General features: G+C 49.0%; 5 protein-coding genes across 6 annotated transcripts; 2 read left to right on the forward strand and 3 right to left on the reverse strand.

Annotated features, from left to right (window-relative positions):
• The first annotated feature begins 4,098 nt into the window (after window positions 1–4,098).
• On the forward strand, window positions 4,099–10,548 carry MLST8 (MTOR associated protein, LST8 homolog). Of its 2 annotated transcripts, XM_063315184.1 has the most exons (8): window positions 4,099–4,237; window positions 4,310–4,361; window positions 5,896–6,058; window positions 7,171–7,246; window positions 7,354–7,506; window positions 7,650–7,774; window positions 8,521–8,684; window positions 9,524–10,548. In XM_063315184.1, the coding sequence occupies exons 1-8, from the start codon at window positions 4,109–4,111 to the stop codon at window positions 9,640–9,642; spliced, it is 981 nt and encodes a 326-aa protein (XP_063171254.1). In that variant the 5' UTR covers window positions 4,099–4,108; the 3' UTR covers window positions 9,643–10,548. The 2 variants fall into 2 exon arrangements, with proteins under 2 accessions (XP_063171254.1, XP_063171255.1); XM_063315185.1 differs by lacking the exon at window positions 4,310–4,361.
• A 45-nt stretch (window positions 10,549–10,593) lies between these two features.
• BRICD5 (BRICHOS domain containing 5) lies at window positions 10,594–17,992 on the reverse strand. Its single transcript, XM_063315102.1, has 6 exons — window positions 17,948–17,992; window positions 16,921–17,052; window positions 14,710–14,862; window positions 13,817–13,924; window positions 11,782–11,935; window positions 10,594–10,807 (listed from the first exon to the last, which is right to left on the reverse strand). Exons 1-6 carry the CDS (start codon window positions 17,990–17,992, stop codon window positions 10,713–10,715), a joined length of 687 nt encoding a protein of 228 aa, XP_063171172.1. The 3' UTR covers window positions 10,594–10,712.
• Window positions 17,993–26,061: 8,069 nt separating this feature from the next.
• PGP (phosphoglycolate phosphatase) lies at window positions 26,062–30,367 on the reverse strand. The gene is made up of 2 exons (XM_063315020.1): window positions 29,730–30,367; window positions 26,062–28,183 (listed from the first exon to the last, which is right to left on the reverse strand). The coding sequence occupies exons 1-2, from the start codon at window positions 30,343–30,345 to the stop codon at window positions 27,858–27,860; spliced, it is 942 nt and encodes a 313-aa protein (XP_063171090.1). The 5' UTR covers window positions 30,346–30,367; the 3' UTR covers window positions 26,062–27,857.
• A 331-nt stretch (window positions 30,368–30,698) lies between these two features.
• Window positions 30,699–43,210, forward strand: E4F1 (E4F transcription factor 1). The gene is made up of 14 exons (XM_063315022.1): window positions 30,699–30,923; window positions 31,753–31,877; window positions 32,176–32,272; window positions 34,342–34,547; window positions 34,748–34,868; window positions 35,223–35,375; window positions 36,754–36,920; window positions 37,284–37,511; window positions 37,727–37,832; window positions 39,497–39,714; window positions 40,094–40,292; window positions 40,711–40,871; window positions 41,114–41,176; window positions 42,301–43,210. Exons 1-14 carry the CDS (start codon window positions 30,767–30,769, stop codon window positions 42,658–42,660), a joined length of 2,361 nt encoding a protein of 786 aa, XP_063171092.1. The 5' UTR covers window positions 30,699–30,766; the 3' UTR covers window positions 42,661–43,210.
• ZDHHC4 (zinc finger DHHC-type palmitoyltransferase 4) lies at window positions 43,081–60,312 on the reverse strand. Its single transcript, XM_063315017.1, has 7 exons — window positions 60,296–60,312; window positions 59,562–59,687; window positions 57,332–57,405; window positions 56,337–56,515; window positions 47,936–48,061; window positions 46,902–47,146; window positions 43,081–45,392 (listed from the first exon to the last, which is right to left on the reverse strand). The coding sequence occupies exons 2-7, from the start codon at window positions 59,679–59,681 to the stop codon at window positions 45,120–45,122; spliced, it is 1,017 nt and encodes a 338-aa protein (XP_063171087.1). The 5' UTR covers window positions 59,682–59,687; window positions 60,296–60,312; the 3' UTR covers window positions 43,081–45,119.
• Between the last annotated feature and the right edge of the window lie 8,402 nt (window positions 60,313–68,714).

Raw genomic sequence — 68,714 nt, forward strand, 5'->3', positions numbered from 1 at the left:
AGCAAACTAAAAACCCCTCAGTACAAACGAGATCCCTCCCCCTGTAGAATCTTCCCAGGCTCACAATCCCAGGTGCTCCTAACGGCTTCTGAGGGTCTGCGGGAAAAGTCCTTGAGCAGAGCACATAACCCAAACACATTCCATTGAAATGAACATAGATACAGAGCTTGGCACAAGGTCCCCCAGCAGCTCCCTCCCAACAGCAACGCGTGTCAGCACCATGGCACGTGAAACGTTACGATGTACAGTGCACATTGAAACAGTGAACATGACAATCTGGGTGTTGATTGCTGGCAAGGGAAGATGGTGTGCAGATGTTCTTTTTCTTTTTTTCTGGTGTTCTGGGTTGCTGCAGTGTGTAAGTGCTCATCTGAATAATGTTCTTAGACAGCTCCTCTTGTGGGAGGTTGGGTTGTTACTTTGGTAGTGGAACACTTGGTTGGTGTGGGTAGCTTTCCTGTAGACTTGTGTTTCTAACTTGCCATCATTTCCTCTACTGATGAGGATGTCCAGGAATGGTAGTGACTTGTTTTCTTCCTCCCTTGTGAATTTTATTCCATTAAAGATGTTATTGATGGTTTTGTGGGTTTCTTCCAGTTGTTTCTTTTGTATTATGACAAAAGTGTCATCTACATACCGGATCAAACCCAACCAACGGAAATTATGAAAAGGATAACGCTGCCGTACATCAGAAACATCTCAGAAACCACCAACAGACTGTTACAACCACATGGCATCACCATACCACATAAAGCAACTAAAACTCTTCAAAACATACTAAGTAACCCAAAAGACCCAATAGCCCAAGAAGAAAAAAACGAGTCATCTGCAACATAAAGTGCAAAGACCGTAACAGCCACTATGTAGGACAGACAGGCCTACATACGACCTCTAATAAGAAAGTTCATTCCAAATTGTCAAAGGCTTTTTCAGCATCTAAAAATACTACCACTGCCTTCTTTTTGTTGTTAATGCATTTATTATGAACCTGCTGTTGTCTTTCATCTTCCTGTTTGATCTGTATGTATGATTTCAGAAATACACTTCCTCGTATGTTCAGCTAATATTGTAGTAAATATCTTGTAATTTATCAGCGTTGGCTTCTCAACTATAGGCAGGCCTGGTGGAAGCAGGTTATCCAGACTGATTTCAAGGCAGCTACAGGGCAGGGATTGCCTGATGGATGATCCTTGTGGATCACCAGAGGAAGCATGACTCGCTGACTCTTCTTGGCCTCTCTGCTTCTTTTGATAGCAATGAAGTTGGTTTCCTTCCACATTTGGAGACAGGAGACAGGCTTTGCATCAGTTCCATTCCGATCTCATGGGTTGCTTGGAGACAGTTCCTCCTTCTACAGGGACTATGACCGTATATGATGCCCATTCAGTCTCCATAGCTTTTCAGCACCTCCATGAAACCATTGGAGGAGACCATCCTGAGATTTATAGAGCTGAGGGCTCTTAGGATGCGTGTGGCACCGGATCTATTTCTTTGCAACATCTGCAGGAAACAGTTGGTGATCGGCTGGATGAGGGATAATCCATGAAACTGAATCCAGACAAGACAGAGGTGCCCCTGGTGAGTGATTTGGACAGGAATTGCATTCACACAACATTTGAAGGAATAACCTGATTTTGCTTGAGATTTAGTATATGACTAATGTGGTCAGAATGGAGGCTGCAGTGGGGAGGTTGCAAAGAGGGCCATTTTGAAGCTCTCCCTCCTTGTAGTTCAGAGCTGGTTGTAGGTCAATGGCTCTGTGTGAAGCTGGAGGGAAGCACTGAGTGGCTCTGATTAGGAAGCGGAGGAGAGCAAACATCTTAGAGGTCCGTAACAAGATTCAGGAGAATCCAGGGAAATTAGAATAATGGACAGTAGCTAGTAAGATGGAGTTTGACAAGGACAAATGTGCAGGCCTCCATTTGTGTAGGAAAAATCAGGGGTATGAGGTGACTGTACTGGAAAGCACTGCATGTAGAAAGGATCTTGAGGTCATGGTGAATCCCAAGCTGCATAGGAGCTGCAAACAAACACCGTGTGATCCTTGGCCACATCAACAGAAGCGTAGTGTCAAGAGAAGCTATCGCTCCTCTCTATTTTGCACTGGTCAGACTTCTCAAGAGGAGAAGTGGTAGTACATTACTGCTGTGAGCAAGAGGGGTTGAACTTCAAATGATCTCCAAAGTCTCTTCCATCCCTTCCATTCTCTGAACGTTATTGACAAATTGCGGCAAAAGTTGGTTACAAGTTGTGAACGTTCTCTGATTACTTTTGGAGAACTAAGAAACTTCACTGAGCAAGGTGTTTAATCCCCCCAAGTGAATTTCATTCAAGGGTGAGTTACGCTCAAGGGGACAAAAGGTCCCCTTGGTCATAACTGCCCAAGGACCCCGGCTGCGTTGTTGGGACATTCATGGGGCAAAATATGCATCGAAGCCCAGCAAAAGGGAAACGCAGTAGCAGCCCTTAAACAGTTACCCACTTCTGGGTCCTGCAGCACGGCCAGAGGAGACCCATGAAGGCAATAAGCAGCCTGGAACGGAACAGCCCCGGGAGGCATGGGGTGTGTCTGGTCTGGAGCGGGAGCGACGGGGGAAGTCGTAACGCTGTTTTCAAGCATCTGGAAGGTGTCCTGTGAATGCCAGTCAGATCTGTGCGGAGGTGTTCCAGAAGACAGTAGGATGTGAAAGAAGGAGTTCAAATGAAAGGAAGTCAGATGGGGTTGGACATCAGGAAAAATGCCCTAGTAGTAAGAGCTGTTCACCCATGAAAGGAAGGGGTAGACCTGACTTCTCAGAAGGTGCTTCAACAGAGGGCGTTAGAGACGCTGCAGCGGTTGGACCCGATCAGAGCCTCTCAACTTTGGCGACGTTAACATGTGCGCACTTCAACTCCCAGCATTCCACACCCAGGAAGCTGGCTGGGGAATGCTGGGAGTTGAAGTCCGCCCGTCTTGGAGAAACCCTGGGCCGGGAGACGCGCGAGGCCCTTCGCGGCTCTCCCGTTCAGGCCCGCAACCGGGGTCTGTGTCACCCGGGGCAAACATGGATTCCATGCCCATTTTGGCGACCCCCAGCGCGGCGCCCGGGACACCTGCCCCGCTTGCCCCCCCTAGTTGCGGCCCCGCCCCCGTTCCAGGGCTCCGGGAGAAGGCCCCGGCTCTTCCCAGGACGGCGCCCCGCCAGAGGGCGCTCTTCCTCGGGGCCGACGGCGCGGTAGAGCTACGAAGAGGTCAGAGGAGGCCGCGCACCGCCCTGACAGCTGAGCGGTGGTAACCGACGAGAAAGTGGGACGCGCTAACCCGGGGCGTCGCTTGCTTGAGCAGACGCTGGTAGGGCTCGCACGAGTTGCTGAACTCGCGTCAGGAAAGCGCGGCTCTTGCGTCCCCGGCTACGGCTCCGCGGGAGGGCTGGCTCATACGGCCCACTGGACCGAGGCTGGGTTTCCACCCCACGCTGAGCCTCCCTTGGTGCAAGCCCCGCCCTTCAAAGGGAGCTGCCAGCGGCAAGTCCCCCGCTGTCGGCCGGTGGGGAGCGGCCTCCGAAACCCCCGCAGCCTCATCCGCTGTGGAGCGTCTCGTCCCCGGTCCCCCTCCAAGCCCCGACGGAAACCGAAATGACAAAAGGAACCCGGAATTCGCAGTCCTGGAATGAGGCTACCTGAAGTAACTCGAACTCTGACCCGGAACGGGACGTTAGTCTGTGCGCGCATGCGCAGGGGCGCCGCGTTCTGCGTGGCCGTCGCTTGCGCCGGGCGAGCCCGGCTCGCGCATGCGCGTGGTTGGCGGCGAGGTGCTGCGGGTAAGCCGACCCGGGGACGGGGAGCCGGGGGGGAGCCGGGGGGGTCCCGCCTGCGGAGGGTGCGAAGATGGCGGTGTAGCTGCCCTCGGGTGCAGCTGCGCAGGTGGCTGCCGTGCGGGACTTGGGCGTCCTCGTGCTGCGACGGGCCCGAGCCCCTGCAGAGCGGCGAGGCGCCCGGGAGGGCCGCCCGCCCCCTGGCACCCCGCAACAGCCCTGCGAGGTGGGCTGCGCTGCGGGAGCCCGGTCTGCGGGGGGGCCCCCTCGTGCCACGCTCACCGCCCGCCCCCCGCCCCCGCAGGGCGGGCACCATGAACCCCGCGCAGGGCACAGTGGGCAGCGACCCGGTCATCCTGGCCACGGCCGGCTACGACCACACCGTGCGGTTCTGGCAGGCGCACAGCGGGATCTGCACCCGGACGGTCCAGCACCAGGACTCGGTATCCTTTGGGGCGCGGGGCGCGGGGCGCGGGGCGGCGGGTCCCTGGCGGCTTCCTTAACTCTCCCCGCAGCAGGTGAACGCGCTGGAGATCACGCCGGACCGCACCATGGTCGCCGCCGCAGGTAGGGGCCGGCCCTTCCGAGAAGCGGGGCCCGCGTCGCGTCGCGTCGCGTCTCTCTACGGGGCAACCGGCCCGGGGGAAGTGAAGGTGGGCGCTGGTCCCGGCTCGGCCGGTATCAGTCTGCCGTTTGCGCTCTGCGCATTGCCCGGAGTCTGCGCGGGCTGCAAGGGAATGGCTGAACGAAGCCTCTTGGCCGCGCAAGTCAATCATCCTGATTAAAAATCCGAAACGACCCGCTAGAATCCTGCGCGCAGATGGAGCCACGGGGTGGGGAACGTTCCCGAGGTGGCATCCTCTGAACTAAGTTGGAAAGGGCCCTGGAAGGGCTTCGGCTTAACCCTCCAGGGCAGGGTGGGCTGGTCTGTTCCGGGAGACCCTTTGCCCCCTGGAGGATGAAGTCCCGGGATGCGTTTGCGGGTGCTCCGGAAAGTTAATCCCGTGCCTGCCTCTCTGCTCTTCAGTTGTCTTCGCTTAAAACGGTCCTGCCCACTCCTCAGATCAGAGAGTGTTTTCTTCCACAGCCCCGCTCTGAGGGTTGGACTGGTGCCCCTTTATTCCTAGAGGCTGTGTGCGCTTTCTGGGAGCCCACCACTGCGCAGAACCAATGAAAGCAGTTGCAGAGGGGCCCTGACCTACTGCCATAGAACCCCCCCCCCCAAGAAAGAAAGCTAGGTCGATTGATCAGCCAGGGTCGCTGCCAATTTCACTTGGAGAGAAATTCTTCTTAACCCAGGTGTGCCAACTGCCTTTCCCCTTTTCTCAGCCTTCCGTGTACTTCCGCCACTTTGGGACATTTGCGATAATGTTCTAGCCTGGGGGTGCTCAGTCTGCAGGCCCCAAACCGCTCCCAGAAGTGGCTGAAAGGAAAAACGTTTGTCCATCTGGAGTACTATAAACGATCATCTGTGCTTCCTGGCCCCCACCCCGTTTTGGCTGGTCCTGCCCACTTTGGGGGTGTGGCAGCTCTTGGCTTGCCACCCAAAGGCGATATATGGTCTTCAGCAGGAAAATGCATGTCGTAGGGAAGGGGCACCCTGCCTACGCTGGTCACCGTTTCCTGAGGTGGTTCTGCTTATGATACGCCTTTCCCATCCCTCCCCCTTTTTAGAAAAAGCATCGATGTCGCCACTGGCATCCTTTTAAGTTAAGGAGACCGACTGATGATATTTGCATAATGTTGAATTTGTTGTCTGTATTTTTTATGCTGTTTTGGTGTTATTGTCGTGATCATGATCGTTCTTGTTACTTTGTGCATTTCATTTTTTTTAAGGAAACAAAAGGGGAGCCTCCCAGACAGTTGGATGAGTTGGGGTGCAAGGTTGCTTAGCCAGGCTGGGGTTAAGAGTAGTGACAGAGAAGTAGTCCTTAATCTCAGAGACCGTCAGTCAGTGAGAGCCACAGGTTCAGTCCTTTAAGAATTGCAGGGCCGAAGGAGCCTTATCCTGACCTAGTACTGCTTTTCTCTGCTGTCACCGCTGCATGAAACTCGTTTGTTGCTTTGGCCTCCCATGAACTAGTTGGTGTTTGTTGCCCAGGTTACCAACACATTCGCATGTACGACTTGAATTCCAACAACCCCAACCCCGTGATCAACTACGACGGGGTGAGCAAGAACATCACCTCTGTTGGGTTCCATGAAGACGGCCGGTGGATGTACACGGGGGGCGAAGACTGCATGGCTCGCATCTGGGACCTCCGGTGGGCCTTTCACTGTTGACCTCCTTCCTTCAGGGGAAGCCTAAGAATGGCCCCAAGTACACAGGGAGGAATCAGGCGCACGCCTCACTCACATGATGGGGACTGTTGCACACTTTAGAAAACAGAGGAAGGAGTAAAACTGACGAAAAGATGATTTAGGGAACTAAATGACCCAAATCTCATGAGATCTTAAGTGTGTGCATGGAGCTCTTGTAAGATTTTGCTACCTTGTTAAAGTTTGATCGTTCTTACTGTTCTGAAGAGGACAGTGGGAGCCCTCCAGGGGCCCCGTGAGCATCTTGATGGACTGAGCACCTGGATAGATGCTGGTCCAGCCTGAATGGGATGCTCCTGCGAGTTGGGCACCTGCATCCCATTGCAGATGAGAGAGCCCGAAGGAAGGCTGTGCAGCTTTGAATCCGGCAGGGCGAGAAGCTGATCTGAATCGGGAGTTTCTTAGTGTGACAATAAACAGTTAACTCCAAAGCGATTGAGATGTTCCTCTTGGGGGGCAAGTCTGAGTTGCAGTTTTTGTCTTTTTCCCAGCAGAATCTGTATCAGAGGCCCTTCAGTATCAGTTTTGGTGAACTTTCCTCTTTTTTGAAAGTGCCTTCCTGAGGTTGCTCTTTTATAGTTTTGTCTTAAAAGAGAAAAGGTGAAGGGATGAAGGGAAAAGGAAGTTAGCAAACCCTGCTCACTGTAGGACTGAAAAAATACATCCTGGAAATTCTGAGGGCCTGAGTGCTTCTAGGTTTCTCCGGAGGGAGCAGCAATCTGTTGCGGCACCAACAAACAAGAGTCTGGTGGCCCGTTAAAGGCGGCTGTATTTATTCTGGTGGAAGCAAGCGCCATCCGGAGTCTGCAGCTGAGAAGGTCTCTCCTGGGCAAATGTGTTGAGGTTTTCATGGAAGAGTGTGGAGCTGACCCAGTAATGAATTTTTGGGAAACACAACCGCTCGAGAATGGTGGTATGCCATTGTGATATGTGACGGCACAGTGGCCGTTGCCATTAAGTAGAGTTGGGGCTTCTGCAGGCTGTTTGGATGGTCCTGGAATGCAAGGAGGCCCAGCAGGTCCTTGGCTCACCCCCGTCATGTCTGCTCTGTTTCCAGGTCACGCAATCTTCAGTGTCAGCGCATTTTCCAGGTGAATGCGCCCATCAACTGTGTGTGCTTGCATCCCAATCAGGTAGCTCTCAGCTCTGGCCCTGAGGGGGATCTCCTGCTTTCGTGTTGCATCGGGGAGAGGGCAGGGGTGCTGCAGGAGCAGAAGCCTTCTGCGTTTTCCTCTCCTAGGCTGAGCTTATTGTCGGGGATCAGAGCGGGGCTATTCACATCTGGGACCTGAAGACAGACCACAATGAACAGCTCATCCCCGAGCCGGAGGTCTCAGTCAATGCAGTGCACATTGATCCGGATGCCAGCTACATGGCTGCAGTCAACAGCTCGGTAAGGGTAGCCTGTCCTGCACTTGCTGAGTTCCTCCGTCAGCCTTTAACTTGGCTGCTCGCTTGGCAGGCGGAATCAGATTTCAAAGGGCTTTGGCCAAGAGCCTGCGGACCACGTCCTCTCAGCCACGTCTCCTCTTGCAGGGCAACTGTTACGTGTGGAATCTCACGGGTGGCATTGGAGATGAGGTGACCCAGCTCATCCCCAAGACCAAGATCCCTGCACACAACCGCTATGCGCTCCAGTGCAAATTCAGCCCAGACTCCACGTGGGTAATCAGTGAGATTGTTCTGTTTGCCTGGCCCTGGAAAAGCAGGGATCTTCCATCTTGGGGAGGGGTGGGGAAAATGTTGGCCTGGGGGAGCAACTGGCTTTGGGGAAGAGGATTACTGTCGGTATGCTATGTGTGGGCAGAGCTACGGTCCCAACAAAGACAGCTCCCCTTTGTGGTGGGCATGCATCTCCTGGCACCCTCTGTCCAAACCCATGCTGCGCTTCAGGCTTTGAGGAGTCTCTGCTGCTGTCACAGCCAGTCTGGAACCCACGCCTAGTCGTGACGGGGCAGGGAGTGGGGGCTGCCTCCTCCTTCCCTTGCGCATTCCAGCCTCAAGTGATGGGACAAGCTGGCAGAGAGAGGGAGCCAAGGGCTTGGGAGAGAGGCAGGTCCTTCCAAAGGAGAGGGTGGTTTGGCCTTGCCCAGCCTGGGAGATGGAGACCTCCCTGAATTTGGGAGCCTGATTAGTTAGGCCTGATCCAGCAGTTCCTTTCGTCTTCTGTTTGTCAATTCTTCATCCATCCAGCCTTGGATTTGCCTGGGACCCATCATGGACCTTATGCCTTCTAAAGAGGTGCTTTCCCACCAACGTGCTCCCTTCCTTCAAGAGCCCACCTGGGAAGCTTCCCAGTTCCTCAGATAAGGCCAGAAAAGGGGCCAATGCTCTCTGATTTGGAATAACGGGACGGACCCATCAAGCTCTTGCCTTCAGCTGCATTTGCTTTTTCTCCCTGCTCCAGGCTTTTGGCCACTTGCTCTGCTGACCAGACGTGCAAAATATGGAGGACCTCCAACTTCTCGCTGATGACGGAGCTGAGCATCAAGAGCAACAACCCTGGGGAGACCTCCCGCGGTTGGATGTGGGACTGTGCCTTTTCGGGGGATTCCCAGTACATTGTCACAGGTGAGAAGGGCAGCGCCCACCATTCCCACCTTGGCTGAGGAAGTTGCCCTCGGGCTGCCCACTTTCTCCTGGAGCAGGAAGGAGTTGATGAATCTCCTCCCCACCCCCTTTGCCAAGAATATAATAGACGCCACCTAAACAGCATTTTGAGCACACCTGTTCTTCCTAGAGCGGTATTAGTTTGGAAAAGGAGAGCAACTCAGTGGCAGGGCCATATTTTGCTTCCCTTGTGGAGACAAGCTGGCAGCTGGGCCTCTGGGCTTCGTGGTGTTCCTTAAGGACTAAGAATTCTAGAGCTGGGAGTTGCTCCAGAGGCCATCAAGCGCATCCCCTGCTCTGCACAGGGATCCACGTGAAAGCAGCCCAGGCAGATGGTTCGGTCACTGCTGGAGCCCATTCAGTGGCAAGAAGCCCCCCCTGCCCTAGGTCCAGGGCTCCACCCTCAGACTGTTTGCACTGTTTGGAAGCGTGTGCCGACTCTTGGAACCCACCCATTCTTCTGCATCCAGCACCCTGGGCCCAAGGAGAGGGGGTCTTTGCCTTTCGTAGGACACCACTCAGGGAGTTGAAGGGGGCTCCCATCTCATTCCCCGGATATCTTTTCTGGAGGCTGGACACTCTGAGTTCCCTCGGTCTCTCAGAAAACTTAAGTTTTCTGTTCCCTGGTCATTCTGTTTGTGGACCTGGTCCTGTTTTCTGCGGGGCCCTTCCAACGCGCTGCAGGAGTCCGCGGCATGGGTTGGACCCGTCTAGAGAAAACAGCCAGCCTTTGGCTGCCTGTCCCCTCCTCCTTTCTGGGAATCGGCCCTGCTCTGCTGAGCACGCTCTTCCTTCCGCAGCCTCCTCAGACAACTTGGCCAGGCTCTGGTGTGTGGAGACGGGGGAGATCAAGAGAGAATACAGCGGGCATCAGAAGGCGGTCGTCTGCCTGGCTTTCAACGACAGCGTCTTGGGCTGAGGAGCAAGGGACGGCACCTCTTTGCCAGCGGGGTCTGGCTTCTCGGCAGAAGAGAATACTCCGGTTGGGCTCCGTCAGCCATTCTTCTTTCCGCGGAGGGTGCGGAGTCCAGTCCAGCCAGACCGAGGCTGCGCTGACAGTCTCTGCCCTTTTGCTTAATCGGCAGGTGGTGCAGGGCTGCGGCTGGCTTCCCTTGTCTTTCCCATTTGAAACATGTCCTTAAAACCAGGGTGGAGCTGGCAGAGAAGGCTTCGAAACAGGGCAACTGTGCCCTTTCCGTGGGCAGTGATAGGTATCCTCATCTTGGCTGCCTCTAGGAAGAGCCACCTGCCCCCTGGTTCTGGGATGAGCTGGTCTCTTTCCTTAGGCCCCTTTTTCCAGGTCCTGCTGCAGATCCTACCCCCTGCCCTCCCATCCCCCAGCCCAGCGGAGGCTGGCACCAACTCTTCTGAGAGTAATTGTGGGCTCTACCTGCTAAATTGGCCCAAGAAGGAGTCCGGCTGGCAGAGGGAGAATGGCTGCCTCCAAACAGGGTGCCCATCCCCTTGCAGGAGGGCCCGGCCTCACTCTGGCCCTCCCTTCCCCAGGCAACCCCGCGGGGCCAGCAGGCTTAGGAAAAAGAAGCAAAGAGGTTGGGAAACGGATCCTCTTGGGCCAAACCTGCAGGGAAGCCTCGTCAGCAGAGGGCAGAATTTTCCCTGTGGCCCAACAGGCGTGACTGCTAGTGCACAAACCAGAAGGTCCCATAAACAATGTTTTTTTTAAAAAAAGGCTTTCTTTCACATAATGCTTGTATGGATCTACCTTCACCATGAAGCTAATTCTCCCAGAGGCAATCGTTTACACGGTACAGTTGAAAGTGACAGACTTTGTAAATATATATATATAATGATGAGCACAAGATGACTGTGCAGTGGAATTGTTTTTCCTCTGGCTGGTCCAGGTTCAGAACACAGGCGCTCCTGGGAGGCAGAAGGGCTTGGGCGGAGAAGGGGACACAGGTGACTTCAGGCGCTGCTTTGGTTCAAGCACAGGTGAGCCGAGCCAGGGAAGTTGGTCTCTTTGGCCGTTCACTCAGGAAGGTAGTAGAAACAGATGGAGATGCAGATGTTGTTTGGGAAGCAGATGTCGATGCACAGGTAGATGAGCCGCTGCTTTGGGGGATCTGTGAGGAGCACAAGTGTGTGTGGAGAGGTGGATTTGGGGTGGCAAATCTTCGGATAAGCATTCAGATTTTAGAATAGTGGCAGGGATAGGCTGCATTGGGGGTTGCTCATCTGGAGGAAAATCCCGTATTGGATCGCTACGTTTGGCCTTAAAAAGCCTCTAGATCTCAAGGTTTGTGAAACCCCCTTGGCCAACTCTTCGTCCTTCAGAGGGAGAGGTATCCCTTTCGGCTAAGTAATGTTGACTTCCGTGAGTTTCACACGGAGGATTCAGAGGGAAGGGAAGGGAAGGGGGGTTCAGAGGTTCTGGATTGGATTCTACCCATTTCTTCCACCCACCGACATCTGCAACGTTCTCAGAATATAAGGTGGTTGGTGCCTTGGCATTTTTGTTTTTGTGCCTTGGAGTCGTTGTTGACTCCTGGAGACTGCCTGGACTGATCCGTGCAGTTTTCTTGGCAAGATTTCGGAAGTGGTTAGCCATTGCTTCCTTCCTAGGGCTGAGAGGGAGGGACTGGCCCAGGGTCACCCAGCCAGCTTTGTGCCCAAGGTGGGACTAGAACTCATGACCTCCTGCTTTCTAGCCTGGTGCCTTCAACTGCTGCACCGAACAGGCTCTCTCGTGCCTGGTTTACCTTAGATCAGTTAAACAAGCCTGGCCACGTCCCAACGCGTTTCTCCTGGTCTCTTGCCCCAACCGCACTGCCTGTGCCAGTGATGGAGGCGGAGATGGAGTGAGGAGGAGAGATGAAACCCACCCTCATTGCACTTAGCAGCTGTGCCTTCAGCAGGGAAGGGAACTGCTGGGCTCCAGATGTTGCTGGCCAGCAGCTCCCAACAAATGCTAGCATTAGCACTGCTGGTTGGGAATGTAGGAGTTCTGGTTTGGCCTCAGCCAGAGGGCCTTCGCTTGCAGCCCAGAGGGAGCCAAGACCCCCTGGGGGCTTTAGCATGGCTGCGCCTGTCGACTTACCATCTTTCTTCTTAACCCAGTGGATAGGGGCCTGCTCGCACAGGGCCCTGGCAGCCTCCCCTGCTTCCTCTGGCTGCACCAGGCTCCCTGGCACAACCCCCAGGAATTCCCGGTAGTACTGGGTGCCATCGCTGGGAAGCAGCGGTGGATCCCCCTGGTGAAGAAAGAAAGGACGGTGAGGGGACCTTGGTGTGGCCCAGCCTGCCCACTCAGCCCCTTGCCTCCCCCAGCCACTCCACTCCAGGCCCCTTGCACCACGGGAAGCCCTTCCCAGAAGGGCAACCAAGGCATTAGGGGAGCCTGGCCCTCTGTCTGAGCCCCGCTCCCTCAAGAGGCCTGCCCTGCACTGTTTCCATGCGCTTCCCTGGAAAGCGTTTAAGGGCCGGAGCAGCCTGGGGGCACTGCCAGGCCGCAGCTCTGCCCTGCGAACGGAGGAGAGGCAGGGACCTATCAAGGGGATGGAGTGGATCTTAGAGGTGTCGCTGTTCCTCTAACTCCCGGCTGGGGCGGCCGCCCAGAGCTGGAAAGCAGCTTCCGTCCCCAGGGTGGGTTGGGTGAGCAGGTGCCCCGTGGTCCCCTTTCCCCCCTGCTCCTGGAGGCGGCTTGGAGGCAGCGTTGGTGAGGAATGCCAGCTCCTGAACGGACAGGGCAGAAACTTGAGCTGCCCAGCCTCGTTCTGATATTTGCAGCAAACAGGGCCCTCTGTCTTCCCAGCACCAAACCTCTGCCCTCAGCGTGGCTGACGAGTTACTATTTCGTTTCGAGGTTGTGCGCCTTGCCCTGGCTTCTGCCGCAGCAGCACTTCTGACAAAGCAGCTTTGTTCCCTCTCCTCTCGGCGCCTGAAGGCCGCAAGGAGTGTGCCGGCCCCCAGGATTCTATCGCTCTGGGTTCTATGCTGGTTTAGGGGATAATTAGTCATCGTATCCCAGCTCAGGAACGAGCAAGGCGTGGGTGGCTGGGGGCAGGGTGGGAGCCACCGAACAGCAGCAAAGGGGTGGGGTTGGGGTTTTCACACCCAGTTTTTGGGTTGCGAAGGGATTTTTAAGAGCGCATTAAGCCCACTGGCAGACCAAGACCCCTTCCCCCCTTTGCTTCCGTTTTGAAAAGTGGCAAGAAATTGCACTTCTACTCTTTGGACAGTTGCTGACCTCTGGATGCCCTGCAGAAAGTTTTGCACGGAGGCAGAAGTTTGTCTCCCCCCAGGATGGCCAGTAAAGATGCAAATAGGGGTCGTGTGCTGAAACGCATAATTGCACAACAAGGGCCAAGCAGGTGTAAGTCTCTTGGATCAGAAGTCTCTTGGGCTACACCCTCAGGGCCGGTAGTCAAGCCTGTCTTGAGGCTCGGGGCTGGCCTGAGATGCCAGGCAACCAGTGCCAGCCCGAGAGCTGTAGGGACAATGGCTGATTCAGGAGGAGGCGGCTTCCAATGGCCTCTTTGGATTTCAAGCACCTCTTGAAAATTTTGCTTTGAACAGAGGTGACAGCACGCCCTCGAGAGCGTTAAGAGTGCCTCACAAGACCAGGAAAGAGGATGAGGGAACTGAAGCCACCAGCTTGTCTGGTTTCCAGCAATAGGTTGCTAAACAAGTCCTGATGCAACTGTGGGCCTCCTGCCTTGTTCCTAGGAACAAGCCGCTGATATTCAGAGATACACTGCTCCTGCACATGGGGGCCATTTTGCTTTGACGGTTATTGGGAAATCTCCGCAGCAGCAGCCGGGTTTAATGGTTTGTTTATGCTGCCTAGAGCTGGATCCGCAATTGCGGCGAGTCATAACTGATCAAGGGAGTGACGAATTTTATTCTGGAGAGGAAAAGTGATTTGGTTGCCTTATGCCCTTCAGCTACGTCAGCCTTCCTCTACTTGCTGCCCCGCAGAGGCTAGATGGAAATTTGAAGAGTCACCCTCCCCCGTTGCCAGGGCTGCCTGGCAAGAAAGGCTCCTTACACTGGGAGAGCAGCCCCCGCGAGAGAGAGAGAGAGAGGGAATGAGGATGAGGCGGGATTCTTCCCCGGCTGTTGTGGGCGCTCACCTTGTGCTCTGACAGGTCGAAGGACGCCTGGGCAGCATCCTGATCCCGGGCATCCATCCTCTTCAGGTAACAGTTGCTCTGCCCTGATGGCTTGTAGCAGACGTAACCCTGCGCAAAGGAGCCGGGCAACGCACGAGGTCCACTAAAGTCACCCAGTTGGATTACACCAGAGGTCGGTCTACCCTTGGCGCCCTTTCCTGTCATGCCAAGGGCCCACCTGTGCCTGCTGAGGTTCACTTGCCCCAGGAGAGAAACAGCGAGAACAAGAGACCTTCCAGGAAGCCTGACTGGAGACCAGAAGTCTCCGCATCTCTGCCCTTCAAATAAGCTGAAGGGGGTGGGATGGGTTAAAGAGCAGGAAAAGGCTTTTGGGATCCTCCCGGGTTCTGGGTGGGTCAGGGGTATCTGTCAGAGCAGAGCCCCAACTGGATCGCCCAGTGTGTGCTCCTGCCCCAGGGTGGGGATGTGATGAGCAGTTTTTTGCCTTCTGAGGAGGGGGCTGGCAGCAGTTAACTGCCCCCCCCACTGGCCTAAAGCTGGCCGCCAGCACAGAATTGAACCCGTGTGTGTGGCGTTTGTGGCAGAATGGAGCATCACCTTTCACATCTCATCTTCCATTCCTAAAAATTGCTGTAGCAGCAAAGACCCAGCTGTTCACAAACCTTGCCTCTTCCATCTTCCCACATCCCTGTGAGGTAGACACAATCATTTCCCTTTCATGCTAGTGGCGCGAACATGGCTTGGCCAGGGCAGCCCAGTGGTTGCACTGCAGAAGTGTCTTTTCTGGCACATCATTGTCTGCACACTCCCCCTGCCCCCTCCCACCAAAGTGTGCTTTACACTCATGCTCCCCTTCAATTAGGAAAGGCAACCCGGAGGGTCCATGGGCTCACATTCTTGCAGTCAAACAAGACGGCTGTTGTCTGGTTACTGGAAGACATGACGTGGTAGATGATGGTCTTCTCGGCCTTGCTGACAACCACCGACTGGTTCATCAAGGATCCCAGGCGATCCTGGAGGTTTAACCGGATTACCTGCAAAAGAGGCTATGAGGACACCCACATGGGGAGGAGTTCAGCAGGTTGCATCAGGCTACCCGCCAGCGCCAGCCCCATTTCTTTGTACATCACCTGTCCCTGCCCTCCCCAGGTCTTTTATGGCAATGTGGCAAATGTGGCTTGGGACTGGTTTGCCAGCTGGTTTTTCCCAAGGGATCTGAACCTGGCCCAAGGTAGCCATTGAGTCTGTAGAGTGTAGGCACCAACTTGGTTCGACTGGTTGCACTTGGTTATTAATGTAGTTTTATTTTTGTGCCAATGAGTCAGTGCTGCCCCCTTCTTAGGGCTGAGGGGGAGGGACTGGCCCAAGGTCACCCAGCTGGCTTGGTGCCCAAGGCGGGACTGGAACTCACTAGCCTGGTGCCTTAACCGCCACACCAAGCTGGCTCTCATATTAATGTAATAGCCCTTATAGAAAATTTTCTTTACTTTTTTAAAGGAAGCAAAGACTCTGACAGAAATAAAGCCAATCCAGAAATCCATGACTTGGAGATGCTTTCTTAATTATCCTGAATTTATGTTGTTTTTTATATCTGATCAGTACTTCCATCAGAGTTTCAATCATCCGTTTTTAAAAAGTGGTATATTTTTTTCATTTGAGTCAATGTGGAAAGAGCACATTGATTTTGACTGTATTGAGAAATTCTGTCTGGTACTTCCGTTGTTCACCAGCTGTCTCCTAAAATTGTTCTTTCTACACTGTAATAGACTTTTCTTGTTCATTTCATTTTTGTAAAGCGGATGGAGTTGCTTGATCCATGGAGGTTTTTTTCTTTTTGGAGCCAAGACTGAAGGCAGTGATTGTGCAAAGGTGGATTCTTCTAAGCAGGCTGCCCATATTCCTCCCTCACTTTTTTTTGATCCAAATTGCACTTAATTTATATGGCCATCTAACACCCTGCAGTGACTCTGAGCAGTAAATAAAATAAAAACAACAATAATCCAAAATAATTAAAAAGTTACAACAGTCAATATACAGTGAGCCAGGCAACCAAATAAACCTCTTCCATCTTACTGATCAGTAACAGACAGACAGACAACAGGCAGCCCTCTGGACCCAATGCTTGAGGGAGACACCAGGTTATATGGCTTTAAGGCAGGCCACAAGGGTTGGGGCCTCCCAAATCTCAGGGCAGGGCAGGCACCACTGCAAAGCGGGCACGTCTCCTGAGTCCCACAAGATGTCACTGCTTAATGGAAGGGACCTGGAACACGCCCACCGTGTTGGATCCAGTGGGGCAGGGGGGTGGTCAGAGACCACTAGAGGCAGGCAGGCAGGCAGGCAAATAACCACGCGGGGCTCTATAGAAATGATAACTAGCAGCTTGAATTGCACTCAGAAGCTCCCTAGGAGCCAGCATAGTGCTGTGTGAGTATATCATGACACATCCAAAATGGCTGGCTCTGCTCCGTTCTGGACCAGTTGCAGCTCCAAATATTCTTCCAGGGCAACCCCAAAAGGAGAGGTGACTGAGGTGAGTGACTGCGAGTGGAGCCTCACAATCCAGAAAAGAGGCGACTGGTGCACAGGGTGGGTCTGTGCAAGAGTCACAGCTGCCACCCGCCCCTTGAGCAAGAGCTGTGAGCCCAAGAGGACCCCCAAGTTCTCCCCCTTCAGCGAAGGCCCTTTGTCTGGGATGTCTGGATTTGGGTTCCTGCCCTGAGCAGAGGATTGGACTTGATGGCCTCAAAAGCCCCTCCCGACTCTCGGGTTCTATGATCTTTTCCTATGAAGGTAGATGTACCTCTAGCATTATCAGTGTGATTTGGTAGAAAAAAATAGAATTCATACAATTTAGAACTGTGGCGAATTATCTGTGGGAGATAAAGGAAGAAAAGGTTTTTCTTCTTCTTTCAGCTAGGCTTTTAAGCAACAGAAACAATTCCACCCGTTTTCTGTTATTCACACGGAATGTGGTGACGTCCAGCCCAGTCTTTGTAGGGTTGCAGCCTTATCTTGTTCAGATGGATGGAAAGTTTTCAGCTACCCCTGCAAGGAACGGGGAGCGGCGGATAGCAGCATTCTGGCTTAAGGCAACGTCTTACCTTGGGCGAAGCCTGGGAGAAGCTGACGGTTGCTGCCACGGTGATGCAGATAATTCCACAGGTCAAAATGGTAGAGAGGGTGGCCCCAAATATCCTGGAAGGGCTTCGGGATTCTGCTGGGGCAGCCCTTTCCTAGACGGCAGAAAGGGAGACCGATCCTCAAAAGCACCGGGATTCCCTCAGTGGCTCATCGGTGGCCATCACGTGTAGCGGCATTCTTTGGGGGGTGGGGCAAAGCTGCTTATGTATTTAGGGTATTACACACACATTCTTGAGCTATATGAAAAGCACAGTGGTGGATTGGAAGTGGTTACAGGTTTATCATATAAAAATATGATAAATTGATCAATATTAATTTAAGATAATCTTTAGCTCCACTGCTTGATCAGTGAGTTTCCAAAAGCTATGGACATTTCCTAAAATTACAGAAATTTGTCCCAACTGTTTTGGCCGTAGCCTATACAGTAGCTAATCTATACATCGTACAATCATCTTCACGTATCCCTAGAAAATAAAGCATCTGATTGGTTTATTTTGGTGATCAAATTGTTCTGCAAAAATATATATGTACAAAGGATATATAATACTTACAGCAAAGAAGACAATTACCTGGGTGATCTTTTCTAATAAAGGATTAATATGGGACTTGCCTCTCAGAATAGGGCCCTCATCCTACAGCACCTATTCACAAAGCCCTACCTTCAGGTTCTCCAACTGGGTCCCTTCCAGATGTGATGGACCAGCCAGACCAAGACATCTGGTTGCGGAAGACCAGAGTAGATTAATCCTTTATGGGACATTATGTCAGATGCCTCCAAGATGGTTCTCTATGTGGGGAAAGGAGATCTGAGCAGGTTCCTGAGTTCTCAACCGGGAGGCCTACTGAATGGTGCTGGACACAGGAGCGGTAGAAGAGCCATCACTTAAGGAACATCCTTCCCTCCCCCAGAGCAATGTCCAGCCAGCCCCTCCATAGAGCCCATGGCTTCCAGCAGGTCCAAACCATTTGGTGCATAAAAGTGCCCACCGCCATTAAGATGGGACTCTCATTCACGGACAGGGTCAGGACCATGGCCCGCCCTGGGGCAAGTGAGGTGGGAAGGGAAGGCTACTTACTGGAGAGAGGGTAGTGTGGGCCACGGCCTGCTGCTCCATTCTTGACGCCACCCTTGCCTGCTCCTCTCCCTCTCCTCTGACTGAGTCGAGGCTCTGCATTTCCAGAGCTCCCAGCTGGAAACTCAAGAATGTGCCCCTGAGGGCCAGGTGAATGGTGTCCCTGGATTCTCAGCCTGGGCAGAGGCATGTGGAGGTGAAACTAGACTACCTAATGGGTGGGAGGGAAGGGGGCTGCAGAGAGATGCTGGCCGGGCCCCAGTGATGCTTTCCCTGCCATGCCCGGAGAGACAGCCAAGGCATTCATGGGAGCACAATTGAGGGCTTTGTGTCAAGGACCTTGCATGCTGGCAGATGTTCCAGGCCTCCGCAGTCCTTTCTTGTAAGAAGGGAACCTGGATGGGGAAGAAAGAGCACATGTCTGCCAGCCCACTCACCCCCTGCAGGCCCAGATAGCAAAGGTTGGGGGGGAGTGATCACCCTGCTTGCCCACCAACTCCAGAGCCTTCTCTTCATCTGCATCTGCATCTGGAGAGATGCTATTTGCTCCCCCCATCTTTACTTGCTTGCTTTTCAATGCGCAAAACAATGTGCATAGTTCTGAAATGTCAGGGATAAGAACTCATCAGATAATTATTTAAAAGTAAATAGTTTTCTCCCTGAAGTTTTTTTTTTTTTTTTGGTAGGCCCATTTTCATGAGGTGCTGAGCTTATTTGTTTGATGATTTGTTTCAAATGGTTTGCATGAAGGATGAACCTGCCCCATTTGATTAGCTTATGGTTTAGTATATTGTGAAAATTGAGTTAAGTGTATTGGGATAATTCATCGACCAAGTTGAGAAAGTTGTGTGAATGCAGTCAATATGTCACAAAAGCATGTTTGTTGTGAAACAGTTGCCTCGCTTCATTTCCCCATGTCTACCCTTCCTCTTCCTGTTCTCCCACCACCACCTCCTTCAAGATTGCAAGACTCTTGGGGGGAAAGCGCTACATTTACAGATTTGAGAAAAAGAACAGCTGAGTCTTTTTCCTTTGAAAATGTAAAAGGCTCCTTCGTTCCTGGTTATGTCTGTGGCACAAAATGTAGCTATCGTGGCAGCAATATGGAAGTGGCTTGTCTTGTTCCAAGATTATTTTTATTTCCCCATCTAGCTCACAGCTTTGCCTTTTGTCTAATATAACCCCTATATTAAAAACCCTTAGTTTAAAAACATTTAAAAACCCTACTAAGGTTTTTCAAGATCAGCCACAGGTCAGCTCCAGGTGCCCCTTGGCTGGACTTGAAAACGCAGTGATGCAAACCCAAAGCTCCTCGCCATGTTCCCATTGTGCAGAAAGCTATCCATTCAGACTCCTGCATGCACACCAAGTAAACCCCCAGCAGGACCTGGTCAGCTCTCCACGTTCCTCGGTGATCTGCTACAGGACTCAGGAGATTCCAGGGCAAGCTTGTCCCAAGATCTGGGCCACATGGGCTTGTCCTCATTTCCCATCCTTCTGTGGAACACCTGCCATCTTCTGTTACCTAGCGATTATACTTGGCAAAAGATCACACCAGCTTTCCTCCTTCTTGAGACCCACTGATAAAAAGAGGCAGGGTGGAGGAGAGGAATGCTTTTATACCAAGCCTGCTCATTCTTTACCTTCAGACAAGCATATTTTTGCACATCACAGCGCAAGGTCAAAACTGGGCATGGTTCCCTCGGCCAATAACCCTCCAGTCTTTGCTTTGTTGTGGCTGAAAAGATGAGCTCTGCGGTCCCTCTAGTTAACATCAGGACATAATCTTAGGACATCAATGTGATGACACCTAATGTAGCAGTAGAAGATAGGGAATCCCTGTAGAAAAACAGCCCTGCAGCGGAGTAGTGGAGAAATCACTTCATCTTGGAGAACTACGGATTTCTTGGGGAAGTTAGCCCCCCCCCCTTTATTTTTTGAGCTTGACCACCTCTGCAACATCTATGGGCATTCCGGCCCCCCACAAGACCCTTGTGATAATATGCTCATTGCACTGACACATCAGAGTTGGAGAACCGGACCTCAGCCCTCCATTCTGTTTACGTCCATTCTTCACTTCAGTTTGTTTTAGCCTGATACCACACGCAAACTAAGCAGAACAAACAAGGACGTAAAACAGTCCATTGGAGCTTAAAAGGGGAAGGGAACAAAAGACCTGTGGAAAATGTATAATTGTCTTGCTACTGATTGTGTTTCCAGCACATTTAAATCTACAATTTGTAATATGATAATGGATATACTATCAGTGAAACAGGCCATTTCTAAGTTACAAATAACTTTTCTTCTGGTATCCAGCAAATAGTATAAAGCTTTATGGATTTGTTTTATAATTATTTCATGTAATCTAGACCAGGAAACAACCTTGAACTATTTCTACCACATGCACACCAGACATGACTTCCCTTTTGTTCATTAAAAAAGCCAAATGACCTCTACTAAAAACGTTCTAAAATTTTGCAATTCACAAAGCATTTGTGAAAGATGGAACATGCCTACATGAGTCTTGAACCCAAAGAACACAGCAGTTTCTTATGCATGAATCCAAATTGATCTATGTTTGTGTGTACATGTGTGTGTGCTTGCATGCATGTTCCCACAGAACCATGTGAGTCAATACATGAACAGAAGGACAGGCTACCACTGCCACCTTCAGCTGCCTGTCTGCTAATTCAAACAGCGGCTAATCCTCTCAGCGGCTTTCGATACCATCGACTGTGGTATCCTTTTGGGGCGGCTCAGGGAGTTGGGTGGGCGGTGTAGTTTTGCGCTGGTTCACCTCCTTCCAGGGCCATACCCAATTGGTGATAGGAGAGGAGAGATCCGACCCTCGACTCCTCCATTGTGGGGTGCTGCAGGGTTTGGTTCTCTCTCCTCTCCCTTTCAACATCTACATGAAACTGCTGGGTGAGATCAACCACCACCATGAGATGAGGTATCATCAATATACTGATGATACCCAGTTATATATCTCCATCCTGGGTGAAGCAAGTGATGCAGTTGCCACCCTCTCCAAGTGCCTGGGGGCTGTGGGGGCCTGAATGGGGAACAACAGGCTTCAACTGAACCCTGGTAAGATGGACTGGCTGTGGATTGATGGCCCCTCGGTTCCCAGGAAGTTGTCATCTTTGGTTCTGGATGGGGTGGCACTGCCCCATTCGGAACCAGTGCGGAACCTGGGGGTCCTCCTGGACTCATGGCTCCTGCTTGAAGAGCAGGTGGAAGTCATGGCCAGGAGGGCCTTTGCACATCTCCGGGTGGTGCGCCAGCTACGCCCATTCCTGGATCGAGATGCCCTTCGAACAGTCACCCGTGCCCTTGTCATCTCTCATATAGACTATTGTGACACGCTCTACATGGGGCTACCCTTGAAAAGTAACTGGAAGCTTCAGCTGGCCCAGAATGCGGCTGCACGGACAGTTGTTGGTGCTGTAAAATCAGCACACGTGGCACCACTGTTACATGAGCTGCACTGGGTACCAGTTTGCTTCCGCGTCCAATTCAAGGTGTTGGTTATCACCTTTAAAGCCCTACGTGGCATGGGACCGGGTTATCTGAGGGACCATCTCATCCCCATAACATCGACCCGCCCCACCCGGTCAGGCAGAGAGGGCATGCTACAGACCCCATCAGCAAAGGAATTTCATCTGGCGGTGGACCTTCTCTGCAGTGGTGCCCACCCTTTGGAATATCCTGCCCCTTGAGTTGAGACGGGTTTCCTTGCTCCTGGCCTTCTGGAAGAATTTGAAGACCTGGTTCTGCCGCCTTGCTTGGGATGGGAAAGGTAACAGCTCCACCTGGGGATGGTTGGCACCATAGCCCCCCCTATTGAATGTGATTCCATCTCCTCTTGGGTTTTATATCTGTTTATCTTATTTATGTTTTTAGATTGTGATTGAGCTTTAGATGTTTTTATTATTGCTTTTATTGTAAACTGCCCAGAGTCCTCCATTGGGGGAGATGGGCGGTAATATAAATTTAACTAATAATAATAATTCCTCAGGCCAGAAGGTGGTGCCAATATGGATAAAAAACAGAGGGTTTCAGGGAGAGGAAAGTTGACACCTGGAGCCTTTCGCAATACAGCTCAAGCTCTGGCCCACTGCGCTGCTGGTCTGGCTTTATCCAGATGCAGATTCCAGCTGTGGCCCTGAACCCTGTGGCCATAAGCTCCATGAAACACAGAAGAACCTATCACTAAATATAACACTGCTGTGAGAAGTCATGTGTATGTCATTAAGGCTTCTCATCTACAAAATTGGACATCTTTATTGGAAAGCATGTGCAAACTATTTTAGAAAGGTGAAATGAAATTATGCACACCTGTGTACAGCATATAATGTGTCATAGGATAGTATGAAGTGTATCACAGTGAGAAAAAGTAGTGAATGAAACCTGATGGAGGCTGGCTAGTTTTCAAGATGCCACAGACTTTTATTTCACCACCAAGTGGCCTGTAGCCTCAGCCTATTGCCTGGGATCCTCGGGGACTAGATCTGGTGGCCAAGGGGCCGTCCACCCTGAGGGCTACCGCAGCTGCTGCTGGATTGATTGATAAGTCGCTCAGTACAGTGATGGGACGGTGGCCTCACGCATAGCTTATTGGGAAATACGTACAGGATTTCTTTCCAGAAAGGCTGTTCGCCACAAGTTATTTTGTTGGCCACTAACAATATTAATTTCTTGTCTACCCTTGAATCCTATTTTTCTTCCAGGCACTCCACATGAATTGCCACAAGACTGTATTTCTCTTTGTTCTGAGCTTCTGTCTCGAGGTCCAGACCATTTGATACCCCTTTGGATAATCTGGACTTGATTCTTTCTTTCCGATGGCCGTTGTCTCCAAGGTAAAATCAGAAAATTGTGTGCCAGATATTCTGTATGTCCTTCTCATGCAGTTTGGGAACCTTTCGCCTTGCTGGAGGTATGTTCTGCTCCAGCAGTTGAACTTGTTGGACTCTCAGGGGCTGTGACTTGGCATTTGGCCAAGCTTTTACTATTTTTACTGACTCAAAATACACTCATGGAGTTTGTAATTCATTTGATGCTCTTTGGAGGGAGAGAAAGTTCCTAACTTCATCTGGAACTTCCATCTCCCATGCTTCTTTTATTCTCACGCTATTCAGTATCGCAAGCTTTGTTATTGCCTTCCAAGGATACTATTGTTTGGTGTAAAGCACATCAACACGTTTTGTCACGTGCTAGCAAAATAATGCCTCAGATCATCCAGTGCAGATTAAAGTCCTGCATAGAAAAGGAGATGCCAGATGTTTAAATCGGCTTTAGAAAGGACAAGGAACACGAGCCATTACTGCTGATAATTGAGGAAGCCCAAGAATACCAAAAAAGAAGTAAATATGTGCCTTGTTGATTATAGAAAGGTCTTTGTGTTGATTGTGGAATGTGCTTAGAAAAATGGGAATCCCAGAAACTTATCCCCTTTTCCTCATGAGAAACTTATATACAGGTCAGGAAGCCACAGTACGGATAGAACATGGCGAGACAGACTGGCTCCAGGCAGCAAAGGAATGGGACAAGGCTGTATGCTCTCCCCTTATCTGTGCAACCTATAGGCTGAATATATATTAAGGGAAGCTGGATTGGAAGAAGATGAGCATAGTTTTAAAACTGGAGGAAGAATCACCAATAACCTGCACTGGGCTGATGATGCTACTCTGATAGCCAAAAATGCAAATGGTCTGCAAGCTCTAGTAATAAAAGTCAAGGAGCATAGTGAAGAGATCAACCTAATGACAACAGGTATAACAACTAACCTAAGAACTGACAGTGAAGTTATTGAAGTGATACATAGCATCTGCCTTTTAGGAACAACCATCAACAGTAAAGAACAAGCATTCAAGGAATACACTACAGACTAGCACTTGGTAGAAAAGTCATGGAAAAATATTCAGATGCCAAGAATCCCTCCAGTCAGAGGAGATGGGTGGTGGCAAGCTTGATAGATAGATAGATAGATAGATAGATATAGATACGTCTATATCTACAAAGATCAGAATCATGCAAGCAACAGTTTTTCCTGTGACACTCTATGGAAGCAAAAGTTGGACTTCAAAGAAGCAGGATAGAAAGAGTAGTAACACTTTCGAACTTTGATGTTTGAGAATACTCCTGAGAATACCATGAATAGCCAAGAAAACAAACAAATGGATAGTAGAACAAATCAGTCCAGAGTTCTTACGCAAGGCACAAATGACCAAGCTCTAATTTTTCTATTTTGGACACATGTGAAGACCCAGCTCTACTGAGAAGTCTTTAATGCTGGGACAAATGGAAAGAAAGTGAAGAATACCAACACCAAGGTAGATGGACTCAGTTACAGCGGTGATGGGTGCACCACTGGAGAACTTGAAAGATCAGGTTAGGGACAGACTGTCATGGAGAAAATCTACAGTATCTATGTGGTTGCTAGGAGTTGACTTGGACTTGATGGCACATGATCAACCTACCAAACCATCAATGCTAGTTGTGAATATATATTCTCAAATAAGATTACTCACAACAACTCTCGTTCTTGGGCTGGCCTTGACAAGTTTTAAGACTCACTAGGCTGTGTGTTGCAGAACTTAAAAAGGCTCTACATGAACTATCAGCAAAGCTAGAATTAGTTTTTATTACTAGATTCTACTGAAACTTAAGATGAAATCAGTTATCAAAGGCAGTTTTGCAGAATTGTGGAGTCTTAGATTTAGTAAAAGCAGCATGTACTTTATTGCAGAATAAATGTTTTTATGTAGACAAAGGTGGGAAAGATGAGCAAAATGTCCAGGCTTCAAAAAGTGCTGTAACTTTTTTTTTTGTGCAGCTTTTGATTCAACCCAAAATAGTTTTTGGAGTTTTTCATAGTTGACATTCCCATTTCTAAACCTAAGGGTATTGGGAATTTAAAAAAAACCTCTTCTTTCATCCCCTTTAACTTTAAAGATTGCTGGATTTCTTTGTGGGAAATATCTGATGAGGATGCTTTGTTTCAAATGTAAACCAAATTTATTTCAGGAGGGGTTTTTTGGTCTACAATCAAATGAGACAGCAAGAAATAAAATTACCTCAATTTTAAACTTATATGGAGTTTTAAAGTAATATTTTTAAGCCCCAGAAAAGGGGTATTTGTAGGTGAAATTTGGAATGCATTAATCATAAACCTCAATATTGCAAGTTTAGCCCAAAGCAGTCAGGCACATGGAATTCTCAGGTGTAGCTAAAGCCATGACACACTAACAAGGTAAGTAAAAATGTAAGGAATGCAAGCTAATCATAAGTACTTGAGAATTATTAGCATCAAGGTTCTTTTGATAACCTTATGTTGAAACAATAATTTAGTTATAACTCTAAGACTCTTTTGCTTAAAGACTGTATTATGTATAAAGTATGATTTATCTTCATTTAATGTTTCAATATGAATGAGCATTATTTATTTAATTCAATTTGTATGGCTGCCCATCTGAACAAGTGACTCTGGGCTGCAAACAATCTTAAAATTAATTAAAAACAATTCCCATCACAAATACAAAATTAAAAGACACAGCCACTAAGGAAGATATCACAATCGACAGTCACTAACACAGCCAGGAGACAGGACCCTGGGCACAGAACCAGGTCTTTAGGGACTTACAAAAGGCCAGCAGGGCCAGGCCCATCCTCGTCTCTGAAGGGAGAACGTTCCCTAGGGCGGGCACTATGGCAGAAAAGGCACACCTCCTGGGCCGTGCCAATTGGCATTAACCCAATCAATGTTAATATTACAAATCACATTGATTGCATTGTTGTTAATTAACTGTAGTTGTGATGTAACCAATCAAATGGAAGTGATAATATGCATGTCTTTGCAACCTACCCCTCTTCCAGGTCTTTGCTTCATGATCTCTTGTTACCCAACCTGTCAAAAAATCAATTTATAAGTCAATGTACTTGTGCCTTGGTCTCTGGTTTAAAATACTCTTAAGGGAAAAATTCCTCTTTCAGTGTAAAATTAAAAGATCAGACACACAAAAAAGAAGCAAGACTTAAGTTTAATGTGATTCAAAGACAGGACTGAAGTTATGTAACAGTTTTACAGGGTCTGCTTGGTATTTTTACAGTGCAGCTTTGTAAGAAAGGCAGATACATTGAAAACAGGTGGCAGGTTCCACTTCGTGGCAAGCACACTTGAGCAACTGCTCTGAGGATCTAAGCATTTAATACAGATTTGACACATTCCTGAATCTCTCTGGAACTGCATAAGCACAAATCCCCCCAAAAGAGATCCATTCTTTTTAAGTTGGTTCAAACAGAAATAAACAGTTTACATAATCAAAAGTGGAAAAATTACATGATCAAAAAATCTTTAGACTTACAAATGAGAAGCTGATAAACCTAAAAGAGAAAAGAGAAAAATTCTTTTTGGAGACATTACAAGAAAAAATTTGTAACAATCTACCTTTTAGCGCTTCAAAAGAGGTTGAGAGATTAACGTAATTTATAATCATAGAATGTCTTCCACTGTAGACAACACAATTATTGCTGTATGAAAAAGTGAGAAATTTCAAGCACCTTCAATACTGAAAATGCTGCCCACGCATGACAACTCGTTGAAATATATTTGAAACAAAAAAAGAAATACCTTTCCCTGGTTCCCAAAAGGTTTTTAAAAAACTCTTTATGTCTACATACTTAAATTTTTAAAGATGACAGACGACCTGGCAACTAATTCTGCGTAAGGAAAACTACCTGAGCACATGAAAAGTGCGATCACGTTTACTGCAGACCGGCATGGCAAAATGGCTTGTACACCTGTTCTCAGCAAGTGCCAAGATAGACCTGCAAAGGATTTTTCTTATGTCCTACCATCAACTCACAAGACTCCAACAGGAAGCACTAAATATGTTAATGTAGCTGCTTCATCAACATTGACTCCAAAATGGCTTCAGGAAAAAAAAAACCCCACCTGCATTCTATTTATGACACAGGAATCCCACTGAAGAACAAAATGCTAGCAAGTTCACTGTTGCCATGAAGAGTTCCCACCACAAATGAGCTCAGCAGTCTATCCTGACATTAATCAAGTAATTCAAGCATGATTCAATCTGGTGAATTGTGTGCATTTCTGATTGATGGCCTTTTGTTACACGCTTCTTGACCAACAAAACCAATTTTCAATACACAATTCACTTTTAAAATCGGTATCAGAATCAGAAGTTCTTTGTGTAACATCCCAGAGGTACATATGAAGAGTGAAGGTATAATTCTTGTTTTGCACATAAAGCAGTGCAAACGCAAGTGAGAAGGAGCAAAAACATTACCAATGGATACACAGTGATTTCCATTCCCTTGAAATTGCATCTGAACCAGGCTCTCTAAGACTTCAGTGCTCATAAAAACCAATCTTAAAATCAAGTCTGAGACACAAGAGCAGCTGCCCTTAAACTGCTCAATTCCCTGAATCTCTGAAGATTGCATCACAAAACACCATAGTGCAAGGTTTAAACAGAGGCCTGCTCAGTCCTCTTCAACTCCGCTGAGCAAGACCCCACCCTGATACCTGAACAGCAGACATTCTAGGACACAGCTGATGCTTTATAGCATCTGAAAGCTGGTAGACACATACTTCTCCCTCTCCCCTTCAAAGTGCATTTTTAAGAGGAATTTGTAAACAGAGAACTCAATTGGAAAGTTACACACTAAAATCATTTTACTTTTGCAAGCAGCAATTGTGTGCACTGCAGGAACTGAGGAAATATTTCCAGCCTGAAGAGACCAAGGCTGGCATGGGGTGAAGAAATGCCTTTTAAGAGCGGGAACATTCCCGTTTCTCAGTCTGTGAGAGCAGGGAGGAGGTCAGCTATGCTATCAACATAGTAATCGGGGACTAGACTTTTGCGCTCAGGACAGTCACTGCTTAGGTGGCTTTTAACCTCATCCAGTGTAGTGACCCCGGTGAGAGTGAGGAGGGTTGTCAGGCCGCAGTTGTTGCCCATGAGGATGTCTGTGTCCAGGCGGTCACCGACCATGATGGTGTGAGCAGGGTTAATCTTAAACTCGCTGGCCACACACTCAAACATGAAGCGGCTGGGCTTGCCAACAATGAATGCTTCGCGCTCTGCGGCAGTCTCCACTGCTTTGACAAGGCAGCCAGTCCCTAAAGGAAGAAAGGAAAAAAAATGAAGCCACCAACAGGGAGAGTGGTGGGTTTGTGCTGCAGGGAAGAACTAGTGCAAACCTGGAACGCGCCATGAGACTTGGTCTTCAGTCTCTGATGGGGAAAAAAGAACCCCCAGCGATATGGTCCCAACTGGGGATGTCCCGCACCTTCGGTGTGCAGTTGAAACCACCCACTCCGAAACAACTTGCTGGCATCACCTCCGCTCAAGCTTTTGTTTTGCTGGGTTGCATGGCTGTCATGCAATCCCAGAAAAGGTGCAGCTTTATGGAGGTTCCCCCATGTGCTCTGAAGGATTTCAGCTTCAGATCCAAAGCCAGCACATCCCAGGTTCCAGGGAGTGATGAGCAACACCCGAAGGAAACCATATGTAAGATGTGACCCAATTATCGTTCCAAACATCAACTGAGCCACGTAAAGCCATAATGCAATGCACAAACAGGCTTCAGGACTACAGAATTTATCGTAACGTAAGTTTCTGTGGACAGAACACCACTTCTGTCATGCGATATTATCCTAGGGGGAAAAAGGGCATGTGTACATGAAATGGAAAAGGAATTCTGAACCTGAAATAAACACACTGCATTTGGCAAGTTCTGGGTGAACTCTGGTCTGGGAGAACCTAGGACATTGTGTTTGTTCCGAGTTTCTGCTAAAACAAAATCTAAGCGGTCTGGTGCCTCCCCGCTCCCCTCCTGCTCTGAATGACCTACATGCCAGCCCATCAACTGATCTTCCCAGCACCTTTCTTTCTTTCCCTGCCCTCCGTTAGCTGCTGCCAATAATTTCCCCATGTGCCTGCCACTCTCCGTTTCCCAGCCACGCATGGAACGTTTTACATCTACCTAATGGTGGAAGTGGGGCAAGATAACGTGTTAAATGTCCCATCTACCAGATCAAAAGACCTTTCTAAATTGCATGTAATTACTTATATTTGAGTATCAGTACCAGAACCTCATCCACATTGGATGGAAAGGCAGGATGTAAATAAATTAAAAAGTAGTAACGAATGATTATCACTCTAAATATACATGGCCTTAATCCAGGGCCAGAGAATGGGGCTTTACTGCTTGGACCAGGGGTGGGGGGGCGCTGTGTGGGGCCTCCACCAGCACCATTTTGAGAAGGGAACTCCATTCCCCAGTGTCATTAATACAAGATCGTTATTTCTCTATAGATCGTTATGCATCTCCCGTGGCCGTCACAGTTACGCTGAAAGAGGTTTAGCGTACAGGCCAGCGGCTCAACCCCAAGATTCTCCGGGGCGGCGGGGCAGGCAAGGGACGCGAGTTGCAGAGCCCGAGAAAGTTAGTGGCGGCAAAGGCAGCTCCCGGGTCCGAGAGCCGCCCGGCCCCGCTCCCACCCGCCTTCCGCGCTGTCAGGGGGCGGCAGAGGCCAGCGGCGCATGGCACTCCGAAGGCGGGGCGCTGCTGGGCAGCGGGCCCGCACCGCGGCGAGCCGGCTTGCGGCGGGGACCGCTGCAGCGACCGGCCGGCCCCAGGCGCCCGAGCCCCGCGGCACGTACCGGGCACGGCGCTGCCGCCCTCGAGCGGGAGGCGGTTGTCGCGGTTGGTGCCCACCAGGAGGCAGCCCCGGCCGTCGCGGTCCCCGCGCAGCAGGTAGCGCAGCGCCAGGCAGAGCTTGCCGTAGCTGAAGTGCTCGTCGAAGCCCACCACCACGGCGCGCACGGCGGGGTCGAGCGGGGCGCGCGCGCCGAAGTGGGCGGAGCCGGGCTCGGGGGCGGGGCCGACGCCCAGGTGCGCCACGCCCAGCGCCTCCAGCTCCGCGCTCAGCGCCGGCCCGCCCAGCACGTAGGCGGCGCCGCCGGGCGGGAGCGCGCGGCTCAGGTGGCGCGCGGCGCAGTAGGCGGAGCCGAAGACCTGGCCCGGCAGCGCCGGCGGGAAGCCCAGCCGCCGCAGCTTCTCCGTGTAGGCCTGGCGCGTCCGCGAGGAGTTGTTGGTCACGTAGCAGAGCCGCTTCGCGCCGCGCGCCTCCAGCCGCCGCAGCGCCTCCGCCGCGCCGGGCAGCGCCGCCTCGCCGCGCCACAGCACGCCGTCGCAGTCGAAGAGCACCGCCTCGGCCTCGGCCAGCACCTGCCGCGCCAGCGCCGCGTCCAGCCGCCGGCACTCCTTCGCCGCCATCGCGGGACGGCGGGCGGGCGGGCACGCGCTTCAGCGCCTCGCGGCCTCGGCTGCACTGATTGGCCGGGGGGCGGGGCGCCCCGCCCCCGCGCGGCGGTCTGGGCGCAGCCCCACCCGCCTCCGGAAACCGGATCCGGCCCGCTCATTGGCTGCAGTGAGAGGGACGCGCGTCTGTTGGCCGAACGAAGGGGAGCCGTTCCGCCCTCGCCGCCCTTTGGCCGTGACGCCAGGGAGGTCCCGCCCCAGTAGGTGAGCTGACAGGCCGTCCGAGCGCTCCCGTTGGCTGACGGCCTTCCCAGCCGCGCCTGCCCGCCGAGGCCGCGACGAGGCTCAAGCAGTCCCGCCTCCCCGCGGCGCGGGCCCGTTGTTATGACGACATGGCCGTAAAGCCGCCATCTTGGTGGTTGCGGCGCCTTGCGACATGGAAGCCGCGATGGCAACGGGCGCTGGGCCGGCGGGGCTTACGGCAGCTGGGCCACGGGGACGCGAGGGCGCTGCTGAGGCGGCGGCGGCCGGCCTCCCTCCGCCGCCCGCCGCCGCCGCCTTCCTCAGCCTCCCGGCGCCTTTCGAGGAAGAAGGTACCACCGCCCGGAGGAAGGCGGGGGGGCGCTCCCTGTCGGGTTCCGTGGCCCGTCCGGGGGGAGCGGCGACCCGTCTTCGCAGCGGGGCCGCCCTGCCCTCGGAGGGGCGGAAGCCCCCCTGGCGGCCCCGTCACGAAGACGGGCGGGAGGCGGGGAAGGCGCGGCGCTGGGCCCGTCGAGGCCGAACTCTCCGCCTTGATGGAGCCTCGATGCGGAGTCTTCCGGGGGGGGTGGGATGCCGTCGCTCCGGCGGCCGGTCGGTCGGTCGGTTTGTCGCCGGACAGAGTCGGGGGTGAGTGGGAGGGCTGCCCTCCGCGCGCTCTCCGGACAGCCTCCCTCGCCGGGGCGTTGTGGCGACGGGACGAGATCGCGCCGGGCGCGGGCCTCGCCGGCAGATCGGCCGGGACGAGCAGGGCCTCTCGTCTGGAAATGGGGGAGGCTGCCTGTCGGGGGGCGCGAGAGAAGGGGCCGCTGGGCACGCGGTGCCGACCCCGGCTGGCTCTTCCGCCGAGGCCCCGTCTGCCTGTGAGGGCGGCCCCGGCGGGGCTGCAGCGGCCGACGGGCTGCCTTCCCCAGGCACCCCTTTGTGGAGGCAGCATCTCGATTGTGGCCCTAGTCTTAAAGGGATGCTCTCTTAGAGGTTTTAACTCTGTGTTGTGTATTTGCTTTGGAATTACTGGTAACGATTAAACAAATGCTGCTGCTTATCATCCCAGTCCTGTAAACACTAATATTGGAACGAGTGCAGCTGCTCTGGTTGGTCATTTGCAAATCTCCCTCCATGCTGTCTAAAATGTGACAGGCTCCTCCGCTTTTTGAATTCTAGATGAAGATGATAGGCACAGATGTGGTCGCTGCCAGTCTGAGTTCACCTCCTTGGAAGAATTTGTGCAACACAAATTGCAGAAGCTTTGCCAGAGGCCTCAGGATGCAGCTGCAGCAGCAACCCCGGCAAGTTTCCCGAGGCAGCGTCTCAGCTCCATTGTCTCCCTGGGGACCAGGGCTGGGGATGCAAGCTGGGTGATTGGAGCTTTGGCGGGCTTAGGAGGGCAGTGGGTGCAAAAAACATCAGCTTGTCTTTATAAGGAGTATTAATTAGTATGAGAAGCTATGGGATGGCTCTTGGTTTAGGAGATGCTCTTTTACCACCTCCAACGTTGTAAATTTTGCAAAAAGGTATTTTGGATCTTTGTGGAATGTCACTACCGCAACAGGTATTTTCATACTAAAGCTCCACTTGCTCCATCAGGTGATTTCATCTGTTGAAGCGCCTATAACTGTAGCTCATATAGTTGTTGAAGCTGCTCCGATAACAGAAGAAATCAGCAATGCCCCTGCAATTGTCGGTAGGTCTGCCAACTACTTAAAGTCGTTTTAGTGCATCGGTAAGCCCACTGTGGGTGTTTAAGGGGGAGGGGATGTAACAGAGGAAGAGTGTGTACTTTTCATGCAGAAGACCCCAGATTCAGTTCTTGGCATCTGCCCGCTTTAGGAAGGACTCCTACTTGGAATGGTGCTGCTGTCAATCAGTGTTGGTAGTATTGGATTAAAAGGGAAAATGGCCTAGTGCAATGTGCAGTAATTTCATATGACTCAATAGTTTTCCATGATTTTGAATAAATTTAATGGTCTTCAGTCAGGTCCTCTAGAGGATAAATAACAGGTTAAAATTTTGGAAGTTGTTAGTAAATTGGAAGTTTTCACAATACTGAAAATAAGTGGAATTCATCAGGGATTTACATATGATACAGTACTATTCAACACTCATAGAATGGTTTTGCCAACATGCTCGGCAGGTCAGTTAAAGAGCTTTTGGTTGCATTTACATGTGCTAAGCTTTGTTCATTTTAACCTGCTTGTTAATGTCGCTTAGGTATGCAACCCTAGTGTATTTGATTAGTTTATGGTTCAGTGTATTGTGCATATCCAGAAAACCCATTAATTCAGGAATATAAACAAACTAAAAAATGTAATTAATTGCAAATGTTCCTCTTAACTTTGGAACAAAATAGAATAAGAATATCGACTAGATTCACACATTATTCTAAGCCTTGAATTCCTTTAGAAAGCTACTCTAGGAGCTGCAGTGGTTACCAGTTGGCTTCCAGGTGTAACTCGGGATGCTGGTTGTCATCTTTAAAGTCCTTCATGGTTCAGGATTTAGCTTCTCTGGGGGATTCTTCCCTGCCTGATGAGATCTAAAAGTGAGAGCTTCTTCCAGGGTCCTGTTCTCAGGGAATGTCATCTGCAGAGACCTTATGGGTGGGCCTTTTCCCTTCCCTTCCCCTTCTCTGGAATGGAATCCCCTTCAGATCAGCTTTCCCCCTATGTTTCTGGGGTCCTGTGAAGCTCTCAAGACTGTTCTGGAAAGCCACTGGGGCCTGAAGAATTGGATGGTTCCATTCTATACAGGGATATTTGACTGTTAAAAGATTTTCCCAGTGCTAAGCCTTTCTTTTTGAGCTATGGCTGCTTTGTTACTGTTTTATGGTTAGTGTATTTTTAATTCTACCTTTGAGTGAGATATGTAATCCACTCAGAATCAGTTGTTGACTGAAGAATGAATGAATAAATTAATATGGTTGATTTGGTTATTCATATAACGTAATATATGAATATATGATGTAATAAACCATGACTTTATATGTGAATCTAGCAATTGATTAGATTGAACTAGTAGTGGCTATACATCAGGAAAGAGATTTTGGGATTGTGACTCAATAAAAGCATGTTCTTCACATAAAGCTGCAGCAAAAAGCAAAATGTCTTGCTACAAATTATTAGATAATACCTTAAAGTTCTTATATAAATCTGTGTTCAGGCCACATCAGGTGCACTGTATTCTGCCAACTGTAAAAGGATATCAAGAACCTGGAAAGATTCAGGAAAGAGCAGCCAAAATGATTATTTTTCCCTGCAGAAAAATAAAGCATTTAAAACTTTTTAATTTAGAAAAAGTGTGACAGAGCATCTGTAGATCGGTTTATGACTAAAGTGGAGCAAATTGGTAGAAGTCATCCAGGCCCTTTTATCATACTAAAATTTGAGCATCCAATGCACCTGGTTGCTGGAATAGAATAGACAAAACTATTTTTCAGAATACAGAATAATGGTGTGACTGTTAGCTGAGATGAAATGTATTGGTACAGTCAGAGAAGGTTATTTTGCCTTGTCCACTAAATAACATGTCTTGATGTGATCCATAGGAACATGGCATGAAAATGCTTTCTCTGCCCACAAAGCTCTTCTAGTTCTGCCAAGGCCTTCAGAGGGATGTGCTTCAGCCTGAACTATAATGGCAGAAACCACTCCATCATGGAGCCTTGTCCAGTATGGCCACCCAAAAAGTGTCTTTAGCTAGTTATGGAAAGCGCTCTTACGTAAAGAACATAACTGGCTTTGGGTCTCTTTGCAGGTAGTGGGCATATCAAGGAGGTTGTTGTAGCTGCAGATCATGTCTTTGAAAGTCCCAATGGCCCCAGTGATGAAGATGGTGGAATCACTCAGAGTAATCCAGGAGGCCCAGGAGAAGGTGCCTCTCTGGAACTTATCAAAGTTAAACTGCTGGTTAATAAGGAAGGCCGTTATGTCTGTGAACTGTGCCACAAGACGTTTAAGACGGTATGTTAATGGTTTTAGCTACGTTCATGGTGCTGTTGGATAAATGGTAACTAAAATGATGCTGTTGAGACATAGTATTTGCAAGTCTTGCCTCTGGGTGAGAAAAGGCAGCAGTGTCACAGTCTGAAGTGTCAAGTTGACTTCCTTAAGACGAACCCACGTTGGGCAGTACCACAAACGTTTATATTCTTCGGTTCTAGGCCAGCATTCTCAAGGCTCACATGATCACTCACAGCAGCAGGAAGGACTACGAATGTAAATTATGCGGGACATCTTTCAGGACCAAGGGCTCGCTAATCCGACACCATCGCCGTCACACAGGTGAAAAGAGGATTTGGTTTCTTGTACGTAGTGACTCAGTTATTAAGCAGCTTTCAGAAATAGAGCTAAAAAGAGGACGGGGAAGACATTGGAAGTTAAAAGGCATTTGAACAGCTAGGATGAGAGCCTCAAATAAATAGATTCTGGGACTAATCCCTTAAGCGTTACCTTGCTAGCCATGAGCAGCGTTCCTGCTGAGCATTGAGAAGAAATGTATCGGTGAGAAGGTCTATATATGTCTGGTCTGACAGCAGGCCCATCTAGTTCCTTTTCTGAAGGGCTGGTGCAGAAATGTCATCTGGAGATGGTGGGGCCATGTTCTTCCGTAAGGTGACTTTCCTTTGGTTTCTCTAGATGAGCGTCCTTACAAGTGCAAGAAATGTGGGAAAAGCTTCCGGGAATCAGGAGCCTTGACTCGACATTTGAAATCCTTGACTCCCTGCACCGAGAAAATTCGCTTCAATTTGAATAAGGAAATAGTTGTTAACAAAGAGGACGTAGCCCCAGGTCAGTAAAAAAGCTCACGGGTCTTCCCCACTCATCCATATTGCTTGCAGAGTGCGTGTGCGTCTCGTCTTGTGAGATGAAGTTGAACTGAGAGGTCCTCTCCATCTTGCGCATATGTGAACCGACAATGGCTTTATGTGAGGTGAGGCATGGGCACAGAGATGCAGGCAATGGTTTGGAATATCACTGAATAAGGAAACATTAATTCACAAAAGGAAGGAAGGGAAAAACTGCCTGATTGGGAGAATGCCTGGTAGAAAAGGCATTTTACTGTACTCAGGATGAAAGGAGTTGCTAGGGAGCTACAGCTGGGACAGCTACACAGATGAAGGGAGACCTGGCTGCCGGTGAGAAGGGGCAACATTGTGGGAACTCACAGATAAAGCAGGTCCATTTCGATTGAGCGTATGTTTGGAAAAGCCAGTGAACTTTCTGGATCTTGACTACCAAAGCCATGGCTCTCTACACCAAAAATGGACGTTGAGGGTCTGATTTCTACAAGTTTCCATAAAGGGGTGCTAAAAGAACTGGCCGTCATGCTGTTTAATGGAACCAGGCTTTAGGTCTGGCAAGTGCTTTGCCAGTGGATAAATATCCTTCAGGTGAGTAGATCCCTCTGGATTGGTGAGGTAATAAATGGCACCAAAAAAAAAAATAGTGAAGGGTTCCGACTGGTGCCAATGGTCAGACAGAACAGAAATAAGCCCTGGATCATAAAGAGCAGTCTGGAGGAAACAACCCATTCAGCAGGATCAGATCTTTACACATCTAGCCCCTGTAGTGCAGTAAGCTTAGTTGGTTTTTTTGTTAATGTGGTGTGTGATCTCAGGGAATTTGATTAGTGTATGATGCAGCATATTGTGCAAATCTAGAAAATGTATTAATTCAGTATCCAGGTTATTCAAGTGGATGGGCAGGCAGGGCAGCAAAGCAACAACGAATGGTGACCAAGGGAGAGGGCCCAAAATTAACCCTGAGTCGGCACAACACACTGTACCATAAACCAGTCTTCCGTGCTTTGCCTGGATTTGTGCAGGGTCTCTGGGGAGATTCTTGGGCTTTACCCCGTCTTAGCTCAGATACAGTCCTGCACTATGGCCAGGACGCTGCCACGAACTTGCGACAAGGCCTTAGGTGAGCATTAACCTCTAGACTGCAAGGTGGGAGGAGTGCTGCTGTCCCACGAAGATCCTTTGGAAGCGTCCTCTGAAGGCTTCAGAGTTGCCTGCGTGCCTGGGGTGGGGCAGTGGCCAAAGCTAGTCAGAGGGAGCCTCTGCTGAAGGGCTTTGCTTTTGCTTCGCTTCGCTTCGTTTCGCTTCGCTTCCCTTGGAACCCAGCCACCGGTTGCACTCTTAGGTATGTGCTGCTTTTCTTGAAGGGGCCAACAGCTCCAGCAGTGAAGCCATTCCCTCACTGGCAGCTCAGTCTGTGGAGGCCTCCCCTGTAATCCATCTAGTGACAGATGCAAAAGGGAATGTTCTCCATGAAGTCCATGTCCAGATGCAGGAGCTCCCGGTCTCTGAAACAAAAGCATTAGGACAAGAGGTTAGTGCGATCTCTGTCGGGGGGAACACCGGTCTTGGAAACACACCCGGAGAAATGGTGGTTTCTGGTTGGCCACCCTGAAGCAGTAATGCAGAAGGCCCATAATAAAGACTCCCTCTTTGGAGGTTTGCCCCGAGAATGATCTGCAGTGGATCTAAAAAGTAACCCAGCCAAACAAAACTAGTAGAGCTCCAGACCTAAGTTAGGGACAAGGCTTACATTTCAGAGGGTTCCTGAAGCCAAAAAGTATGAGAAGTGTTGACTGAAAGAACAGGTTGTGGCGACTTGTGGGATTCTAGGTTAAAGGAAGAAGTTTCTTCTTCCTGCTTAGTAATCATTGTTGCTACACCTTATTTTCTTTAGTCGTCCAGTCTTGAGGAGCTGTCACCTGACGGGGAGGACAACGAGAATTTGCTGCGGGAAGCCATGAGGAATTCTGGAATCGTGATTGAGCGGGTTTCCATGGGGGAGAGCGCCAAATCAGATGAAAGTGACGCTGCCACTGCTGCTGAGGATTTAAAGAACAAGGAGGTGGAAGCAGCTGAGAAATTATGTGAAGAGCAGTACGTGGAAATTGAGCACATAGAAGCTGTAAGTTCATCGCTGGGCTCTGTTAATTTAAACCCACCCTGCCTGGCTTGCTGTCAAACACGTATTCAATGCCCTGTGTTGTACTGCGGTACCATGGAGTACAGGGACGGGACGCAGCTTGCTTTCACTTCGTCTTGCAGCCCTCGTGCAACGCTGACTCAAAATTTCTCTGTCAAGCGTGCAAGTGCTCATGCTGGGCTCCCTCTGTTTCATAGCCAGATCCTGAAGCGACAGAAGAATGTAAGCGACGCGTCTGCCCTTACTGCAGTGAAATCTTCAGGGAACAGAGCAGTCTCGATCTCCATATCAGTGGGCATCTAGGTAAGAGGACATCCTGCTGGGTCTCATCCAGTTTTCTACAGGCAGAATGCTTCCTTGGATTCCTGAAAGACTGCACCTTTTTCTGCAAAGGCTAAAGTTAAGATCTTAGCAACTTAAGACATTTTAGGCAGCATTACCCACAGAAATTCAATAGTAATATTTCTGAGGCGCTCTACATCATTCCACAGCGTTCATAGAATTACAGGATATACAGGTAGGGACCTTGAAGCCCATCCAGGGTGACCTCCTGCATGTGCAGTGCAGCATCCCTGGCGGGTGGTCATCAGATGCTCTTTAACCACCTCCAGGGAAAGGAGTTGGCCACCTCCTGAGGCAGTCTGTTCAGTGGCTGAATAGCTCTTACAATAAACTTCTGTGGTGCCCAGCTGAGATCTACTTTCTTGTAATTTAAACAGATTCTTTCTTATCCTGTCTTCTGAAACAACTGAACAATTCAGCTCTGTTTTTGCATGTCAGCTCTTCAGATATTTGAAGACAGTTAGCATGACTCCCTGCAGTTTTGTTTTCTCCAGGGTAAATATGTGCAGTGCTTCCAGTCATTCTTGCATAAGTTTTTCTTTTTGTTCTCTTTGCCATCTTGCTTGCTGTCTTCCAGATATGCCCCAGTTTATCAACATCCTTCCTAAAATGTGGGGCTCAGAACTGGATTCCGTATTGTATTCTAAATGTGGTCTGACCAATGCAGAAGAGGAGTGATCAGTTCTCTTGACCCTGACACTGTGCTTCTGCTGATGCAGCCAAGAATCCCAATTGCTTTGTTTGTGGGTGGATTGCTCTGTGGGTTCATATTTAGCTTATGATCCACCAAGACCCCCAGACCTCTTTCTCATTTCTGCTGTCCTGTATGGTCTATCCCATCTTACGCCCTTGAAATTTCCTATCCAGATTGGGGTACTTTGCATTTGTTCTTGTTGAGATTCCTATTTCTGACCTCTGCCCATTGTGCCAATTTGTCCAGATGAGCTGTATGATCCCCTGCTCTAATACCCAGCTGTCTGGATGATCAGGCAGACCATTTGATACTCCAGAGTGGTATAAAATGCTAGTATAAAACTCCCAATGCAGTTTTGCTAGTTTCTATTGGTGCAAAGGCTTGACTGCTGGGAGCAGTTTTAAATTTAGCTGCTGCACAGGAAGGTACAGTCTGTAGGTTTAAGCTGAATATGTCGGTGTCTGCTTGGGCTAAGCAGTTTTTTAAAATTCTGAAGCCAGTTCTTCATTTTGGTCCTGGTGATTCACACCTGGGTTGCAGTGCTTGCGTGGTGACCTCTCAAGGTTACTCCACAGCTAAAAATTGGTGGTAGAGGGGCTACCTTTTCCCCAACACCCTATCATGGGGCTGCTGCCATCACCTGCCACATCAGAGCCCTTGGCAGACCAGTGCATTCCCTTCCTTGCCTCAACATTTGGCCTACCTGGCCCTTTGCCTGCCTTGCCACACGTTTGGGAGCAAACAGCCACCATTGGACGAGAGTTCCTTTGCCTCGTCGGTTTGTGAGAAGGGCAGGTAGTGGAGTCCTGCTTGCTCTGCCAGGCCTTTGTAAACAGGCCCATAAAACTTGTCTTCAAAGTTGATAAAAGTCCTGGAATTCCCATTCATAAACATCTTATTTGTGGAATATCTCCCTTCGTTTCTCCCCCAGACTACAAATCTTTTGCATGTGAGGAGTGTGGCAAAGAATTCACCAAAGGGTACTTGCTTAAAAAGCACCAAGAAGTGCATGTGAATGAACGGCGGTTCCGTTGTGGGGAGTGTGGCAAACTGTACAAGACAATTGCACATGTGAAGGGGCACAGGCGAGTGCATTCTGACGAGCGGCCATATCCTTGCCCCAAATGTGGGAAGAGGTACAAGACCAAGGTAGGAGCATCGTTCCTTTTGGGATTTGTTTCCTGAGACTAATAGACTGACTCCTGGTGTGTTTGGGCCTTAAAAGTTGCCGATCCTGTTCAAACCACTGTAAGCACAACTGCCGGGGAGGGAAGAGTAGCAGAGGCCAGGAGAAGACTGGTGATTTTAATTGTGGAAGGACTCAGTGAATTCAACCAGATACGTGTGAAAGAAAGGAATAGAAAAGGCATTGAGAACAGGCCTTTTGCCCTTGAAAGATGGGAAATTTCTGAAGTGAAACTGAATTACATTTTTTTGTGGAGGTTTGGAAGGGCTACTCTGGAATACCAGTTTTGGAAAACCAGCATTTCTGGAATTCAAGCTGCCTGCATGGTCCTCTCTCCAACAGAATGCACAGCAGGTTCATTTCCGAACGCACCTGGACGAAAAGCCGTACGTCTGCCAGTTCTGCAATCAAGGCTTTCGGGAAAAGGGTTCTTTGGTGCGCCACATCCGTCACCATACGGGCGAGAAGCCGTTCAAATGCTACAAATGTGGCCGTGGGTTTGCTGAGCACGGCACGCTCAACCGGCACCTGAGGACCAAAGGTGAGCAGGAGGCGAGTTTGCCCAAAGACGGGCTCGGGCTCCTACATCCGTCCCAGCTCCTGGCATGGGAGCTGTGCGTGTTGCTTTCCACCTTTCTGGACCCCCCCCCACCTCTTCCTGTGCCACCGAGCTGAAGCTTCGTTAGTCCTAGTGGAAGGTAAGTAAAGTAGCTTTTAAGATGCTGAAAAATTTAGAGCCTTACACTGTGTCAATGCAGAACGAAGCACTCAGAATAAGAAAAAGGTTAATTTGCATATTGCAATGCCATAAATTTGGTGTGCCTTGGTACTGAATTACTTAAAGGTCCAGACATTTAGGTGGGCACTTGTGCTTGTTGATGTTGAACTTTTAATTGGGAAAATTCTTCCTGCTGTTCATTTAATAAGTACTGAACTGTCTTGTCCACCACCTTCCCCAGGCGGCTGCCTGCTTGCCTTGAAAGAAGCTGAAGAAGCAGCGGTGTCAGAGGAGGGCCAGTCAGCTGACCGTTTGGCCACAACTGTAATTTCTGAAGACCCCCCTACCGTCCTGGTGGAGTTTTCCTCAGTGGTGGCAGATACGCAGGAGTACATAATTGAGGTAAGCACGTCTCACTGTGGAAGGAGAGCCTTTAGTAAGAAACTGATACTCCTGCACTGGAGGCCTAATGTGGAGGTGGGCCAGTGACTATGGAGACTCATCATGCAAACCACTGGATAGACTAGGAAGTGCGTAAGGGATGTGTGTCGTGGGCTGTAGCTCTTGAGGAGGCTGCTAATAGCAGTTCTGAAGTCATTCTAAATGGTTAAGACTAAATTGTTGCTGTGCACTCTTTCTTAAAGACGGCGGCTGAAGACATGGAAACCAGCGAAGCTGCTGAGATCATAGAAGGAACCAGGCATGAGGTGGGTTCCTCCAGGGATGCTTCTAATAATCGTAGCTATTACAATTTTCAGTGCTGCAAGGAGTGAATCCCTCCCCCAGATGCTAAATCCCCACGTAACGGGACACGTGTATGCAAGCATGGGATGGGGTGGATTGGGCACTGCTGGCTCCAGTGAGGGGATCTCTCCAGTCTCTCCACCCACCGCCCTGCTGTAGTGCTGTAACTCCTGCCACCAGCTGCTTTTCTCCAGGGAGATCCCTTTCTGCCCTGGATTACTTCCTTCAGTAGCCAGCTGAAGAGCCCACCAGAGTTGGGCGGCCCATAAACTTCAGTAACAACAGCTGGATGGAAAGCAGCTGACTAAAGGCTGGTCCCAGGATGAGTGCTGCTGCTTCATTAAGAATTCAAGTCCTTATTACATCTATCTGGATTGAAGAATTAGAGGGGAGTCAAGGGGGGGAAGGGGGAAGGCGAACGGTTGTTCCTGAAGAGGCTGATCTCATCACTGCCCCTCAGCCCTGGATCTCCCACAATGCGCCAGCAGAACAGAGTTCCAGGATCTACGTTTCTGGTCCCCCAACTGGATTTCTTTGGGTTGGGCCCTTTTTTATTTGCCTGGCTTTCAGAAATGGAGTTTCGTCTCATTCACTGTGTTTGGATTTTCTGGGAGCGTCTTTTGGAATGTTAATAATGTTAGGAAGCAGCAAACCTCTTTTGCTCAGAGACCTCTGGTTTCTCCTTTAGCGCGAGGCAAACCAGTAAGCCAGATCCCGGGCGTTCTCCAGTGCAGAATTGCCTGTTTGGCTGGTGGCTCTCGAGGATCCATGACAGAAATCCTCACCCTTTGTGGATTAGCCACCTTTCAGTTGAAGATGGCGCTGTGGATGGCGGTAGGGCCCCCTTCCCTATTTTTGGGTTGAACAGGTGAGGCTGTCGATGGAGCAGGACCATATCCCGGGAGCCAGAAACGTACTGTGGGAAGTCAAGCCTTCAAAGGGCTATCTACTGCCTGTGGTGGGACCAGCCTTCCTCCACACCGAGGATGCTAAAAGCGCATTAAGTAGTAAGATGCAGCTCTGCTTTACGTGTTGGGTCCTGATGGGAGTAAATGAGGATAAGCGTACCCTTTTTCCCCCCATGCAGGTGGACAGTCACATAATGAAGGTGGTTCAGCAGATAGTAAACCAAGCCAATTCTGGCCATCAGATAATTGTCCAGAACGTCACAGTGGCGGACGATTCAACCATGACGGCAGATGGTGTGGATGCTGACACAATTGCCATAGCAACTCCGGAGAGCCTCACGGAGCAGGTTGCCATGACCCTGGCTTCAGCCATTGGTGAAGGGGCTGTGCTGGCCACGGAGGGCAGCGGGGAGGTTGAGGAAGCCACCGTGACCATGGTGGCATCAGAGGACATTGAGATAATGGAACACACGGGGGAGTTTGTGATTGCAGCCCAGGAGGAGGACGAGGAACTGGAAGTTCAGACTGTGATTGTCTAAGGCAGGGGGGATGCTTCGGGTGTGGCCTGTACGTGTCGGAGGCCTGGCTGCACCCAGCGACCAGGATGGCGTGGGGTTGCCCCAAGAGCTGATTCACAAGCTGCTGCTCACGAACGCGTTAGGTGACACGTTAAGTGAGCTCGCTGCCGTCTGGTCTGGTCTGGTCAGGGAGTGTACCAAGCCCTTGTGGACAGCGGCAGCTTGTTGAAACCACGCAACTGTAAAGCAGAGCACTTTAAGAGGAACAAATACTGCGTGCAGGGATACTTAATTATGTGGCTGTGAGAGGTTCCGGGCAGTGGGAGGGGACCCCGCAGCTTTTCATAGGAGTGTGGATTGTAAGCAGCTCAGGAGGAATATCATCCTTAGAAAACCAGTGGCTTTATTAGCACTGCCAGAATGCTCAGAAATGCCACACTATACGTTGTTGCAACCATGTAGCTTTTAATTATATATTGTCTGGTTTAATTTGTAAATATTTTTTTAAAAAACAATTTTTTTACATTGCTGTATTCTGATGTAATTAAAGGAGAGCGCTGAAGGCTTCAAAGATACCAATTATTACTTCTCTCAGGAATGTCCCCTGGTGCAAGCCAGCAGGAAAGGGAATTGTGCAAGAGGGCAGCTCAGAGGCTTCAAACAGAAATTCAGCCCTCGTAATTCAAGGACGGGAGGGGTCCAGCCACAGAATTGGCCTCTTAGAGGTTTCTGATACCCACATAACACAGGCCAGGGCTGTCTATGGTTCCAGCTCCAGCTACCTGCAAAACGCTGTAGAGCAGGGCTTCCTGTCAATTTGCAGCAGGAAATGGAGCAGGTGTAGGCCTCCAGTCGTCTTACCCAAAAAATAGTAGTAATAGTAGTAGTAACATACCACTGCCTCCCTAGGGCTCTTTAGCAAGCAAACATTAAAAAGCGCAAAGAATACCACTCAGCTCCCACACTGACAGATTCCTACTTTTTCCCCTTCTGGGTCTTCCATCATTTAGTACATAGTACAGTAGACTCTCAGTTAACCAGCACCCATGGGGATTGGTAGATGCCGGATAAATGTAGTTTCTGGTTGCTTGAGAGTTACTATTAAAAATAGGCCTCTTGCCCCCCCCCCCCCGCCAACGTGCAGATGGCAGCGGCACCAGCAATAATGAGGCAGCACATTAAGGGGCAGGTGCGCCAGTTAAGGAGCAGTTCTCAGCAATGCTTTGGCAGGGCATGGCCGAAAATCAGCCTGGAGCTCATCCCGCCCCAGAGCAGCATCACGTCTTTTCAAAGCGAGCGGCCTTAAAAAGCGAGGCGCAAAAGAAGTTGATGGCCCACGAGGGGGTCAGGTTGACAAGAACTGGCAACCTCAAAGGAGACTGGCCAGGAAGGGGTCCAGGGAGCCTAATGGGAAGCAGGGAGTCCCCGTGCAGCGATCAACGCTGAGTGAGCTTGCTGGCCAGGTCCTCTGCAGCACACACCCACAGTCCCGCCAGCTTTTGGAAGAGCTTCCTCACTGGCACACAAGCAGCTGCACTCTTCGCTTTTCCAACTGTGCCACAGGCTGGACCTCACCGGGATTTCCTCTTTGGGGAAAATGTGCAGAAGCTGGGAGAAGTCTCCTGCTGCCTGGTTCTCCCCACTGGTTCCCGCCCCTTTCCTCGCCTCCCTCTTCCTTGTGGAGTTTCCCTCCCCCAGCTGCTCCAGTCCTGGGAAGGACAGGGACTCTCTTGGCTGGAGCCATCGTGTGGCCAGATTGGGCTGCCTGGATTCCGCCACACCGAGTGAACTGGGGGCTGGGCAGAGTGCAAGCCGGCGCCAGGTAGTGCCCCAGCGGCTGCTGCTCCCTCGCCTCTTCTGCCTGCTCCTGGTTTGGACCAGAGAGCCCCGCACTGGTCGACTTCTCAGGTAAAGCGGCGCAGCCCTTGGCCACCGCCTCCCCTCCTCTCAGCCCCACAAGGCAGGGTGGTGGGGAACCGCTGGGCGCCGGCGAGCCCCAGTGGGGGAAGCCCAGGGTTTCTCTCCATCCTGCAGCTTTTAAGTGGTCGACAGCAGCCTTCCCTGACGTAAGCGCAGGCTTACGGTGCAGCGCGGCATGCCAAGTTTAAACTTACATTTCTGCTAGAAACTGATTTTAATTTTTATTATTTCTCTGATGTTTTTGCCGGTTGCTTGACTCAAACAACCAGCACTCTCAAGCAACCGGCAAAAACATCAGAGAAATAATAAAAATTAAAATCAGTTTCTAGCAGAAATGTAAGTTTAAACTTGGCATGCTGCACTGTGCCGTAAGTCCATGCTTAAGTCAGGGAAGGCTGCTGTTGACCACTTAAAAGTTGCAGGGTGGATAGAAACCGTGGGCTTCCCAGGGTTTCCTGTTCATCACAGGGAAGGTAGGCTTGCAGGGCTGGTGTGCAGGGCTGGTAACACTCTGCTTTGCCAGATCTTTGGGGCCGGCAGTCCGTTGGGGCTGTAGGGAGTCACTTCCTTTTCTTTGCAGGACTTGTCAGGGGCTTCACGATTTCTGCTATGTTGGCCCAGATGCCTTTGGAGTACATATTTTTGTACCCGTCCTGTCTGCTGTGTTTCTCTGAGGAGGAGCACGTGTATCTTGCTGACTTAAACCACTCGTTGCTTGTCTGGTTGGTCAGTACAAGATACAGGACGAAGCAGAAATAGGAGCCCAGGATAACTGACAGAAGAATGACGAAACCCAGCACGAATACAATCCTAGGAAAGGTCAGGAAAAGATGCTGTGAAGAGAGGGGGAAACAAGTTAAAATCCAGAGGCACAGGATCTCCATCCACCCTGCTAGCCCAGTCTGGCAGTAATTCTCTCTCTCTCTGGCAACATCAACTTGCTCACCTGCTAAATCAGACTTGGAAGAGACCCTCTGCTAAATGTAGGATCTGCTGAAGCACTTTGGACACATGGCTATCTCGTGAAGAACGCCACTTCGTAGGCTATCTGTTCCACTGGCTGACAGCTCAGGAAATTCCTCCTAGTATCTAACCTTAATCTACTTCCTTCTAGGAGTGATTCTGGTCCTTCCCTCTGGGGTGGCAGACAAGCCTGCTCCCCCGGCCTGAATTGGCCGCTCTTTAGATTTCTGAGGCCTGTCACATCTCCTCTCAGCCTTTGTTTCTGCCGGCTAAGTATTCCCGGTTTCCTTGTCTGTTTCTCACAGGACTTCACTTTCAGTCCCCTGGCGGCCTGGGAGCCCACCTCTAAGCTTCAGTTTGTTAACATTCATTTCAGAATGGGATGCCTAGAATGGACACACAGTATTCCAAATGGGGTCTGGCTAATGCAGAATACAGTGGAACGACGACTTCTGTCATCTGGACTCCACCACGGTTAAAACACCTCGAAGGAGCATTTGTCTTTTTAGCAGCTGCGTCACACACCACATTTCAGCCTGTGATCTGCTAGAACACCTAGATTATTTTCACACGTACTATTGGCAAGTCAGGTCTCCGCCATCGTATCTTTAATCTTTTTGTCCCCAAATGCAGGATTCTGTATGTCACTCTGTTTTTGTCCCCCCGCTGAAGCTTGCCTAGATCTTTTTGAACCTTTTCTTTTTCAGCCACCCTTCCCACTGCAGACTAGGCAACACACTCCTCAATGCCAAGTCTTGACACACTGGAGTAGTGCAGGACACTCTCCCAGTACTCTCCTCCAAGCTGAACTGCAACCATTAACAAGTCCTCTTTGAGAGCATTCGCTCAGCCAATCATGAGTTCATCTAACAGTTGTATCATCCAGTTCTCATTTTATTAATGAGGATATCACAAAAGGCTAGTTTGCGTTTGTTTATTTAGCATATTTATATAGCCGCCTGTCTCACAAAAACGTGACTCTGAGTGGTGTACAGCATGATGAGTTAAAAAGTATTTAACAATCTAAAAGACAAACATAACATAGAAACATAGAAATTCGGATTTTATAATCTTGAGTAGTTCATCTAATCAGCCAAATTTGGTTTTCAGTTTTTTTTGCTTACTTCAGAGACAGGAAACCACATTTAACAAACAACTACTCTCAAGATGGTCTTGACGCTGATTAAAAAAGCAAGCATGTTCATTTAATGTCCTTATATCAATGTTTTCAGTTAGTGTGCAAGACAAAAATATCTGATCTCAATCCATTTTACTGTCTCAGGCAGCTTCTGAAATCCAGTCTGCAGTTCTGCATCCTACCCTCATGAAAAATGCATGGGGTTCCCCCTGCTGAGGGTCAGCAGTCAGTCAATATTTACCTGAATAAGAAAGAAGGTATCGACTGGATGTTCTTGACCTTGGTCATCAGTGTAATGTCCCAATGTAATATTCGACAAAAGGACCACTTGGACGAGAAAGCCGGCTGTTACAGTTGCAATAGAAACGGCCATGGAGGTCAAAGTGAGCAGGTAGCAAAGGAAGAATCTGATGTTGAAAGCTCCAATGCAGTTATTGACCCAAATGCAGTGGTGATCAAAACGATGCACGCAGGCCTGGCACACACCTGAGCAGAACCCGGAGGAAGATCAAGGTTTTAAGAAATTAAAAGTTAAAAGCCAAGTAAAGCAGCATTTCGATCTATGGGCAATAACAAAAAACGTCTGCACTTCAAGGAGGAAAAACCTGACATACACTGCGTCACTTTTTGATACTGCAAAGATTTAACTGTATTCACTTGGCTCTGCTCTGTAACATTTTTCTGAACACGTCCCCCCTACTTGCAGAAGAAGAGATTTACCGGCAAGTCATTTCCCAGAGTACTTTGCAATGGAAATGAATGAATGAATGATTTTAAATACTACTACTGTATACCACTTCCCATACAATCCCATTCTGCATTAAAGCCAGTAAAACAAAGTTAATTTGCCAGCATGGACTTAAAATCTGATCTAGAGGATCAGGAAAAAGTCCAAAGGGATAACAAGTGAGAATGTAGGTGTTGGAGGGTACGTTTTCTCAGTGACTCATGGAGAGCGCTTCTGGTCCTTCAAGGTAGCCCCTCCCCTCCCTCTGGACTTTGGGCAGGGTCCAATGGGGAAGGTTCCTGATGTCCATCAAGCCTTCAAAAAAAAAAAACCACGAGAATTTTGGCCCAGCCACGCAGGCAGCACAGAGGGAGTGATGGCTGCAGGGCCCATTTTAGTCTTTTGCTATGGAGAGCTGGATGCTGGACAAGGAAGGTTCCCCACCGGTCTCACTCCAAATGATGGCAGGGCCCAGACCAGAAACAAAGAAGCAGATCTTAAGGCACAAATAGGCTTCCCTAGGAGAAATGCTAAATTGAGACTCTTACTGCAGTGCCGGGATCTGGCTGGTTTTCTCACTGCGCAAGTAAGGCATTCGACATCTTGCTGAAACATCACACCATCATATGCATATGCATGAAGAAACAGAAGCTGGTTGGATTTGGTTATGGTACCTGGGTGGGAAACAGCAAAAATTCTCACTAGCGGAACGGGGGGACTGCAGTGTCTCAGCTGCTGAGAGAATTCCTTCCTATCATCTACCTTGAGTACCATAAGGTACTCATAAGGGCCTTCTCTGCAGTGGCTCCCACCCTTTGGAACATCCTGCCATCCCTCCTGACCTTCCGGAAGTCCCTGAAGACCTGGCTCTGCCACCGTGCTTGGGGTGGGGAGGGAGGGAGTCAGTCCTGGCAATGGCTGGCACCTTAGAGTGCCCCCCTCATATTTATGATCTTTTGGAGCCATCTGGATTTTTATTTTTTAATTTTACAATGCATTGTATTATATTTTATGCTCTATTATGATTATTGTTTTTAATGTTTTAATTGACTAACTTATTGTAAACTGCTCAGAGTCCCTCTCTGGGGGGAGATGGGCAGTAGCACAAATTTGAGAAATAAAATAAAAATAAATAAAATTAAAAAGGTTAACATTGAGTGTCCAGATCAGAGATGCAGTTGAGAGAAAATCCAGACTGTGTTCCTCTGAAGCAAATTTCTCCTGCTCAAGCTCTGTTAAAGAGAAGAGTCTGCTCCCCCAGACTGTGGGTTGCTCCTCACATCCTCCTAACTGCAGCACAGGTATGCTCAGATGACTTTTTTGCATGATGCCTTCATCTGATTCCCAACCAGCAGCTGAGGCAGCTTAAGTTGTTTTCATGTGTTCCAGTTTTAAAGCACTGTTTTCCCTCTTTGTCCTAAAAAAATGACTGGACACTATTGGGCATACTTCACTAGATTGCAATCTAATTTGGATAGGTTAGAAGCCTGGGTTGAGAGAGATAAGATGTCCTTCAACTGGGAGAAATGTAAAATATAACATTTAGGGAAGAAAAATACGGAGTATCCATACAAGATGGAGGATTAATGGCTTGGGAGCACTACATCTGAGAAGAACTTGGATGTGGTCATTGACAACAAGCTGAACATGAGTCAGCAGTGTGAGATCCCTGCTAGAAGAACAAATGCAATAGAAAAAGGATTTGATCAAGGACAGGTGAAGTCCTTATTTCTCTCTACTTGGCAGTGGTAAAACTCATTTGGAGTACTCTACACAGATCAAACCAGTCCATCCTCCAGGAAATAAAGCCAGACTGCTCACTTGAGGGAATGATATTAAAGGCAAAACTGAAATACTTTGGCCACATAATGAGAAGACAGGACACCCTGGAGAAGATGCTGATGCTAGGGAGAGTGGAAGGCAAAAGGAAGAGGGGCCGACCAAGGGCAAGATGGATGGATGATATTCTAGAGGTGACGGACTCGTCCCTGGGGGAGCTGGGGATGTTGACGACCGACAGGAAGCTCTGGCGTGGGCTGGTCCATGAAGTCACGAAGAGTCGGAAGCGACTAAACGAATAAACAACAAAAACACAGTTTTAGGCACCACTTTTCCAGAAGGACACTGACAAATTAAAGAGGATTCAGAGGGCAATAAGGATAATACAGGGGCCTGAAGACATGCTCTAGGAGGCTATGAGGACAGGCTGAAGGAACTGAGGATGTTTAGTCTGAAGAAAAGAAGGCTCAGGGAGACATGTTATTGGTGTTCAGGTACATGAAGTGAAGCAACAGGGAAGATGGCCAAGAACTCTTCTTCATGGCCACAGAAACTAGGACCAGAAATAACAGGTGTAAGTTACAGATACCTAAATTTCATTTAAACATAAGGAAGAAAGATCTTCATAGTAAGATCAGTGCAACAGTCTACCTAGGAAGGCTGTGGGTTTTCTACTTCTGGAGGTCTTTAAGAAGCAGCTGGGCAGTCACATCTCATGGGTGGACTAGACGAGCCTTCAGATTCTGTAATTCTTGATCCTGTGGTTCGCTGGGCACTGCCTTCTATAGCCACTTTGGCTTGGGCTGGCTTCCACAGCTGCATCTGCTGACATAATGACTGACTGCACTGTCCATGGCATTTGTTGGGTCTTAAGTGGACTCTGTATAAAGAGAGCACTAATCCCGTGTTGCACAGGTTAGTTTAAACTGAGAAAGAGTGTTGGATTTTGCCAGCTGTGTTGCTAATATCACTGCTATTTCCATGGATAAGGGGTTTTATATATAAAGTATACTATTTTTATTACCAGGCGATGGGGAGGTGGCACCAATTTGGAATCATTGTGGCTCTGGTGATGCTAGACCTGGATTCCCTAGGCTGAGGCCCTGGCTGCTGGAACTGCCATTCCCTTGCAGCCATTTCCTTGCAGCCCAGGGTGGGACTCATTTGTTATTGTTTACCTCCTGCTTTACCCCATGAGTGTTAGGCTTTGTTTAAACACAAGTTCTTGGGGGAGAATGCTAGACCCATGTTCAGAAGTAGCCCTAGTGACAGACCACATGGACAGAAGAGGAGTTGCACCAACTTGCACCCCCCTCTGAACTGGCAACCTATAAATTCAGGCCCCTCAACTGGTAACTAAACCCACCATTCTAAGTGCCTGCCTACACTCATCAACCCCACGCCACCCCATGTTGGGGAGGGTGGTAGCTGCTTGTGCATCAGCCGGTGGAAGAGGAGGCAAAGCTGAGGGAATCTACCAATGGCCTCCTTAACTTGATCTGCAAGAAGTGCTAAGAGCCGCACTCTTCCCCAGTTCTGTTGCAGGAGTGCTGTGGCAACCTGCTTTTCTGCCAGCTCAGGGACTGGCGACGGCATTTTAACATGGCCATCAGGAAGAGCCTCTTGTTCCTGGGAGTCTAAGGCTACTTTCTGCAGCAAAACAGGGACAGGGGCTTGTTTATTCAAAGCACAAAAGGGCACTTTCATACTTGGGAGGTGTCAAGGGCCAAATAGAATCCAACTTTGACTACACCTTGCTGTTTCTGTGGATCATTTTGTACAGAGGACGCATGGAACTCCTGCTCCAGGGTTCCAGGGGTCTGTTGTCCTGGGGGCTGCAGTGACTGCCAGATTGCCTACTCACCATGAACTGATTTACAAACTGCACTAAATGAATGTTAGGAAAAACATGACGATAAGCACGCTTGCTGGGTCCCTGTCGAACGGCTCTTATCTTTATGAAGGTTTTCCTCCCTTTGATGCAAGTATCTAAGCCAGTGTTTCTCAACTTTGGCAGCTTGAAGATGTGTGGACTTCAACTCCCAGAATTCCCCAGCCAACCATGCTGAATTCCACACATCTTCAAGCTGCCAAGGGTGAAAAACACTGATCTAAGAAGAGGCTGGGCAGCCCCTTGTCTAGGATAGTTTTGTTAGAACTGTGCCTGGCAAGGGCTGGGCTTTCCAACCCGGGGAGCCTATGTAAACTCACCAAACCACATTATGCCACTGTGCAGTGGGTGAGTGCCATCCTTCCCTGCATCTGCCAAGGGAGACAGTGCCCCCGTTGCAGGCAGCCTTCTCAGTGGTGATGCCCAACCTGGAATAGCCCCACCACCCATCTGCAATGAAATGCTGCAGCGTTTACTTTGCGTCTTTTAGGCCACAACTGAGTATCTGCTTTACCTTCTCTGTGTGAACACTAAATGAATGGATTCATTTTGCTTTCACCTGATTGTTAATGTTTTACACTGTTTTGATATACTATTTTTATTGTATTTTAATAATCATGGTAAACTGTTTCAAGAGACATCTCTGCGGGAAGCCTACAGAAATATGTTATTTTTATGTGTAAGTATTACTGCACAGGAAATTGTCATGTAAGACATAAATCTTTATTATAAAGTTTTCCCCAAATATCCCTATATAAGCAATCTGCCACTTTGGCATGGAGAACTATTTGCTTCTGCAAGTCATTAGCAGCCTGTAACAGATAAAACCATTTTACAGTTTAACTCTCTCTAATTAGATTTTTAAAAAAGGGGGGGAATCACTTCTGGTGAGGAATGGCGAATTGACATTCCACAGATTGCGGGAGACATTACGGCTGAAAAGGCAGCTGGATGCTGGATCTGGACTGCCGAAAATTCTCCTCAGATCAAGGAGAGATTACCCATATGTCCTCCAGCCAGCAGTTTGTTTTTTGTTTTTTTTAAGTAGATGGCAGAAACTGATCTTGTTGCAGTCTCTTGCGATCAGCTGGGAGTTGCGGGATTCCATTGTGCTCAGAGCCATTAATGTGGCCTTTTATGAACTCAAAGCTCGACTAACCCTCATCTTTCTAATCACTTTGGAGTTTTTTTAATTGTTTGTTAAAGATTGAAAAACCTTCAGAACTGCAAGTTTGATGTTTGCTGGGTAAGTTTCTCTTGAATCCATCTAGAAAGTAAGTTATATGTTTAAATTTTCTTTTGGAATATACAGCAAGAGGGTGATTATAGTGCTAATTTTGGAAAGTACTTAAATGGATTAAGAGTTCAGAGGAATTTGAATGAAAATACTTCGAAATTTATTAAAAGGATCCTCTCCCGGGAAAAGTTTCTTTCGTTTGTATTTTGAGCTGATAAGAAGGCTTTGAAGGTTGGACACCAGAGGGCACCAGATGGCTTCCTTAAAAGAAACGTCTGGTGGATTTCAAAATTATGGCTCACAAGAAGAAATGGAAATACTGGATTTACAAATGGAATTGGATGACATAAAAATTAAAAAAATATACAAATAAAAGAGCAATGTAGGTTATTTTCTTCTGCTGGAATATAAGGGATCTACTGGAGTTACTAAGAGCAGAGACATCACACTGACAACAAAGGTCCGCATTGTTAAAGCAATGGTGTTCCCCGTAGTAACATATGGCTGCGAGAGCTGGACCATAAGGAAGGCTGAGAGAAGGAAGATCGATGCTTTTGAACTGTGGTGTTGGAGGAAAATTCTGAGAGTGCCTTGGACTGCAAGAAGGTCAAACCAGTCCATCCTCCAGGAAATAAAGCCAGACTGCTCACTTGAGGGAATGATATTAAAGGCCAAACTGAAATACTTTGGCCACATCATGAGAAGACAGGACAGCCTGGAGAAGATGCTGATGCTAGGGAGAGTGGAGGGCAAAAGGAAGAGGGGCCGCCCAAGGGCAAGATGGATGGATGATATTCTAGAGGTGACGGACTCGTCCCTGGGGGAGCTGGGGGTGTTGATGACCGACAGGAAGCTCTGGCGTGGGCTGGTCCATGAAGTCACGAAGAGTCGGAAGCGACTGAATGAATAAACAACAACAACTGGAGTTACTATATTGGAATTTCAAAAGGACTTTGATAAAGGTGACAAGAATTTTGAGAAGAGCCAAAGAGAGTATGAGAAAGCAGATGTTAGAACTTTCATTGTGGGACTTAAAGATTGCTAGGAGAAAGAAAAAATAAACATTGGTTTATTTGATCATGGTAAAAATAATGGGTTGCTATTTCTGGTGATATCTAATAGCTTTTATGACTGGGATTGGATGGTGATATTTTTGGTCACATTTAATCGTAGAGGGACGCGGTGGCGCTGCGGGTTCAACCGCTGAGCTGCTGAGCTTGCCGATCGGAAGGTTGGCAGTTCGAATCCATGTGACGGGGTGAGCTCCCGTTGCTAGTCCCAGCTCCTGCCAACCTAGCAGTTCAAAAACATGCAAATGTGAGTAGATTAATAGGTACCGCTTCGGCGGGCAGGTAACAGCGTTCTGTGTAGTCATGACCACGGAGGAAGTGTCTACGGACAAACGCCGGCTCTTCGGCTTTGAAACGGAGATGAGCACCGCCCCCTAGAGTCGGACACGACTGGACTTAGGGAAACCTTTACCTTTACCTTAATTGGGTGTAATGGATTAATTTGTAACACTTGTTATTACAAGTTATTGCAGTTGTTATTTTTGAAATATAAATAATGGGTTATTTCTGGTGATGTTTAATGTTTTTTTTATTGGGGCTGGATGATGATGGTTAGCTTTGGTAATGCTTTTTTTTTTTTTAAGTGGGATTGGATTGTGATTATTTGAAGAGAAGGGTTAGAGGGAATTTGTTTAAATGGAAACGGAGATATAAATATTTGTTATTTCTGATAACCCTTACTGGACTTTTGCTGATTAATAAGGGAGCTGGGGGTGGTGACGACCGACAGGAAGCTCTGGCGTGGGCTGGTCCACGAAGTCACAAAGAGTCGGAAGCGACTGAATGAATAAACAACAACAAGGAGACCTGAAGAATTAGAGATGGGCTTATAGAAAATGGGGTGAGGTATGGAATGAGGAAGTATTTGGTTGTATTTTAAGAGACAGTGGTAAGTTGTGCATGTTGACTATAGTTGCTGGGGATGAAGGGGGAAGTTTTCTTCTTGCTACTTTCTTTTTTCTTTTTCTTTTCTTTTGTTGTTCTTATTTATTTTATTTATTATTTAAATTTATATCACTGCCCATCTCCCCCCAACGGAGGACTCTGGGCAGTTTACAATAAAAGTAATAATAAAAACATATAAACCTAACTTACAATCTAATAATATAAATAAGATAATAAATGTAAAACCCAAGAGGAGATAGAATGACAACCAATAGGGGTGCTATGGTGCCAACTACCCCCAGGTGGAGCTGTTACCCTCCCCATCCCAAGCAAGGCAGCAGAACCAGGTCTTCAAATTCTTCTGGAAGGCCGGGAGCGAGGAAACCCGTCTCAACTCCGGGGGCAAGATATTCCAAAGGGCGGGTGCCACTGCAGAGAAGGCCCGTCTCCTGGACCCCACAAAATTCCTTTGCTGATGGGGTCCATAGCATGCCCTCTCTGCCTGACCGGGTGGAGCGGGTCATGTTATGTGGATGAGACAGTCCCTCAGGTAACTTGGTCCCATGCCATGCAGGGCTTTAAAGGTGATAACCAACACCTTAAATTGGACGCGGAAGCAAACTGGTACCCAGTGCAGCTCATGTAGCAGCAGTGCCACGTGTGCTGATTTTACAGCACCAACAACTGTCCGCGCAGCTGCATTCTGGGCCAGCTGAAGCTTCCGGATACTTTTCAAGGGTAGCCCCATGTAGAGCGTGTCACAATAGTCTATATGAGAGATGACAAGGGCACGGGTGACTGTTCGGAGGGCATCTCGATCCAGGAATGGGCGTAGCTGGCGCACCACCCGGAGATATGCAAAGGCCCTCCTGGCCATGACTTCCACCTGCTCTTCAAGCAGGAGCCATGAGTCCAGGAGGACCCCCAGGTTCCGCACTGGTTCCGAATGGGGCAGTGCCACCCCATCCAGAACCAAAGATGACAACTTCCTGGGAACCGAGGGGCCATCAATCCACAGCCAGTCCATCTTACCAGGGTTCAGTTGAAGCCTGTTGTTCCCCATCCAGACTTATAACAGACATGTGGTATTAATTTATAACAGCAGCCTGACACACCAGATTAGCAGATGTCCCCAATTCACAGGAGCATTAAAAAGAACAGTTCATTTTGAAAAGCCCACATTTGAAGCCAATTTGACCTGTGAATTTGTAGTGTTACAACTTTCATATATCCTAAGCAGTGTGCCACTATAGCCAAAGTAAATAAAGTACTGCCTCTTTGGCCAAATATATGAAATTTTAATCCTGTATTTATTCAGCTGTAAAAAGAGAGCAAGATAAATTGCTGTTGGTTATGAGTATAGAAAACCCATGTAAGTTCATGAGAGCGGTCTTGCTGAATTTCTAGTCCTTGTATTGGATATGAAGTATTTTTGTTCTTTATATAAGCCCTTATTGCTATACAGGTAGTCCTCAATTTACAACCACAATTGGGACTGGAACTTCCATGCCTAAGTGAGGTGGTTGTTAAGTGAGTCACACCCAACTTTACAACCTTTTGCCACAGTCATTAAGTGAATCACCGCGGTTTTAAGCAAATCTGGCTTCCCCCATTGATTTTGCTTGTTGGAAGCCGGCTGGGAAGGCTGCAAATGGCAATCATGCGACCCTAGAATGCTGCAACTGTTGTAAATGTGAGCCAGTTGCCAAGGGCCTGAATTTTGATCACTTTTTTCAGCACCGTCATAACTTCGAACGGTTGCTAAATGAACGGTTGTAAATCGAGGACTACCTGTATTCCCTAACACCGGATTACTTTTATTCAGCTAAGCTACATTAACTTGTAGTATCTATCTCTGAGTAAGTGTATATTGGCAATCAGGCCTCTTAAGTATATATATTGTGTAAGACTCCAAGAAGTATTCAAGCCTTAAGGGAGAGCTATGGGTGTGGAAAGAGAACAAGCTTCACCATGCCCCATCACTTGCCCAGTCCACAGCCAGACAGCAGGCAGTGGGAGCCAATCAGCAGCCCACCCAAGAAAGTGCCAGTGTCCAAGAGCTGAGATTCCAAGGAAAATGGCCTCACCTGGACTAGTCTTGGAGCAGAGGATGAAGAAACTCACATTCGCAGCCAACAGGAGGTAAGGGAGGAGGAGGAAGGGCCTGCTGAACTCCAGCTCTTGGCAGTAGCCAAACACTTCCCAGGTATACTCGCCATAAACCAGGCCTTCCAAGATCAAGTGCAAGACCACAAAGAAAGAATTTCTGCAGCAAGAAGAGAATGTGAGGTCCTTCTTCTCTAGACGTTCAAAGGTAAGAGAACTTCCTCTGACCTGGGATTTCCTCTCAGGTCTCAGAACTTGTTCTGTAGTTTACAGTCCTAACTCAGAATTCAATACAGACACCCTGGGTGTGAATTCACCTAACCTGGCAGCTGCATTTGCACAACAGGCCAAGGCCGGTCCCACTTTCTGTAGTTTTAGGGTAGCGCACCTATTACTACTTCGGCTTATACACAGTTCCATTCCAAAGAGCACCCCGATAGAAACATCCAAATGTAGGCATTCTTGCTGTTGCACTGATTCTGGCAACAGCCCCTAGATGGCCAGAAGAATTAAAAGGTGGCTCCAGAACACAGAAATACTCCCACTCCTGCTGTCGGCTAAGGAGCCTGGTTAAGAAGTGCCTCCTCTGTTCCGTAGCTGCTCTGGGAGCTACAAACAGGGTGCTGGGAGGTTCTAGGGGGTCCCTGGGATCTGGCCTTCAGCATGTTGTGGGAACGCTGAATGTGTTACAATTGCATGTCAGGCTTCTTGCAAATGCAGGAGCAATTTGTTCCCAATAAATCAAAGATACTGAAGAAAGAGGACAGTAGTCCAGCAGACCTCATCCCAAACAAAATTTAAAGATCAGCATGGTACCACAAAACTGAATGCAATTTAAAACTAGGTGAGTATGTAGAAGATGTTGAAGGGAAGTTTGAAAGACCCTGGAAGCCATTTTACCAAGCTAGATGTTCTAAGAGCCCATTAATGCTAATGTTCAGAGAATGGAGCAAATAAAGAAGCACATGAGCAATACCGTGTATGGAAGAGTCCATGAATTGCCTTCTGAGCAGCTCTGTGAACTGGAGCTGGAATTACGTAGAAGAGCACCTGCATCAAAGGAGATAAAATAACAACATTATTTTTAAAAGGAAAAGGTGGGGGAGGCGGGCAGACAAACCCATTCACTGACAAAACTTACATGGCAATTGCTGCAGAACCCTCAGGAACTGAAGGTGGAAGACTTCAGCAAACTGCCAAATGTCAACCTTAACGCTAATCCTGAGGCTGTTGGTTGCCAAACAGAACTAAAGAGAGGACCTAAGATGTAGTCACTGCTGAACCAATCCTCCACACCTTTAGAAAAGGAGGGAGGACAGAGAACCACGATCCCATCAAGGACAGACAGCTTCTATCCCACAGTTCTTTTAGGATCTTTTGTTTTGCTTCAGTTAGGATCCTACATCAAGTAATGCCATCTCTTGGGGTCCAAGAAGCAGGCTTTCTGTCACAGCACCTGCTGTCTGGAACAGCAGCTCCCCAGAGATCCATACAGCTCCCATCTTGGTGATACTCTTTGAAAACTTGGCTTTGCTCCCAGGCCTTGGGGCATAGGACGTTTAGGGTTATACAAAGCTTGCCTTCTGGATGTTTATGATTTGCCTCTTTCTTTTTATTGTTTTTTTAACTTTTTTTTAACACAAATTGCCCAGAGTCTTCTGGAGTTGGACGGTCTCTAACTGTATTAAGTATTTGTGGGTATATAAGTATGCACATGCATATATATTGCCCTCAGGTTGGTGTTGACTCTTAGCAACCAGACAGACAGATTTTCTCCAGGACATAACGCACCACCACTTCTTCCAGGAGATGGATGGATCCATCGAAACCAAGCCATCAAAAAGGCCAAGCAAGATGGGCAACCACGCTGCTGTTTTCTACAGTTTCTTGGTTTCAAAGAGCAAGAGAAGGGCTGGAGCTCAGTCTGGGCCTCCTCATGGCCCTCCTGAATTACAGCTGGGAAAGCCTCCAAACCGAGACTCACTAGAAAGCTACTTCCACTCCTCCTCTTCTACCAAGGGGGTCTTTTCCTGACCTCGCATGTAAAGCAAATGGCATGGCCAAAGACACCAAGATTTTGCAAAGCGCTGCCTGGTGCTGAAGACCAGGTCTAGAGTCTTTTCGTTTTCCTCAAACACGTGGGTACATCCAGCACCTCCATTTCCTCAATAAGCAAATTACCTGTTGGGTGATGCCTGGGAAGGAACCTTGGACTGGCTCCGTCAACCTGGTCTTCTTCTCCCACCTCCCAAGATAGAGAGCTGAGCAAACACACAGGGACCTCCAGCAATGTGCAGGTGAACTCACATCATGCAGCTTCATCTGCCCACCAATCTGTAAGCCCAAATACTTTTGTGGGAGGAAAGGTGTTGATTTGAACAAGGAAATATCATTCTCCTGAAAGAACAGCATTTATTCTTTTAGGAGATCAATATTCCTGCATCCAACCCGCTCCCACAAAAAATCTGTGTAAACCAGATGTCTGGTCTCTCTTGCAGCCAAAGCCAAAACAGCCAGGAAGAACATCCAGCAACAGAAAGGGGTGGTAGCTTCCCTCTTGGAGACTTCAGTGACCTATAGGAGCTGGACAATCCCTTGCCCTGAGTGGGTCAGCAGCAGCAGCAGCAGCATCCCCAGGTCCTGGTAGACTGCTTGAATGGCAAGATTTGTGCCAGGAAACTAGGGAAAACACTGCTTCAACACTAAAGATGACTTTAGGCTGCCTCAGCAGTGGGCTGAGATAGAGATGATGCTCTAAGGACATGTATTTCAAAAACAGTTAGGAGTCTTCATGCTGTCGCAAGTGGGACTGATGATGAGCCCCTGTCACACCCTTGGCACAGGGAGTCCCCCTTGCTAATGGTAAGGGTTCAGTACTGGTCAGTTTGGGCCATTATGTCATAAATGCAACTCAAAACTAGTTTTACTCTGCGTGTTGTTCATGCTATGCTATCCTATGCATTTTAGAATCCCTAATCTAAAGACTACCTTTCAAACCAACATACTGTCACTCACATCTAATGAGGAGGTATATAGATATGGCTGCAGATTAATGATGGAATGGAGGCTGACCTACAAAATGCTGGAAACCGGAGCAGCTATAATGGCAGGCCTTCCTTTCTTTCTCCCCAAGTGACCGAACTGGCTTGCAAGCGAGATGCATGGAGGGAGAGCAGAAACCAGCCCATAACCAGATGCATCCTTACCCGAGTTACCCAGGTGGCAAGTTTTGAGGAGAAGCTTTGCTCCCTTCCGGAAGAGATGCAGACCACCACGCTTAGCAGAACCAGGCCCAGGTACAGGAGGAAGAGGATCAAGAAGTCCATCTTGCCCTGCAAAATCCAGACAGCCTCAGCATGACCCGGCCTGGCCTCGGACTCCGCGCTGGCGCCAAGAGAAACCCCGCCGGAGCGGCTGCCACAGCAACACCCCCGGGGGTCCGTCCAGGCGCACCCAACGCGGCAGGGGCAGCATGCTTGGTCCCACCCGCCCGGACGCCCCCGCGGTTTGCGCGCAGGCCTTCGGAGGGGAGGCGGGGGGGGCTTCGGGGCCGCGCGGGGGTGTACGGGAGTATCCGCCCCCCCCCGCCGTGCCTGTCAGCCGCACCTAAAGGAGCCAGACCGGCGAGGCAGGAGGCGGTCGGCTTCGCAGCAGGCCCAGCCGCTTCCTCCCTGGAGGCCCCAAGAGGGCTGCGCAGACCCTCTGCTAGTCGGGACCGTGGGGAGGCTTCTCCACCACGCGCCTCCGGTCGGCCGCGCCCCTTCGGTCCCCGGCCTTACGGCGGCAGCAATGTCGAAGGGCGCCTCCTCGAGAGCCATTTCGGACCGGAGGCCCCCCCGAGAGACAGGGGTCCCCCCAAACCGGCTGCCCGTCGGGGCGGGGGAGGCGAGGCGCTCCGCGTCGCTTAGCAACGGAGCCGCGATCCGGCGCTTTCGCTCACGTGATGCCCGGGATGGGCGCCGCCATGACGGTCCGCGAGCCGGAAGTGGCGGGGCAGGCGGTCATCCAATCCTCGAGCGCCGGAGCCGGCCGCCTTCGTGACGTCACGCGCACGAGAAAGCGGGATGGGGTTGTAGGAGGCCGCTCGCCAGGAGGCTTCGCGCCGCCAGGTCGGACGTGGCCCGTTCGCTGCTGCGCTGAGGCGTGATTGATAGGAAGTCCAAGAATAGCCACTAGAATAATAGTAGTCGTTAAAAGATCGCTTTTGTCTTGGTCTATCTAAGCGCGTAGCTATTACAGGCAGGAGCGTTTGCGGGCGTCAAAAAAGTCAAAATGGCCGCCACAGACCAAGGGGAGGGGCCTCAATCACCCGGCCGCGTCCGCCATGCTGACTCTCTTGGCCACTGTCTCCGGAACTAAGCCCAGAGGTGTTTTGCGCCCTTGGCCGCTGGGCCACCGCCACACGTGATGCGCCAGGTTTGCTGCCCAGGTGCCTTCTGCCAACCCAAGGTGTGCATTCAATCATTCGTTCATTATTCCAAGGCACGACAGAGCGGCTTGCAAACAGATAAAGCAGTACGAAACAGCCAGACAGTACAGCAATTAAAACAATACAAACACTACAAAAGCATATGGCGATAATAAAAACCATCATAACTATTTCATAAAATTCATAGCTGAGGTAATCACATCCAACAAGAACACTAACACCACCCCTGTGCCAGCTCTGCCATGCTCACGGGTCCCCACTCCTGGTAAAACCACATTTTAAGTCCATTTTTTCAGCGCCATTGTAATTTCGGTCAGTCACTGAATGAATGGTCGTGAAGTGAAGACTACCTGTACAAAATGCAAAATCTAAAATGTTCCAGCGGGCGAGCACCACGGCAAGAAAGGTTCTCCTCCTGGGCCCCAACAGATGACCCATGGGACCCACAACAGGCCCTTCTGGCTGGACAGGACAGGGAGCTATGACCAGGGAGAGGGGGTCCCTCAAGCAGCCCCCTTGGAATGCAGGCGGAGGGACCCCTGAGGAGCCGTCTTTCCAATTGCCCGGGGCGCTCCCCAAAGGGCACCTCTTGGGTCGGGTGACCAGATACCTGAAGAGGCAAAGGAGGACACGGGCAATTGGAAAGGGGGACAAATGGGGAAAAGGAGGACGTGCTAACCATTGAACTTTCTTCGCCTCCATGACAAAAATTACAAAAACTGCAAAAAAAAAAAGTACTTAGGCCTACGTACACATGAAATTACCTTTTCCACATCAGAAAAACTGGTTTTTAATCACAGTATTTTCTCAATAAATCTTTATTTTCAAGAACATATGCTAGCAATAATATAGAATTGACAACGACGTGGTTTCCAAATTTCCCCATTGAATTGTATGACGGGTCAAGTGAGCGACAGACTCCAGTGATCATAAGTTTGAAGGGGCTGGACTGAAGCTGACTGCTGGATTCAGGAAATAAATAACATAAATCTAAGCTGGCGAGTCTATCGAGGGACAAGGAAAAGAAAGATGCAGACAATTTACAAGGTCACAATACACAAACATTTGAATGACTACTGTTGTGAAAACAGTCCAAAAAAATAAACCAAGGTTGTGCATCCGTCCTTGCCCTACTTGACCTCTCAGCGGCTTTTGATACCATCGACCATGGATGGATTGGGGGTGGGTGGCACAGTGTTGTGCTGGTTCGTCTCCTTTCTGTGGGGTTGGTTCCAGTGGTGATTGGGGGAGAGAGATCCTGTTGGCAGGGTGCTGGAAAACATTTGGCCCAGGAGAGATCAGAAAAGTCACACATCAGGCATTTCTATAAAAATAAATTTATTTACAGAAAGCACAAAAACATATTTACAGGCTTTGTGCATTCGCACACGCTGAGAGGAGAGATCTCTCTCAGCTGCATACTCCCTGCAAGCCTAAAAAGAAAAAACTAATAACAAGCAAGCTGCCCTCGCCTCAGGCAATGTAACTATTAACACGTAAACTGAGGACAATTAAATTCGACCTCTTCACCCAGCCAGAAAGATTAGTTACCATAGTAACCTTAATCTCTGTAGCAGAAAACAATATACCAACACTCCCCTTTTTATGCTATGGAATGAGATGCAGACCAATTTGCTTTGTTAACTCTTTGTGTCTTGGTACAGCAAGAGGTTTGGTTAAAATATCAGCAATCATGTCTTTTGATTCACAATATTTCAACATTATTTTTCATTTGGCTATCATATCTTTGATATATTGATATCTTATATTGATATGTTTTGTCCTATTCTTGCAGGCTTCAGATTTTGCCATAGCAATGCAAGCTTGATTATCCTCATAAACAGTTATAGGCTGGTTCACTTCCATGCCTATGTGTCATGTTCACCATGTGTCTACATCGTAACGGTTTGCTTGCATGGTGCTGATACGTGTCCGGGCTGGGAGGGTGCTGCTGAGAGCCTTGTACAGGAGACGTGCTGGACTGTGCCAGGGAGGAATGTATTTAGGCTATCTCTGAAATGTCAAGGTCTTTTTGATCAGCAGAGCTCGTTAGGAGCACCTGGGAATGTGGGGCGAACTGTATGTGAGGGAGGGGGTGGGTTGCTGTTTGCAAAGACGCTATTTAGTTTGAGTTTAGGCGCGCTTTTCTCATTCTCAGCTTTTTACCTGTTTGCACTCTTTTCTAAATAAACCCAGAACCTGAATTGCCATTTTGAGTCTGAGAGTTTTATTTAGAGTAAGGCAATCATCACACAATGTCTTTTAACAAATGTTTAAACCATATAACCTCATTACGGGTTTGTGTTAGAGAATAAAACTCTGCTTCTGCAGTGGAAAGAGCAACAAGTGTTTGCTTTCTAGAATGCCAGCCTAAGCTTGACCCAGCAAATTGAATTAAAATCCCAGAAGTGGATTTCCTGTCACTGACATCTGCTCCCCAGTCAGAATTGGCAAAAGCCTGCAATTTCTCTGTTCTGCAGGCATTTAGCTTCAGGCAATAATTCTTTGTTCCTTGCAAATACCTCATTGTAATGGTTGCCTATCCTAAAATACTCTCAGACTTCCAAGCAAGAGCTGAATAAAATCTGGTTTATTAAAGAATAGTATGCAAGTACAAAGAAAACTGAGAATGAGAAAAGTGCACCAATTACAAACTAAAAACCCTTCGGTACAAACGAGATTCCTCCCCCCGTAGAATCTTCCCAGGCTCACAATCCCAGGTGCTCCTAACGGTTCTTGACATTGCGGTGGAAAAGTCCTTGAGCTGAGCACATAACCCAAACACATTCCACTAACATTGTAATGATTGCCTACCCTAACAGACTCAGACTCGCAAGCAGGAACTTAACAATATCTGGTTTATTAAAGAATAGCATGCAAATACAGAGAAAGCTGAGAATGAGCAAAAGCGCACCAAATACAAACTAAAAACCCTTGGTGCAAACGTAATCCCTCCCCTTGCCCAACCGTTTCAAATTCCCCACCCCAGGTGCTGGTAACGAGTTCTGCTGATCTCCTGGGATTTTCTTGAACACACTGGATAACCCAAACACATTCCATTCCCCTGAATACAGATAACAACCCCAGCAGAACACGCATCAGCAACTTGACATGTGAAATGTTATGATGTACAATGCACATTGAAATGGTGAACATGACAAACATGAACATAGATACAGAGCTTGGCACAAGGTCAGCAACATGGTATGTGAAACATTACGATGTACAGTGCACATTGGAACAGTGAACATGACATACTGCCCCCCAAAAAAGTTAAGCAGGCTTGAGAGGGTAAGCTAAGTGGAAACGGTTTACTAAATCAGGAGCATTAACGTGGTGAGCAGGGACCCACTCAGGGTGGGGAAAGTGTTTCCAGCGGACGAGATAGTGCAGAGTGCCCCGAATCCTGCGGGAGTCAACAACCTCCTTGACTTCAAAGTGTTGCTGCCCGTCAATCATGATAGGAGCAGGCGGAGGAGGTTGGGGATGCCAATGCAAAGATTGATGGACAGGCTTGAGCAAGCTGCAATGAAAAACAGGGTGCAAGCGTTTCAAATTGTGAGGCAAGTCCAATTTAACAGTAACCGGGTTCACGACCAACAATGGGGAAAGGGCCAATGAATTTGGGAGCCAGTTTTTTAGAGGGTTGTGGGGACTTTATGAACTTGGTAGAAAGGTAAACTGTATCTCCAATCTTAAAATTGTGCTGCACCGAACGGTGTTTATCTCCTTGGGACTTGTAAGCAGCCTGGGCGTCAGCCAAAGTCTGTTTAATCACTGGCCAGGAATCAGCAAGCCTAACAGCCCAGTCAGAGGCAGAACCAGACTGAGGAGGGGCATGTGGCAGCTTGGGAATGGGAACAAAGTCATGGCCAGAACTATAGGGAAAGGGGTTTGACTTGTACTCTGATGAACAGCATTGTTGTAAGCCACCTCAGCGAAAGGCAACAAATCAACCCAATTGTCCTGATGGTAATTGATGTATGCTCTAAGGAATTGTTCAAGGGTAGAGTTTAAAACCTCTGTATTTCCGTCAGCCTGGGGATGCGATGAAGTGGACAACACCTGTTCGGTGCCAATCTGTCCTAACAGCCAGGAAACACGCTGAGACAAGGAACTGGTCTCTAATATTTATTGCTAGTACTTAACAGGAATCCTAACAACCTGAAGAAGCGTGGGAAAACCCAGACATATAAACCCCAAAGGTTAAGGTGGTCCCAATCTGTGTCTCTTTGAATGGCTGACCAATTCCTCAGTGCTACACATGCGCTTGACAGTCTGGATGGGAGCCCCCTGCTCGCCATCCTTATTCATGACACAATCAATTTTAAGAATGACTTCCAGAACTGGGAAGTGAACTGTGTCCCGCGGTCGGTCACCAAACGGGAGGGGCAGCCATGGGCACGGTAGATGTGGACTAGAAACAGGCGGGCCAATTGAGGGGCTGATGGGATGGAAGCACAGGGAATGAAATGTGCTTGCTTGGAGAAAAAATCTTTCACAACCCAGATGACAGTTTTTTTCTGACTGGGTGGCAAATCCATGATAAAATCCATAGAAACCTCCTCCCAGGGATGGGAGGGGCTGGCGACTGGCTGCAGAAGTCCCTGTGGTTTACCGATTTTCCATTTTGACATGGCACAAACAGGACAGGAAGCCACATAGTCTTTAACGTCACGCCTTAAGGTTGGCCACCAAAATTGACGGCGAACCAAATGCAAGGTTTTGACAAAGCCAAAATGTCCAGCAAGTTTGTCATCATGGGAATGCTGCAACACATCAGCCCTCAGGCACATAAAGGCGGTGTTCCACTCATGCCAGACCGTTTTCAAAAGAAACATTGTCTTTATTAGCTAGCAACCAAGTATCTGATTTCAGTGCCTGGAGAAAATCCTTTTGTAATTGACAAGGAACTGTCATTTTCCGCTTCTCAGACGGAGCTGGGGGCGGGGTTGCCTGCACACGGGTCTGGCTCCGAGTGACGGCAACCAAGCCTAGTTGTGGTTTCATGAGAACAGTTCCCACAATATCGAGTTCCCACAATATCCGAGTCCCGAGGCAGACGTGACAATGCATCTGCCAGAAAGTTTTTCTTCCCTGGGATAAATTTCAGTTGGAAGTCAAAGCAGCTGAAGAATTGAGCCCAGCGAATTTGCTTAGGACTGAGACGCTGGGTGGTGCGGAGGGCTTCTAAATTCCTGTGATCGGTCCAAACCTCGAAAGGGCATTTAGTGCCTTCCAGGAGGTGCCGCCAGGCTTCCAAAGCGGCTTTAACAGCAAAAACCTCCTTTTCCCAAACATGCCACCGGCGCTCAGTTTCAGAAAATTTTCTAGGGAGATACGTGCAGGGTTTTAGGTGATTTTCAGAGTCTCTTTGTAACAATATAGCCCCAATTGAAAAGTCAGAAGCATCCACTTGGACTACAAAGGGGCACTCAGGATCCAGGTATTGTAAACTGGGCTCAGACGTGAAGAGGGTTTTTAACCTCTCAAATGCTGTTTGGCATTCTGGTGTCCAATTCAGCACCACCCCAGGGTTTTTTTACTTTGCGTGTCTCCCCCAAGCCCTTTGTACGGAGTAGATCAGTGAGGGGCAGAGCAATCTCAGCGAACCCCTGGATAAATTGGCGATAATAGTTGCTAAACCCCAAAAAACTTTGTAGTTGCCTCCGGGTATGGGGGCGTTCCCAATTTAAAATTACCTGAATTTTTCCAGGGTCCATCTCAATGCCCTTGTCAGAGACTCTATAGCCTAGGTAGTCAAGGCGTGATTTGTGAAATTCACATTTTGAAAGCTTTGCATAGAGCTTGGCATTTCTAAGCTTGCTTAACACCTGTTTGAGGAGGCGTTCATGCTCCTCCTCGGTTTCAGTGTAAATCAGGACATCGTCTAAGTAAACCAGGACCCCTTTAAACAAATGATCATGTAACACTTCATTAATCAATTGCATGAAAACTCCTGGCACACCAGCCAACCCAAAAGGGAGAACTTTGTACTGAAATGACCCTAATTGTCATGAGTAAGGATGGCGAGCAGGGGGCTCCCATCCAGACTGTTAAGCGCATGCGTAGCACTGAGGAATTGGGCAGCCATTCAAAGAGACACAGATCGGGACCGCCTTAACTGTTGGGTTTTATATGTCTGGGTTTTTCCCACGCTTCTTCAGTTTGTTAGGATTCCTGTTATGTACTAGCAATAAAGCATTAGAGACCAGTTCCTTGTCTCAGCGTGTTTCCTGGTTGTTAGGACACTAATGGGCAATTACAAGCAGTTTTCCACTCATCCCCAGCTCTTATGCGGATGCGAAAATAAGCTTTGCGAAGGTCTAGCTTGGAGAAAATTTTACCCGTTGACAGATGGGCTAACATGTCTTTCATTAGAGGTATGGGATATTTGTTGCATACCGAGACGGAATTTAACCCCCAATAGTCTGTACAAAGTCTAAGGGTGCCAGCTTCTTTTCCCGGAAAAGGACAGGGGCGCCAACTGGGGAAGTTGCTGGTTCGATAAACCCTCTCGACAGGTTTTTGTCAATAAAGTCTCGCAATGCTGCTAGTTCCTTCTGGGTCATCGGACAGATTTTCAGCTTGGGCAATTGGGCGTTGGGGACCAGCTCTATTGCACAGTCAGTCTTTCGATGGGGGGGCAGCTGGTCTGCTTCCACTTCCCCAAAGACATCTGCAAAGTCTCTGTATAGGTCGGGCAAGCCTTCGAAGTGTGGTAAGCTGGGGTGCGGTGTGGCAATCGCTGCTCTTACCCCTCCCCCACGTAAGGGTCTCTCTTCTGTGGGAGCTTGGTAAAACCCATCATTAAAAGTGACAGTCCGGTGCTCCCAACTGATATATGGGCTGCACCAAGTTAACCATGGAATTCCTAGAATTACCATGGGATGGCCAACCGGTGCAACAATAAATTTTAAAGCCTCCTTGTGGCTGCCCATTTGCATCGCTACATTTCCAGTAAAATGAGTTGCCGGACCCCCACCCGCTGTTGACCCATCTAGCTGGGTGAAAATCAAAGGCTGCTTTAGAGGAAAGCTATGCAAGTCCAATGCAGCAACTAGATCAGGGTGGATGAGACACCTTGAACACCCAGAGTCAATGAGAGCCCAGACTTCCGTAGTCTTAGTGCAGGAGCCCAACTTCACTTTCACTGCTAGAGTGGGGCAGTCAGCACTCACCATAGTGTCTTTGCGCCCATCTTCCTCCACCTGCCCACAAGCGCTTTTCAGGGCAGGTGGCTGGCATTTCCCGCCGGCTCCGGAGAGGCAACCTCAGCCTCTCCTGAGAAGTAAATCTCTTCCTCGACGTTCGTAGCCCCCTTAGCCGCTGCCATCCGCCGTGGTGGAGGGGCTGGTTTGGTCGGTGCTTTAGACGCTCGATCTCCAACCCTGGGTTTTGGGCAGTCTGCAGCTCGATGTCTGACCTTCCCACATCAGATACACTGGCCTCGCTCGTAGCGTCGCTGTTTCTCCTTCTCCCATGTTCGGTGGCCAGATGGGGTAGCCGCTGCCCCGGTTCGGGGTCCCCACATTGCGGCTGGTTGCTTCTCGTGCCTTCTGGCCTGCAAGTAGGTGCGCTGAGCATGCTCTGCCTTCCCGGCCAGACAGATCCATTCGAACAACGACTCTGGGTCATCTCTGCATAGTGCCCATTTTAGGACCTCACTGCTGAGCCCGTCTTTGAACCTTTCTGCTAAGGTTGACTGGGACCAATCGGGGACCTTGCCTGCCAAGGCTTTAAATTCCAGGGCATATTTGGCTACTGACTTGGAGCCCTGGACGAGACCCTTCAATGCCTCCTTAGCCCTTGTCTTGGCCAGAGGATCCTCAAAATACAGTTTTAGTGCCCACAAGAAGTCTTCAAAGGAGTCTAGCTCAGGGGCATCAGCCTCCATTAGTTGGACATACCAGTCTGCCGCTCTGCCTTT

This window comes from Candoia aspera, chromosome 14 (assembly GCF_035149785.1).
Source record: "Candoia aspera isolate rCanAsp1 chromosome 14, rCanAsp1.hap2, whole genome shotgun sequence".
Lineage (NCBI taxonomy): Eukaryota > Metazoa > Chordata > Lepidosauria > Squamata > Boidae > Candoia > Candoia aspera.

Bases quoted from the DNA above. Each gene is read 5' to 3' on its own strand.
- BRICD5 (XM_063315102.1), bottom strand. From the start codon at position 17,992: ATGGTCCTGACCCTGTCCGTGAATGAGAGTCCCATCTTAATGGCG. The intron at 17,053-17,947 runs GTGGGCACTTTT...TCTGCCGTCTAG, and splicing joins AGAGTCCCATCTTAATGGCG to GAAAGGGCTGCCCCAGCAGA. The intron at 10,808-11,781 runs GTAAGTCGACAG...TGCTCCTCACAG, and splicing joins CTGGGTTAAGAAGAAAGATG to ATCCCCCAAAGCAGCGGCTC.
- E4F1 (XM_063315022.1), top strand. From the start codon at position 30,767: ATGGAAGCCGCGATGGCAACGGGCGCTGGGCCGGCGGGGCTTACGGCA. The intron at 34,548-34,747 runs GTATGTTAATGG...CTTCGGTTCTAG, and splicing joins GCCACAAGACGTTTAAGACG to GCCAGCATTCTCAAGGCTCA. The intron at 35,376-36,753 runs GTCAGTAAAAAA...CTTTTCTTGAAG, and splicing joins CAAAGAGGACGTAGCCCCAG to GGGCCAACAGCTCCAGCAGT.
- ZDHHC4 (XM_063315017.1), bottom strand. From the start codon at position 59,681: ATGGACTTCTTGATCCTCTTCCTCCTGTACCTGGGCCTGGTTCTGCTA. The intron at 56,516-57,331 runs GTATTGCTCATG...TTCTTGCTGCAG, and splicing joins CATGGACTCTTCCATACACG to AAATTCTTTCTTTGTGGTCT. The intron at 48,062-56,336 runs GTGAGGCCATTT...TTTCCCACCCAG, and splicing joins CTGCTCCAAGACTAGTCCAG to GTACCATAACCAAATCCAAC.
- PGP (XM_063315020.1), bottom strand. From the start codon at position 30,345: ATGGCGGCGAAGGAGTGCCGGCGGCTGGACGCGGCGCTGGCGCGGCAG. The intron at 28,184-29,729 runs GTACGTGCCGCG...TTCTTCCTTTAG, and splicing joins GGGCGGCAGCGCCGTGCCCG to GGACTGGCTGCCTTGTCAAA.
- MLST8 (XM_063315184.1), top strand. From the start codon at position 4,109: ATGAACCCCGCGCAGGGCACAGTGGGCAGCGACCCGGTCATCCTGGCC. The intron at 4,362-5,895 runs GTAGGGGCCGGC...TTTGTTGCCCAG, and splicing joins CACCATGGTCGCCGCCGCAG to GTTACCAACACATTCGCATG. The intron at 8,685-9,523 runs GTGAGAAGGGCA...TTCCTTCCGCAG, and splicing joins TTCCCAGTACATTGTCACAG to CCTCCTCAGACAACTTGGCC.